A 70,634-nucleotide genomic window follows, 5' to 3' on the forward strand; every position below is an offset into this window, starting at 1 on the left:
CAACAACAACAAGAATTCTGAGTGTTGAAGTCTGAATCTCAAAGATTGCATTCTGTGGGGCAGGAGAGAAGGCTCAGTGAGTCAGCAAAAGTCTTGCTTTGCCACTGAAGGGCAGGACAGTTTGTAGCTCCCATAGACAGGCTCACAACAATTTATTTGGAACCCCAGTCCCTGGGTATCTGAGTCCATGATTTTGTCTCTGGGCCTTTTTTTTTCTTTAATTTTCCCTCTCCCTCCCTCCCTTTTATCCTCTCTGCCCCCTCACATGCACCCTGACCACCCTCCCCTCCCATCCCCCCACACTAATTCCACCTGTAGGGCAATGCCATCCAGGTGGGGTCATGTAGATCTGTAAAGTCACTTAAAGTAGGGACTAAGACTTCTCTCCTGTCTCTAGGTTAAGGCAGTATCCCACCCTAAACACTGAGTCTACTAGAATCCAGATGCAGAGGGAGAGGACAAGACCAGGTTACAGAAACTCACAGAGAGAGCTGACCTGAACAAGGAGGAGCTAACAGGCCCCCAGACTGATAGCTGGGAATCCAGTATGGAACTGACTCAGGCCCCTCTGAATATGGGTCTCAGCTAGAAGGACTGAGCAGTCTAGGCGGACAGTGGAACCAGGATGTATTCTTGATGCACAAAAGGTCTTTGGGTGCTTAAGCATACCTATGATGTACAAGCACCTGTACTGGTAAAAAAAAAAAAAACTTATGCACAGAACAAAAGAACAATTGTCTTGTTGACCTTGAAGCTTGTAATTTGGTTCCTAGCATCTTCATCAGGAATGCCACAAATGTCTGTATGTTTAAGGTCAGTGAATCTGAAAGCCTTTTCTATGCTGTGGACCTCCACACACATGAGGCAGACACACAAAAACACAGACAGAAAGGGAAATGAACCAGTGATAAAAAGTGACTAGAGCAGGGTGTGGTAGCTCATGTTTTTAATGCCAGGATTTGTGCCTGAGCAACCTACTCTGCAAGTCAGCCTGGTCAGACGGAAAAGATTTTTTTCCCCCAGAGTTTAGGACTTTTAATTAATTTGTCCTAAAGTCACTGAAGCAAAAAACATGATAAACATTCTTTTACAACCCCCAACGGGAAAAAAAAAACCCAAAAAACTATTTGTAAGAAAAAAAATCTGTTGAAATGTCCTTAAAAGGCTCTGTCATATAACAGGTAACAGTGTAAAACCCCAGAGTCCTTTCCTTAAAATTAAGTGGGAAAGATTGGGAAGGAATTATTCAAACTTCGTCTTCTTTCCTTGTGGCTTGAAGTCTCCACCACCTCCTCCTCCGTGGCCACCTCCGAAGCCTCCTGGACCTCCAAAGCCTCCCCGGCCTCTGCCACCAAATCCGCCTCCTCTTCCTCCTCTTCCTCCACCTCGGCCACCAAAGCCACCTTCACCCTTAGGTTTGGCCCAGTCCAAAGTAACTTTGTTCCCATCAATTTCTCCATCTTCCATGGCCTCCTTGGCAGCTTTGGCATCTTCCTCACTATTGAAGTCTACAAAACCAAACCCTTTAGAGGACCCAGTTTCCTGGTCAGTGACTATTCTTGCCCTCAAATGATTCTTTTAAGGTCTCTTCAGTGGTATCCTCAGATAGACCCTTGACAAACAGGGTTTTTGATGGCTGACTTCTTGCATTAGGTGATCCCCTGGGTCCTTGTAACTCCAGCCTGATTGTTCTGCCCTCAATTTCCATTTTATTACAGGAGTTTAAAGCTTCTTTAGCATCTTCAAATGAAGCAAATTCTATAAACGCATACCCTTTAGATTTGCCCTGTTGGTTCTGGGACACTTTGATAAAAGTTGCTTTCTCAAGCACTTCCTGAAGAGTTTCTTCTGTTGCACTGTAGGAAAGGTTACTTAAAACCAAAGTTTTTGATTCACCACTCCAAGTGCTATTCTTTCCAGTTCTTTCTTGCCTTTGTCCTTTCTCCCCAGTATAGTAAAGTGAAACAGATCGCCCATCAATTTCTGCCCCCTGCTTTTCTTCCAAGTTTTTCTCTGCATCAGCTTCAGACTTAAATTCAATATAAGCAATCCCTTTACTCTTCCCATCCTGGCTAACCAATCTGATTTCCAAGGCATCTTCAAACACTTCTTTTAATTCATCCTCAGTGATGTTAAAAGAAAGATTTTTTGCTAGAAGTGTTCTTGCAGCTCGAACTTTTTTACTATCTCTTCCTTTTGGTTTTTCTAGTTTAATTTCATTGCCAAACACTTTTAAACCAGTGAGCTCCAAGGCCTTCTCTAGGTCTTTAGCAGACTCAAAGTCCACATAACCAAATTTCCTATTTGTACCAGTTCTGACATCCACAACAGCAAGATCATTTTTAGCAAAAAGTTCACTGATTGCAACTTTTAATTCAGCAAAAGACTTGTTTGGATTAAGGTTTCCAATGAACAGATTGAAAGGTGTAGTTGACTCTGAACCTTCCACTTTCTGTTTCTTGGCTTCAGGAACTTCTTTCTTTTTTGGTCATTTCCTTCTTCCGTTTTCCAGGTGCTGCTTTAACAGGCTCTTCCTCTTCTTCCTCCTCTTCCTCATCTTCTTCATCATCATCATCCTCATCATCTTCATCCTCCTCTTCGTCGTCATCATCATCCTCTTCAGCCACATTCTTGGCTTTCACAGGAACAACTTTTGCAGGAGCTTTCTTTCCTTTGGCAGGTGTGATCTCCATAGCTTCTTCTTCAGAGTCATCTTCTTCCTCCTCATCATCCTCTTCCTCTTCATTATCACCATCCTCATCTTCTGAGGCAGGAGCAGCAGCAGCAGCTACCTTTGCTGGTTTCACTCTCTTCACTACTGGTGGCTCAAATTCCTCCTCTTCCTCCTCCTCATCGTCTTCATCCTCATCACTGTCTTCCTTCTTGGCATTCTTACCATTCTTAGCCCCCTTGGCTGGAGTGACTGCCCCCTTTTTACCAGGGGTTGCTACCAATGCTTTTGCCTGTGTGGCTCCCTTCTTTCCAGGTGTAGCAACTGCTTTGGCTGGAGTAACTGCCTTCTTGGCTGGTGTGGCTGCTGCCTTTTTCCCTGGGGGTAACAGCAGCTTTCTTAGCTGGTGTGGGAATTGCTACTTTTTTTGTTTGCGAAACAACCACCTTCTTTGCTGGAGTTGTGGTAGCTTTCTTTCCTTTTTTCTGAGGGATGACCACCTCTTCTCCACTGCTGTCATCTTCTTCATCTTCTGACATTTCTTCATCTTCACTATTCTCTTCCACCTCCTTTGGGGGAGGAGCCATTTTCTTGGAATCACCGTGGGTTTTGCCGGCCTTTGCGAGTTTCACCATGGTGGCGGGTTCTGACGACGGTGCGTGTGGCGAGGTGCGCAGCTCGGAAGAGCCTAGGAGAACCCACGCGAACTCGTCGGCAGCGGTGGCCTCTGAAGACACTGGAGCACGTACGACTGCCTGCCAGCGACAGCTAGCGTCTCCAGACGGAAAAGATTTAAACCACACCACTAATCCCAGTATTTGGGGGCAGAGGCAAGAGGAGCTGTGAGTTTGAGGACAACTTGGTTTAGAAAGGGAGTTCTGGTATAGCCAGGGCTAAGTAAAGACTTTCTGTCTCAAATCTTTCCCTCTTTCTCCCTTTCTCCATCTGTCTTTCTTTCTTTGGGTTCGTGATCAAGCTATGGAGTTCATGTTGACCTGGTACTCAGACATGTCTCTGTCTCTGCCTCCTGAGTGCTGGGGTTAAAGGAATGCTGTGCTTGGAAATTTTTCGCAACTTATTCCTGGTTGACCTCATTGTCACTCTGTAGCCAGCCGGCCCTCAAACTTGCAAATCTCCTGCCTCAGTTTCCCAAGTACCTAGGGTTACAGACCTATGTCTCCAGGATTTTTTCTGGAGACCCTCAAAGGGAGGACCTTCACTCTCCGACTCAGGAAAGGCGACACCCCAAGTCACGAGAAGCGGTCTTGATGCAAAAAGCATAAGAACTTTTTTATTCCAAGTGCACTGGGGTCCACAGTCATATGCCACACACAGGGGTAGAGGACTGAGGACCTCGAGACAGTTTTTATAGGGTTTACAAAAAAGCCCACACATAGGTCACTGGGGCAGGGGTTTCACAAGCAGTTTACGAAGTCAGATAAGCCGTTAGCCAGCTCATTTTCTGTTATCTTACTAGGCCAGGATTTCATACTCAAGGGCCTGTCTGTTGTAAGCAGCAAGAAGTGTGACCTTGCCTACTTACTGGCAGAGGACAGGGTCTGGAATTTGAGGTATTTATGGCTTTTTAGATAGTATTTCTAAATGTCTAGCTTCCTGGGGTCATAGGAGAATTAGGCTGTATTTTCCTTCCTTTCAATCGCATTAAGAATGTTTGATTATTTATGTTTCTTGAAAACCTTGAAAGCTTTTAGTTTGCAGAACAAGGATGTATGAAGGAGTATAGTTCTTGCAAGCAGAATATAGAAAATCACAAAGAATGGATGTAGACATGGGAGAAAAAAAATCAGGAATTATGAGAACAAGAAAGGTTAGTGGTGATGGTGCTAATGGTTACATGCTAGGTTGATCTTGGTTAAATAGGGCTAGTTACCGAATCATCAAATGTTTGTGGAATAACTGAAGGCTCTAAATGTACAGCCAAGAGAAAGCCAGAGTATGAAAGAAGTTTCTCACAGGTCTTGACCCACAACAAGGAAATAGGCCCCAACCCTGGAACAAATGGTCCCAGATGAACAGCCCTGTGTGGGTCACTTCTGGCCAACGGACAGTCTGGGGACTTTCCAAGTCATTCTATGGTTTATCCTTTGAATAAGAACAGGTCATACCTGGGTGATCTCTCAAACATGAGATCATACATTGTAATCAATCACCTTGTTCCCCTTGCATGTGTGCCGATTTGGGGTTTGTCTCTATAAAAAGGAGCTTGAACCCTTTGAGGTGTGCGCAGCTTTCCCCCAAGATTGCTGACACCTGAGTGCACTTGTTCAATAAACACCTCTTGCTTGTTGCATCTCCTGGTTTTGGTATTTGTGTCTCGGGCTCTCCCATTGGCCAATCAGGACCCCAAAATTAGGGTCTTACAACCTAGAGACTGGTGGGGAGTTTTATCTGTTAACTTACAGGTTTTTTTTTTTTTGTTGTTGTTTTTGTTTTTGTTTTTGTTTTGTTTTTTTCATTTTGAGGCATGGTCTTCTGTTAGCATAAGCAGACTTGGGAGCTGCTTTGTAGTCAAGCCTGGCCTATGAGTCCTGATCTGCTTTCTGCCACAGACCAGGCAAAAACAGTCTTGTTTCACGAAGTAGATGCTTTTCATGTGCCTAATTTTTCTTTGGGTTTCTTGACATAGGTTTTCTCTGTGTAATGGCCTTGGCTTTTCAGGGACACAATTTGTAAACCAGGCTTGCCTCAGACTCACAGAGATCCATCCACCTGCCTTTGCCACCCAGGGCCACCCAGCCCTGTTTGAAAACCTTCTATAATGTTTCAAATCTATTTTAATTCACAGGAAATCCTCTGAAATGGGCATTATGGGGAACAGTCAGTTCTTAGTCCCTGGAAGCCACATTTGCTTTAAGTTTGCATTCAATGAGATTTCTGTGTCCTGAGTTCTGTGACAGGTTTGTGACTTTATGTGTTTGGGATTTTATGTTTTTGCTGTGGTTGGCTAGTGGACAATTGGTAGGAAACAGGTCAGAGCCTTGGGAGATGTGCCTGTAAGGCCAGACCTGCAGAAGCTGAGAGATGTCCCAGCTTCTAGTCTTTTGGTCTGGGCGGGGACTCACCTTCTGAATCTGAATAGTTACCTGGGAGTTTGCCTCGTGTCAGAAAATCTGAAACTTGCCTGCTATAAGGAGAAACCCTGGGTCAAAAAACAGCCTGGTGGTGTGGCCACACCTTTAATCCCCCCACTCCAGAGGCAGAAGAATGCACATGCAAGTCTTTGATTTTCAGGACAGCCTGGTTTACAGAGTGAGTTCTGGAACAGCCAGGGCTACAGAGAAACCCTGTCTCAATAAAGGAATAAAGGAGGGGTGACCGCAGTCAGCAGGCATAGGATGACCTTTGGAGCCGGAGTTGAGGCCCTTTAACTGAGATGGTCACCAAGTAGTGAAGGCCACATTTGAACTGGGCTCAAGACCCCAGATTGGAGAACTAAGAGCATGTGGCAAGGACGCCTTAGTGTTTGAGGTCCCCACAAAAGCAGCACTGAGTGTATCTGCTCAGAGATGAAAGCCTCCTCACATGTACCAAGCCCCATAGGGTGACGCTATAGAGTGGGCGGGGCCATTGAGTGGGAGGGTCTGCTGGAGTGAGGGAACAGTGAGGAGGAGCTGGGAGGAGCCTGGAAAGAAAGGGTATTTAAGGCCAGGTCCTTGGAGTGGATTTCAAACCTCAGCAGTGATCTGGTGAAGACAGGAGAGCCCGCTGACAGCCTCAGTAAGTCGGCCTGTAAGGCTTCTGGGTAGATGGTGGTGGGGGCAGCTGTACCAGTTTGTTCTCCCAACAGCAATGAATGAGTGATCCTTTCCCCACACCATCACCAGCCTGAGCTCTTGCTGTTTCTATTTTTGTTTTCCCAGCGTTTCTGAGTAAGTTAAAAATCTCAAAGTAATTGTAATTTGCTTTGTGAGATGGCTGTAGATGATGAAGGAGTTTTTGTTTGATTTGTTGAAGGCAGGTCACGCTATATAGTCCTGGGTGTCCTGGAGCTCACTGTGTATATCAGGTTGTGCTCGATCTCACAGATATCCTCCTGCCTCTGCCTATGGAGTGCTGGGATTGAAGGCTTGTCCAAAACACACACCCAGATTAAATTGTTATTTTATTTCATTCTATATTTATAACACAGGGATTTTCACTGTAGTCCTGGCTCTTCTGAAACTCCCATTGTTTAAAAGGGAGGCATCCAACTCAGATCCTCCTGCTTCTGACCCCCTAGTGCTGGGATTAAAGGTGTGTGTCACCACGCCCAGTTAGTATTGTTCTTACCTTTAATTTGAAAAAAAAAAATCCAACTCAGAGATCCTCCTGCCTCTGCCTCCTGAGTGATAGGATTGCAGGCTTGTCCAAAACACACAGCCAGTTTAAATTGTTATTTTTCTTTTGAAGTTTCTAGACACGGTTTCTCTGTATTGCTTTGGAGCCTGTACTAGAACTAGCTCTGTAGACCAGGCTGGACTTGAACTCACAGAGACCTACCTGCTCACTGGGATCCTCCTGATTGCTGGGATTAAAGGCATGTGCCCGGGTTATTTTAATTGATTATGGACTTTCAGGGTTGTGCTGGCTGGGCTATAACTCCTATTGTTTAACAAACAACTCTCCAACTCAGAGATCTTTGCCTCTGCCTTCCTTGTGATGGAATTAAGCAGCCTGTGCGCCTGTGCACGACCACACCCTGTAGAGTTGTTCTTATATTTTATTTGCAAAACTTAAGGTCATCTTTGGCTATAGAGCAAGTTCAAGTGCAGTTTAGGATATACAAGATTCTAAATTCAGAAAAGGGAATTTTGAGAAAAGTGAATTATTGATAGAGACCATTATGGGTCACATCTTCTAGAACAGAATTGCTCTCCTGTCTCAACATTATAGCAAGAGCAGATGTAGGACTAGTGTCTTTCAAGTTGTCAAAGAAGTAGGAGAAAATTCCCAGAAAGGAAGCAGAGTAAATATTCAATTAATACAGAATGTCACCATGAGATACTCAGTGGCATCTAAAGGGGATGGAAAAGGCACCCTCAGGGCCTCTAATCACAGCATGGATGGGGTAGGGGGACGAGAAATTCATGGTCATTCTTTGTCATACAATGAGTCTTGACCTATGGAAACCTGGTGTCAGTCTTTGATTTTCCTGGAGACATAACCCTTCTAATCAAGAGTTCTGAAGCTTGTGAAATGGCCCAGCTAGAGACCTGAGGTTTATTTCCCTGGTCCACAGGATGGCAGGGGAAAACATACAATTTGTTTTCTTATCTCCCAAATGTACTCTGGCAGGATATGGATGCAATGCACACTCAAAAATACCTAAAATAACTTGTATTTGGGATTGAGGCCAAGATCTCTCAAAAGGCTGGACACATCCTTTGCCAATGAGACTCACATCACACTGCTTTTAAAATTTTGAACATATACATCCATTATAGATTCCAAGGAATTTTCCAGGATTTGGTCAGTTAACTGAGATCTTCCTTAGCATGGATTCCCAAGTAAGTAGGGTGTCACTTGGAGCTATTGCATTCCTGCACTGGGAGTAGCTGGAGCCCTAGCAAACAAACTGACAGTTTCTTAGCACTGATTAAATGCACTTCAGGCCCTCAAAAAAGGATGCCAGTATTGCCCTCTGAATAATCATATACCTGGGGTCAGTCTAGGGACAGAACCACAGACAGCACCAGGGAGATTGGCGAAGACTGTATAGAGGAGACAGGGCACACGGAAAGCTAGGGAGCCGTTTGAGTTTCTGGTGGCCCAAGTAGGAAGATGGTGGTTGAAAATTGTTGCAAGCAATGAGGTAAGAATCTAAGCAGCCCTCGACCAACAGGAAGGTGTGCATAGCCAAGGAAACAACAGGATAGGATCCCAGGAAGCAGGTTAAGTAGAATCATTTATTGATATCTTCACTGACAGGTGGAGCCCCAACTTATTCAGGGATGGAGACTCAAGAGGGCAAAGACAGTTGTCTCCCAGTATTCATTCTCACTCAAACTGGTCAATCAGTAAATGTTATGTAAACCATGATTAATTCTTGGAGGGCCTGGTGGGCCACTCTTAAACCAGCTGTCAGGAAACCGAGGCAAGTTAATCCCTGTGAGATGTGACGCCAGCCTAGTCAATATACACAGTTCTAGAGAACAAGAATAATTAAATCAGCTGGGCAGTGGTGCTGCCCAGCTTTAATCCTAGCATTTGGGAGGCAAAGGCAGCGGGATCCCCTGAATTTGATGTCAGCTTCATCTACAGAATGAACCAAGGCAATCTTTCAAAGCAATGCAGAAAAACCCTGTGTTGGAACCTGCCTCCCCCAAAAAGAAAGATTAAATCAATGTGATTAGGGCTCTATGGGGTGGAGCAGAAACCTGAGTGCCACCAAGGGGTGTGTCAAGGATGCAGGATTTGAGGTTGGAAGGAGACAAAGAATGGGAGGGGCTTTGAACCTTCTGTTTGGAGCCATTTAGGCCCACGTTCTTAGAGAAGTCAAATAAACAGTGGGTCCAGGAAAAGTGCAGAAACTGAGTGGTCTTCAGTTGGGGCCCTAAATGAAGTGTGGATGGGGAATGTGAGGAGAGGGTCACTTGGTGGAAGAAAGAGGCCATAGGGGAGGAAGATGCTTGGGCAGCATTCTGGGCCTGCTATGTCTGTTTAGAGCATGAGGTCTACTCTAGGCCTTCTACATAGGGGTTGGGTCAAGTGTAACTTCAGGACTTTTTACGAATGTATCCTTTCAATATGAGTAGGAAGGCCAGACAATTGCATGGTTTAGGGTAGAGTGGGACAAAAGAGCTTGTGAGTCCCCAAGGTGTGTGCCCACCTAATGTGCAATTGCTCACTCTGTCCTTCAAAGTGAGAGGCCAGAGCCCACCATTGTACAGGAAGCCAGGAGAAACAATGGGTGTCTTGACTTTTGAATCTAGGGACTGTTGGTCTTCTCTTGTCTATTTTCCTTTAATACCAAGCACTCCATTGCAGGAGGGATTCCCGGTGGTATTCCCCATTACTTTGGGGACCAGAGGGAGGCTCTCTATAGCCCAGATAGATAGGGCAAAGTGTTGGTAACATGGAAGAAAAGAAGTCACCCAGGGTTGTCTAAGGCACAGAAGGTTCATCCCCATCAAGAAGGGGGAACCATGGTGCACATGTGTACCACACTTTCCATCCCAACACACAGGAGGCAGATGGTAAGGGAAAGCCATTGAGTTGGAAGCGTGCTTGGTTTCTATAATGAGATCCATACAGGGTTATAAAAGGGGGACCCTAACTCAATTTAAATAAGAAAGTAAGAGAATGAATGAATGAATGAATGGCTGAAGGAACTGGGAAGGAAAATGGAGAACCATTGTACAGCAAGCTCTAGAGTGGTACATTTCCTGAAGTCACTGACCATTGAAAGAAATATGATTGGTCCTGGAGTTCCATATGGTCAGGAAACCCCAGAGGATCCGTGAAGCTTCTGTTAGTTTTCCAGGGTCAAACCAAATCATCACAGAATATATCTTCTCATTAAAAAACACATTCTGTTCTAGGTCAGGGTTCCATAGGGTGGAGTTGCAGACAGATTGAGGCTACATGGTGGGGTCTGCTTAATGTATAGAGTTAAAAAGAGAGGACCTGTGCAGGTCCCAGGTGGATATAATTTAAGCCCCCATCTTTCATTACCAGTGGGAACCTGGGTTAGTGATAAGGTAGGTGGACACAGGATTCCGTCCCTATTGAACTGAGGAATGAGAGAGCAGGAGGACCTTGTGGGTTTTCTTGATTAAGATTGTTTAGTCTGACTCAGGAGGAGGCATTCATTCTCCAGCCAAGCTGATGATGGGAGGAGTGTGAGGCTTGGTGAAGAGCTAGTGTGCACATCTGTCCTTTGAGCCTGAACTTGAGATCCTGTGCAGCAGATGATGGCCGTGACTGGGTACTAACAATCACCTACTTCTATACAGGTATTCAAAAATGGCAGAAGGAAACAACAAAGAGGAGGTCATCCCCATCCACAGCGTTCACTGCCACCAGGGACAGGGACGGATGAGTGTCAGCCATGAGCCCATCACCATATCTGATTCCTCTGATGAGGAAGGGATTCCAGTGCTGGTTACCCCAGCTACTGAGCAGCATGAAGAAGACAAACCTCAGACATCCCGATCCAATCTCATCAAACCAAGTGTTCAGAAGCAAGATCTGAACCGATTGGGAGATGACAGGCCTAGAAAGTCTAGAACAGACAATGCAGAAGACACCAAAAGCTATTTTCCCGTTTCTAACAACTCACTGTTTGGTTTTGGGGCACAGGAGGAACCTCAGGATGAGTATGGTGATTCTCTGGACCTTGAGAGTGACGAAAAAGAATTCAAACCTGGGCCAAGCAGTCAGCACACAGCAAACACCACTGTCAACCACAACGTGGAGCAGAAAAGCATTAGACAGGAGACTGAGCCTTTGGAAGCTCAGTCCCCACCCTCTGAAGACTCAGGGACAGGTCTCTCATCAAACCCTGGAGAGCCAGCTACTTCAGTAGCTGACCGGGTGATGGAGGAAGGGCCCTGGCTTGAGCATCCATCCTTCCTGGCTCAGCATCCACAGCCTCAGGAGAAAACAAAACAGGCTGTGCCCCAGGAGCAGCATTCTGAAGCAGAAATGGGCCCTGTCATCTTGAGCCATGATTTTCCAGAGCTTGCTTTTCCAAGTCCAGAGACCCAGCAGGAGGGGATTCCAGGCCCTGCTTCCCCTCAGCTGGCCCTTCCTCTGGAAGAAGTTGAGGAACATGGGCCATCTTCCTCCCTGCCAGGATCTAAGAAGGCCAATTTGGAAACCATGTGGGGACAAGGAGCTGTGGCAATAGATCAAGAACTGGTTACACTGTTAGTGAAAGAAACAGAAGCAAGATTTCCAGATGTGGCAGATGGATATGTCAAAGAGCTTATTCATTTGAAGAACTACTATGATTTGAATGTACTTTGTAATTTTCTTCTGGAAAACCCAGATTATCCAAAGAGAGAAGACCGGACCATTCTCCACCCCAGCAGCAGTCTGCTTGCCAGCCAGAATGATGTGGAGTTGACTAACATAGACTTTTTTGACTATTCCAAACTGACTCCACTTGACAAGCAATGCTTCCTCCAAGCTGGTGAACTCTTGATGGCTGAATTCAAGATGCTCAACAGCAAAGACATCAAGTGGGCCCTACACGAGTTCAAAGGACACTATGCGATCACCCGGAAGGCCTTTTCTGATGCTTTTAAAAAATGGCAGGAGCTGTCACCTGAAGCCAGTGGAGAACAGACAAAGGGGAAAGAAATGAACCAGGATTCTTTCATAGATTTCAAATTTGAACAAGGTGAAATAAAAATAGAAAAGAGGATGTTCCTTTTGGAAAAGAAGCATCTACAGTTTAGACACTGTAGATCCTATGAGCTGAGCGACCTCCTTCCAGCTGTGCGGCTTGAGCGGGAATTCTATGAGCAGAAAATCAAAGAGATGGCAGAGCATGAAGACTATTTGCTAGCCCTGAAGATGAATGGAGAACAATATGAACAGGACGGACAGCTGATTGAGTGTGGGTGCTGCTATGGGGAGTTTCCATTTGAGGAGCTGACACACTGTTCTGATGCTCACCTGTTCTGCAAGGAATGCCTCATCAGATATGCCCAAGAGGCGGTGTTCGGGTCTGGAAAGACAGATCTAAGCTGCATGGAAGGCAGCTGCACAAGTTCCTTCCCCACCAGCGAACTGGAGAGGGTGATTCCCCAGGCCGTTCTGTACAAATACTATGAACGCAGAGCTGAAGAAGAAGTCGCTGCAGCCTGTGGTGAGGAGCTTGTCCGCTGCCCCTCGTGCAGCTACCCTGCTCTGCTGGACGCTGATGTGGAGAGGTTCAGCTGCCCCAATCCTCGCTGCAGCAAGGAGACCTGTAGGAAGTGTCAGGGACTCTGGAAAGAGCACACTGGCCTCACGTGTGAAGAGCTGGCTGAAAAGGATGAGGTCAAGTACCGGACATCTATAGAGGAAAAAATGACTGCTGCTCGCGTTCGAAAATGCCCCCAGTGTGGGACCGGCCTCATCAAATCCGAAGGCTGCAACCGTATGTCTTGCCGCTGCGGTGCCCAGATGTGCTACCTCTGTCGCCTTCCTATCGATGGCTATGAACATTTCTGTCACCATCCTCGCTTTCCTGGATGCCCTTGCCAGCAGTGTTTCAGGTGCTCCCTGTGGACCGACCCCACTGAAGATGATGAAAAGCTGATTGAGGAAATCCAAAAGAAGGCGGAAGAGGACCAGAAAAGGAAGCATGCAAGGAACACACGCAAACGCATTGGGCCCCCACTAGAGAAGCCAGCTGAGAAAGTGCGGCATGACAAAGCTCAGTTTGTACCTTTACGCTTTTTACGTTTGCCGGACTGGTTCCACTTCTTCCCATTCAACTTACCACCTATCCCAGAAATCCTTCCACCACCAATATTCAACAGGCGTCCCAACCACAACTTTGACTAGTTACTTCGGGACCGGAGGCTCACCCTGCCCATGCCATTTGGCCCGGAGCCATGGCATCTCCTCTGACCCCCAAAGCCCTTGTCCAGAGTCTGCAGGAGGACCCAGGCTCTCCTGACGTATGTGCAGCTTTGATTGTCTCTTGAGGGTCCTCCTCCTCTTTCTTTGCAAGCGCCACTGATCCTCCAGGTCTGACAGGCTTTGGGTGCTGACTGACTGTCACGGGCCAGTGTGAGGACAGCTCTTTGGTTGTTCCTTCTTAGCCACGGGTGCAATGCCTCAGACCAGGAAGTGCAGGCCCTTAAGTCATTTGCCACATTCCTTTAGCAGACAATTGTACTCAACAGAAGTGGCCCAGCATCCCCAGGCCAGGCCTCTCTCCTCTCCCGTTGTGGGCCAAGGCCTGCTCAGGTTCAAGGGGCTCTGAGACTCCTATGTCACACAAGTTCTATATGTTGTCAATGTAGTTGCTCCTGGTCACAAAGTTTGACCTGAAGTTAATTGTGGATTTCTCCAGTTTGTCCGTATCCTTGAAAAGTCAGGTTGATAGTATTTCCTCAGGCTGGCAACTGCTGAGAGCCAATTATCCTTCTTATATTGACAGAAGACAAGGGTTTATTTTTTTTTTTTTTCAAAATTGTCACTTATTCCTGGTCTGCTCCTTTTCTGAGGGAGACCACACTTGTCACCAACCTGGGATGAGCTGCATCTCTAAGGGCACAGGTAGCCTCATGGGGCTGCTGCAGCTGTCACAGCAGCCCTCCTGCCTGCTTACCTGTCCCCTCAGGAGTTAGCAATGCAAGCAGGCAGAGGCTGAGGCCACAGCTCCATCCAGGATGACAATAGCTGCCTCCCTGAAAGTCAGAATGTCCCCTCAGTGCTCACACTGCCTGTGTCCTCTCCTGCCCACACCTGGTCTCTGTCCCTGTAGCCTGCTTGTGGAGAAGGCCCTGCCCCAGATGGTCTCTCAGAAGTCTGTTTCAACTATTGTGGAAAAGACTGTACCCATGTAACTTGAATTTCTTATAAATAAGTGTTTGTGAATGCTAAATAAAAGATTATTTAGTCTAACACGTCTGAGAAGTTCTGGTTGAATCCCTGGTTGGCCTCAAAGTCACTCAGTAGCCCAGACTGTCCTTGAAATTCAGTTTCCTTAGCACAGTATCCAAGCAGCCGGGATTGCAGGTCTGTGCCCCTGGTCTGGCTCTCATGTGCCCTCTGCTACTAGCAGGCTGTGGATATTCTCCTGTGAACACCTAGAGTCTCATGGAGCAATTTTGTCTGTTATTCCTGGATGTTTTCCTTTTTGGACAGGGTCTCCTGTGTCTCAGGGAGGGTTTGGAGCTACTATGTCATTAGCGTAGGCTGGCTTTCCCCTTCTCGTCCTTTCTGCACCCTGGAGCAATTAGGCCTGTTGACCCACATCGAGTGTTGAAGCAATAAGTGGTCCTAACTTCTGGAGCCATGTAACAAATGTAGGCCTTTAAATGTAAGGCTACAATCTTGGACAACGTATCCAGCTCCAGTTTCATCTAAAGTTTAGCAGTAAGGGGGCTGGGCCAATATTCTCAGTTTCAATTTTACACACATCCCTGTATTAAAGATTGTGGGGTCCTGGTTAGCCACACTTTAATGCTGGAACTCAGGAGGGTAAGGCACGGAAATCTCTTTGCAATTAAGGACTGTCTGGTCAACCCAATGAATTCCAGATTAGCCTAGGCTAATGGAGAAATCCTGCATCAACTACAAAGCAAAGAAAACAATTATGATGGAATCAGGAGGAACTCAGGGGTGTGATGAGATCTGAAGAGCAAGAAAGGGTGGGCGTGGGTAATGGATTTGAGGATCTGTGTCGAGGAAGAGCCAGAGAGTCTGTGGAGACTTTTGGGTTTGAGAACATAGTTAAGCACTGGTCCCTGGAGTAGTGGGCAAACAGAGGAATCTGAGCAAGGTGAAACAACCTGTTCCCTGGTGAGGACATGCCTCAAGGAAGTGTGTGTATGATAGGTTGTGTGTGCTGTCTTGAGGTGGGGAAGAGGGAGCTAAGGAGTAACAGGCTTGGTAACACTGGAGACTGATGATGTTTGGCGATTGAAGTTCACCCTATGCCCAGCTGATGGCACAAGGTCCTGTGAAAATGCAGGAGGTGTTTGCAGGGTTACTGTGTAGATGTGAGCACTGAGAAGCAGATGAGGGCAAAGCGTGGGCCATGGGAAGGTCAGTGCTGATGAGACCCCAGGGTACTGTCCACCTGCCATGCTTTTGTGCAATGTTCTGCACCACCGAGAAGGATGTCTACCAAGCGGGCAGCAGATGACAGGGACCTAAGAGTGGAGGAACCAGGGACTGTGGGGCTTCTCAGGTCTATTTCTGTTTTTATTCCCAGCTTCCAAGTCTACAAATATCCTACAATGGAACCAAATCCCCACGTGATCCCAGGATCTCATGTTCTCCAGGCCTTCCCTATTCCACCTGGGAGGAATAGACTGGAGGTCCCGTTGTACTTCCAAGTAACCAATCCTCTACCTCTGCAATGAACCCAGTCACCCAAGGTTCTGCAGGTACCTAGGATCCACCCTATCCACAAGGTCTCCTACCTTCTCATGTCCCTCCACATTCACAAGTGTCTTTAAATGATCCAAGGAGGCAGCGGAAGCCCAGAGTCTTCACTCAGGAACAAAAGCTGCTCCTGTAAGAACATTTTGATAGGTGGGTGTACCTGAAGAAGGGGGAGTGCATGGCACTGGCTCAAAGATTTGCCATGCATGAGCACCATATCAAGGTATGGCGTCTCCAGTGTCTCCTGTTCCTCCTATCAGATTGAGTTAGCTCCATCGGCCATGTGCACACATCCCTGACTCCTGCACTTATTGCTCCCCTCAAGTATTGTGTCTATGCAGCACAGTAACCTCGCATGGAATAGAGATGAACGTATCTACGGATGGATGCTCATGCTCTTACTTCCCTAATGCAGAATGGTGGTGCCACAGGGAGGGATAATGGTGCCCTGATGTGTCTTAGTAGCCTCTACATAAGGACTTCCATTCAAGCATCCTCCATGTATTAGAACCTTCCACATTCTCTTGGTTTCAGGTCCAGCACACCATGCCTTCATCTTACTTATATCCCTTCATCTGAAGAAGGACATGCCTATGAAAGTACAAGAAGCATACCGAATGTCGAGCGTTATCGCCTTGCCTGCAAGAACAAAGCTCAACAACAGGATTCTTCTGCAGCTATGTTTATTGCATGGCTCCTTACAGCAAGTTGAGGGAAGACCCCGAGGAGGAAAAAGGGCTCTGCTTATATATGCTCAGAGGAGTCGTTTCCGTTACTGACAGGTGCAGCCCACAATGGTCATAAAGGTCACCCCATGACGTGGATCGCGCATCTGCACCTTGCTGGCTTCTGGACAGGAAACCGGCGCCATCTTCGGGAATGGCACCGGTGGCTCTCTACATCTCCCCCTTTTTTGTTTTATAAACGTAACAGGCAAGGCTAGTGGTCTGATCTCCAGTAATGAGATGGACATTGTAATGACCCTGAATCCTGGTAGTCAGCCAAGTCAGTGCCATACCCGTCCGGCATCTTTTCCCTGGAGGAGGGGCCTTGGACACCAACCCATATGCAACCAGACTTGCCCTTCTCGGAGCTGCTCATGGCCAGAGTCAACACGGAGTGCAGTGCTAAGCCAAACAACCTGAGCATGAAGAATTTATTACAGTAGGCTAAACTAAAGAAGCACCTGTCTGCGTGCAATGGGAAAAAAACCCGCAGAGCATTAGGGCTGTTTCTGGTAAAAAAAAAAAAAAAAAATGGATACCCTAACCTGGTGCAATGTCATAGAAGACTCAGGGTGCAAGGGCTGTCCTATTGGACAATTAATGTCCATTTTTAAACATGCTTAGCCACACTGTGGGAGAGGAGCCTATCTCTATAGCAGCTAGGGCTTGAGCGATAACTTTGTCACGTGTCCGTTGAGCATGTAGCTTACACACCAACCAGAGCAGGAGCACCACCCCACCACATAACAGCAGGCCAAACCCCATTACACCTGCCCACTCCTTAAAGTGGGGAAAAGCGGTGGAGATCCAGGAGAACGATCCTTCTGATAGAGAGGCGTCCACACAGGTGGAATTCACATGGACGATGGCCATTCGGAGTTGGTCCACCAGGCTATCAAATTCTCCTGTCCATTCACCTAAAAGATACTGAAAAAGTTGTTTAGAAAGATTTGCAGCTCTTGTATAATTTTCATATTGTACACTGGTGACACATAAACTGGAATATTTCCATTGACAGCCCAGTTGGGCTAGCTACCAGAGTGTGTCAATTTCTTCCTGCACCAAATCAATTCTCTGACTATCATCAATCCTCCTTTTAATCGTGAATCAATGGAGGCCTGTGATTGGCTAAGATCATGCCATATGGCTTTTCATTCCAAATATTGCCCCATAGTGAGGCATGCTTTTGACTTTTGATATGGCACAGAGGTCACACATAGCCCCGTCATCTTCCATTCCCATCCTATTTGTGCTGCCCCAAAATGTCAATCTGTTCCTGAACTAGATCAATTCATTGATTTAGGACCATAATACCACCTTTTAATTAAGCAGTGGCTACTTTTACTGACAGGTTATTTAAGGCAGCTGTAGTCAACAGTGGAATGCATGGCAATGGCAGCCTTTGTGGCTCCTACAGCTCCAGCTGTAATGGCAACCACGATAGCAGCAGTGATTCCAAAATCTCCTGTCTAAAGAGGGTTATGATGCTCAGCTCTCTACCGGAATGGGAACGTACCTGGGCATTCTGGTCACAAGGGCCAAAGGAAATTTTCCTCCATCCCAACATAAAGAATAGAAGCATACTTGAGGTGTACAATATAGCATTCTCTCACTAGAGCTTGCAAAGGTGCTATTGCTAATCACAAACACAAAAGGATTAGAGGCTCCACGTTGAGCTGGGTTTTGATTACAATAAGGAGCCCACCTGGGTTGCTGGGGAATAGTGGAGTTACCCCTCTCCCGGGCTCTAGAACATCAACCTCTAATCCAGGTGGCATTACTCTTCAAAATGGTTTCACCATGTGGCGATTAAGAGCTTTCACCTGCGCTATTGCAAAAGCAGCAGTTATTTCAGGGGGTCTGGCTTGCTCAAACCACATTAGTCTGGAAGGAATCCACAGTTTTTTATTTTCTGTGGAAACAAAAATAGAAATCCTTTTCCCCAGTAACTTGTCCTTGAACTTAAATTTTGGAGTCAAAGCATTTTTAAAATATATAAATTGAATTAATCCAGCAACATTTCCTTTAACAGTTGTTTCCTCAGCAGTTGAACAATACAAAGACAATATAATACCATACAGTGTCCAGATTTTCTCCATCTGTGGCTTTTTTATTCTGTTTCTTTTCTATTTTATTTTTTTTATTTTTATTTATTTATTTATTTATTTTTTTATTTATTTTTTGCTCAGTCTCTCAGGGCTCTTTCACTTTCTCTTTGCTAGCCTTTTTCTTTTTGCGAGCACCCAACTTTTTGTCACATTCTGCTTCTGACATGCTTTCCTGATAGCCTGTCTATCAGAACTTACCTTATTTTGTTACCTTTGTGCCACAGTTCTGAATCCTCTTCAGCTGACTGAAGGGTCCCCCTTGTGCTGCTGATGTCAGGTTCCCGGGTTTCAGCGCCACTTGTGGAGCGCTATCACCTTGCCTGCAAGAACGACGCTCAACAACAGGATTCTTCTGCAGCTATGTTTATTGCATGGCTCATTACAGCAAGTTGAGGGAAGACCCCCGAGGAGGAAAAAGGGCTCTGCTTATATATGCTCAGAGGAGTCATGTCCGTTACTGACAGGTGCAGCCCGCAACGGTCGTAATAGTCACCCCATGACGTGGATCGAGCATCAGCGCCTTGCTGGCTTATGGACAGGAAACCGGCGCCATCTTTGGGAACGGCACTGGTGTAACTCTACAACCAAACACCAAATAGACTGGACCAAAAAAAAAAAAAAAAAAAAAAAACAAGTCCCCTGGCCACATAATCAAAACATCTAACATACAGAATAAAGAAAGAATATTAAGAGCAGCAAAGGGAAAAATCCAGGTATCATATAATGCAGATCTAACATAATTACTCCTGTTTTCTCTGAGAACTCTGAAAGCCTGAAGGTCCTGGATAATTATGCTACTTATGCTACACTGAGAGTTCATCCAGTACAAACTACTATAACCAGCAAAGCTCTCAAACACTATACGTGTAGAAAACAAGATATCCCATGACAAAAGCACATTTTCACAATACATATCCACAAATCCAGCCCTATAGAAAGTTCTGGAAGGAAAACTCCAACCCAAAGAAGTTAACTTCACTGAAAAAGACATAGGCAATAGATATTCCTACTTTACCAGAACCCAAAAGAAAAATCAAGGCAAATATACTCACAATAACACCAACAACAACAAATCCAAAACAAATAAGTATTAATAATGGTCCTTACTTTCGCTCAACATTAATGGTCTTAACTCGCCTATGAAAAGACACAGACTAGCAGAATGGATATGAAGACAGAACCCACCCTTCTGCTGCATACAAGAAACACATCTAAGCTCCAAAGACAGACATTTCCTCAGGGTAAAGGGTTGGAAAAAGATCTTCCAATCCAATGGACCCAAGAAGCAAGCAGGTGTAGCTATCCTAACATCTAACAAGTTAGACTTTAAACTAAAATCAATCAAAGGAGATGAAGAAGGTCATTTCATATTTATCACAGGAGAAATCCATCAGTACAAAGTCTCAATTCTGAGCATCTATGCACCAAATACAAAGGCACCCATATTTATAAAAGAAAAGCTACAAAAATGCAAAACTCACATAAAACCTCACACACTCATAGTGTGAGACTTCAACACACCACTCTCACCACTAGACAGGACCACCAGACAGAAACTTAACAAAGAAACAAAAGAACTAACAGAAATTATGTCCCAATTGGGTTTAACAGACATATATAGGACATTCCATCCAAACACAAAAGAATATACCTTCTTCTCTGCTCCACATGAAACCTTCTCTAAAATCAACCACATACTTGGCAACATAGTAAACCTCAACAAATAAAAAAAAAAAAAAAAAAAAAAAAAAAAAAAAAAAAAAAGGAATATTGCCGGGAGCAGTCTGTCCTTGTGCCAAGATAGAGTAAAGCCATTTTTATGGGCACCCACAAATTCCCCCTTCTGAATATAATTTAAAAATACTTGTGCTTCCTTGCTAACACATCCCCCATGGAGGGATAATTGCCTTAACCTAGAGACAGGAGAGAAGCCCTAGCCCCTACTTCACATGACCTGTCAGACCTACATGACCCCAACTGGATGGCATTCCCCTACATATGGAATTGGGGTGGGGGGATGGGAGGGGAGGGTGGTTAGGGTTCATGTGAGAGGGCAGAGAGGGTAAAAGGGAGGGATGGAGGGAGAGGGAACTGGGATCGACATGTAAAATAATAAATTAAATAAAAAACATGCTTTGACTCCAAAATTTAAGTTCAACGACAAGTTACTGGAGAAAAGGATTTCTATTTTTGTTTCCATAGAAAATGAAAAGCTGTGGATTCCTTCCAGACTAATGTGGTTTGATCACGCCAGGCCACCTGAAACAGAGTACGACGTGATCCTACATTCAAAACAGCTGGACAAAGCAGCCTTACAGACTATAGCCAGGATTTCTACATCTTCTTAGAATCCCCTATGACAGCGCCCCTTAACAGCAGGAAGTAGTTTGGAAAGAACAACGCCCAAATTCCCAAATATTGTCTATAAATGTTTGTTTTCATTTCAATGGACTTGGATATATATATATATATATATATATATATATATATATATATATATATATAAAACACTTGTGCTTCTTCTACAGCATCTTCTGCAAGAAGAGAGGATGAATCAGGATAAAATGGCCTTTAAAAATGGTCGGAGATGTCTTGAGTGGCTTTTGTTATATCTAAATCTAAATCTGCCTATTCAGTTTCATTGTATCTAATGGTTCATAAGCATCATCTCTAATTCTTAACAGAATGGGCTGACTTTTTCATCCTTTTGCAGGAGATGCTGTAGCCAAAAAAGTTTATGCATTATCGAGCTTGCTTGTGAACCCTCGATGAAAAGTTGGCTCAGGCGTATGGCATCAAGCTATGTGCTATCCCCTGATGTTGTTTAATACAGAGGCCGGTAGTCAGAGATGGATAAAGTCTTTTTACCTCCAAGCAACCTAAGACAGGACATACATGAAGGAATATGTGTTCCCATGACAGGTAAAGCTGGAAGGTTGAAGAAGACTACCTAAGACAAACACAGCCATCTGTCCTAAAGCAGAAGCACGGGTATTTTTAAAATTATAGTAAGAAGGGGGAATTTGTGGATACACATAAAGATGGCTGCACTCCATCCTGGCACAAGTACAGAGAGTTCAAAGCTGTCTTCAGCAAGTCTTAAGATCTAAAGCTCAAAGGTGTGGCTGCAGTAGGATGTTTGTCTGTCTTAGTCTAAATAACAACAGACCTGAATCTGAGGTGTGGCTACGCCCGACCTCAAGGCTAGGGAAGGAGAAGTTGAAGCTGAGGTGTAGCTACTGCTGACATCAAGGCTAGGGAACAAGAAGGTTGGAGCTAAGGTGTGGTTACTGAACCCTTAGAATAAGGGAGGAAGAAAACCCTATTTGTTCCATATATATGATACTGTGTTCCCCTTTTTGGTTAAGGTATATAAGACTGGTCAACAATAAACAGGTGGCATTTCAGTATTGACAGATCTGCCCTCCTGATTTCATTCTGTGTCTCTGTCTTTATTATCTATAGCTAGCCTGTCCCTCATCCACACTCCCCCCCATTCAGGTACAGACTTGGGGCCGCTTGGCTGGCTCCGTTTGCAGTCCCACAAAGACCGTTGCGGACAACACTCCAGGTTGGTTCAGCATGCTTTTATTTTCTTGGAAGTAGAGAAATTACAGTCACGACTTGAAGGCCAACCTTGACTACACAGCAGCTCCAAAGACTGCCTGGGTTACAGGAGACCCTGCCTGAAAAGGGGGAAAACATCAAGAAACAATAGACACAATCTCAACTTGACTATCCAGGTGTTCAAATGAGAAGAACAATCATACACTCTTAATGTAATTTAAGAGCCTGACATGGGGACCCAGACCTGTCATCCAAGCAGGACTGCAGGTGTAAGGACAGACTGGGCACAGAGTGTCTCTGAGTACAACCAGGGATATGACACCAGACATTTTCATCTGAAAGAAGAAGAATGGAGACAGGAGACTTCTGTGAATAAGACACCTCTTTCCATGTTTACTAAGAACTGTCTCTCATTCAATCACAGTCTCAGGGGGACAAAGCGAAGAAGCCAGGAAACATCAGAGGATTCAGTTCTGTGAGGAAGTCATGGCTAGATTCAAACAGAAGCAAACGTCTGGTCTGTGTGGAGACGGACACTCGGGCCTCAAGCTTGCTCTCATGAGTGCACCAGAACCCTGGAGCCGCATCCAGTCCTGGAAGACTCTTTCAACTTTTAAAGTGACATTTTATCCCAGGGAGGGTCGTGGAGTCACAAATGGGGAAGGTCAGAATGCAGATTTGCCCAGTCAACCCTTTTGGGAAAGTCAGCAAAGTAATTACTGGTATTTCAAAAATATTTTATACCGTATTTTTTAATCCCCTTTACACAGGGTATCTTTTAATCCTAAGATTCAAAAGGCAGATTCTTTTATTTTCATCTACCCTTGTCTTCATGACACTGCCCAGGACAGCTGAAGCTACACAGAAAAACATGTCCCTATGCTTAAATGTGTACTGATGTATGTAAACATTTATATTCTTTCCACTCCCCCAGCTCTTCCCCATGTGGTGGTCATCCAACCTCAGTTTTTTTTTTCTTTTTCGTGGAAATAGGTAAGTAGGTAACTAAATTAATACCTGCCACATATATACACACACAAAATAATATGGAGTCCATTTCAGCCAACACTTTATGACCTGAACATGGGGCCTACACTAGACTCTGATTGTTTTACTCAGTTGTAACTGACTGCCTTAAATGTCATCCTAGAGCCTTCATCCAGTAGCTGATGGAAGCAGAAGCAGAGATTCACAGCTAAGCACTGAACAGAACTCCTGGAATCCAGTTGGAGAGAGAGAGGGAGAGAGAGAGAGAGAGGGAGAGAGAGAGAGAACACTGGAGTGCAGAGCATGCTGGGGAAACCGCAGAAACAGCCGACAAGCACGTGGGAGTCATGTACCCCAGGGGAAACGATACAAGCCCAAACCAGGCCTCTGGATCTGGGTGCCAGTTTTGGGGCCTGGGCAGCCTATGGGGCTGTGGGACCAGTATTTGTCTCTAGTGCATGAATATGATTCGGGAGCCCATTCCCTATGAAAAGATACTCTCTCGGCCTACTTACACAGGGGCAGACTTGGTCCTAACCCAAATGATGTGACAGACTTTGTTGATCCCCCATGGGAGGCCTCACCCTCTCTGAGGAGTGAATGGGGTGTGGGAAGGTGGGTGGTGGGAGGAACGGGAGGATGGGAGGGAGAGGAAACAAGAATTGGGATGTAAACACAACTGTTTTTACACTGAAACCATCTGGCCCTGTATACATAACTCCTGAATCTTGTTAGATCAACATAGTTTAAAGCGAGATTCAGGGTTGGAGAGATGGCTCAGCCATTAAAGGCTAGGCTCACAACCATAAATAAAATTAGATTTAGCGACAACACAGATTGCTGAAAGACTACAAACGCATAGAAATTGAACAATGCTCAATTGTATCACTCCTGGGTCAAGGAAGAAATAAAGAAAAAAATTAAAGATTTCATAGAATTCAATGAAAATGAAGGCACAATATACCCAAACTCACGGGACATATTGTAAGCAGTGCTAAGAGGAAAGTACATAGCACTAAATGACCACATGAAGAAACTGGAGAGTAGTCAACTAGAAATTTAACAACACACCAGAAAGCTCTGGCACACAAAAAAAGTAAACTCACTCAGGAGGAGTAGATGTCATAAAACAATCAAACTGAGGGCTGAAATCAATAAAGTATAAACAAAGAAAACAATACAAGGAATGAATGAAATAAAGAGTTGGTTTTTTGATATATCAACAAGAAAGACCTACTTCTATCCAAACTACCCAAAAGGCAGAGAGAGAACATGCAAATTAACACAATCAAAAATGAAGAGAGGGACATAACTATAGACACCGAGGAAATCCAGGGAATCATCAGGTCTGTGTTCCACAAATTAGAAAATTAAAAAAAAATAGATGATTTTCTGAATAGATATCACCCACCAAAATTAAATCCAGAACATATAAGCAATTTAAATAGACCTGGAACCCTTGAAATAGAAGCAATCTTCAAAAGTCTCCCAACCAGAAACAAGCTCAGGGCCAGATTGCAGAATCAAACCAGTAATTCAATGAAGAGCTATTACCAGTACTCTCAAAATGTTCCATACAATAGAAGCAGATGTGGGTCCCTGCCAAACTCTTTTCATGAGTCTGCAACTATCTTGGTACTCAAGCCAGACAAAGACACAGCTAACAAAGAGAACTGGAGACCAATCTCCCTCCTAAATATTGATTCAAAAATACTCAGTAAAATGCTGGAAAATGGAACCTAAGAACATGTCAGAAAAAGTATTTGTCATAATTAACTAAGCTTCATCCCAGAGATGCAGGGAGGTGCAACTTACAAAAATCCATCGATGAGTTCTACCATATAAACCAACTGAAAAACAAAAACCACATAATCATCTCACTAGATGGTGAAAGAACCTTGAACAAAATCCAACACCCTTCATGACAAAGGTCTTGGAGGGATCAGGGATAACAGGAACATACCTACACATAATAAAGACAATATACAGCAAGTTAAACACCTACATCAAACTAAATGGAAAGAAACTTAATGTGATTCCTCTAAAATCAGAAACAAGATGAGGTTGTCCATTGTCTCCCTGTCTCTTCAATATGTACTTGAAGTTCTAGCTAGAGCAATAAGACAAGAAAAGGAGATACAAATTGGAAAGGAAGTAAATTTTTCACTATTTGCTTTTAATTTAATTACAAACTTACTATTAAAAAACAAAACAAAACAAACAAACAAACAAAAAAAAACATGGCCCCCCCAGAATGAAACCACCTAGCTTCAGGCTTATAGGGCTCACACAGAGTGACTGACAATGAACCTAACAGAATTGAGTAAGTCAGGACCCGGAGAGACAGCTTAGCAGTTAGGAGCCCTGGATGCTCTTCTAAAGGACCTAAGTTTAATTCCAAGCACTCACACGGCTCACAGCTGCCTTTAACTCCAGTTCCAGGGGATCTTGTATATTCACCCAGACACAAATGCAGGCAAAACACCAATGCACATGAAAAATTAAAAAGTAACAGAGTAAGTCCTCTGAATATGTGTTATGGTGAGGTGGGGAGAAGGGACCAGGGGGAGAGGAGGGAGATGAACCTGAAGTGAGCATGCATATGAGAGAGGAATTAAAAAAGAAAAAAAAAATCACCATGGAGTTTTCTTTCTCTTTGCTTTCACGTTCTTTCATTTTTGTTTTGATTTCTCTGTTAATGAACACACTATGTAGCCCAGGTTGGCCTTGAACTGACTGAGATCTCCCTGCTTCGGCCTCCCTGACTGTTGGGTTAGAGGTGTGTGCTATTGCTGATTGCCTCAGGGTTTTCTTTTCCCAACTAAATTGCGTCAAAGTTTGCTGTGTGGGAAATAATTGTATAGTGTTTTCTTCTGTAGCCCAGGCTGTACCCCAGCTTCTAGCAATGTTTACAGCTTCCTGAATGCTGAGATTCCAGACTGTGTTAAATGCCTGTGTTACTGAAAACTTCATAACTAACTTTTCACTAGTTATCACTTTTCATTAAATAAAGTGGTCTTTGAGCAAAATTTGAAGTGTATCTTACTACTTTGCATTGCAAGACATCAACACTTTAAAAATACAGGGGGTAGGCTGGATGGGGTTGGGACACACCTTTAATCCCAGACCTGGGAAGGCACAGGAAGGTGGATCTATATGAGTCCAGGGCCCAACTAATCTACAGAGTGAGTGCCAGGACAGGCTCCAAGCTAAACAGAGAAACCCTGCCATGAAAACAAACAAACAAACAACAACAAGAATTCTGAATTTTGAAGTCTGAATCTCAAAGATTGCATTCTGTGGGGCAGGAGAGAAGGCTCAGTGAGTCAGCAAAAGTCTTGCTTTGCCACTGAAGGGCAGGACAGTTTGTAGCTCCCATAGACTGGCTCACAACAATTTATTTGGAACCCCAGTCCCTGTGTATCTGAGTCCATGATCTGCTCTCCTGGGGCCTTAAGCATGCCCATGTTGTACATACATGTGTACTGGTAAAAACAAAATACAAAAGCTTATGTACACAACAAAAGAACAGTTGTCTTGTTGACCTTGAAGCTTGTAATTTGGTTCCTAGCATCTTCATCAGGAATGCCACAAATGTCTGTATGTTTAAGGTCAGTGAATCTGAAAGCCTTTTCTGTGCTGTGGACCTCCACACACATGAGGCAGACACACAAAAACACAGACAGAAAGGGAAATGAACCAGTGATAAAAAGTGACTAGAGCAGGGTGTGGTAGCTCATGTTTTTAATGCCAGGATTTGTGCTTGAGCAACCTACTCTGCAAGTCAGCCTGGTCTTCAATCCCAAGGTCAGACTGAAAAGATTTAAACCACACCATTAATCCCAGTATTTGGGGGGGCAGAGGCAAGAGGATCTGTGAGTTTGAGGATAACTTGGTTTAGAAAGGGAGTTCTGGTATAGCCAGGGCTAGGTAAAGACATTCTGTCTCAAATCTTTCCCTCTATCTCCCTTTCTCCATCTGTCTTTCTTTCTTTGAGATCGTGGTCAAGCTATGGAGTTCTTGTTGGCCTGGTACTCAGAAATCTCTCTGTCCTCTCTCTCTCTCTCTCTCTCTCTCTCTCTCTCTCTCTCTCTCTCTCTCTCTCTCTCTCTCTCTCTCTCTCTCCCTCCTGAGTGTGAGTGCTGGGGAATGCTGTGCTTGGAATGTTTTGGCCACTTATTCCTGGTTGACCTCATTGTCACTCTGTAGCCAGCCGGCCCTCAAACTTGCAAATCTCCTGCCTCAGCTTCCCAAATACCTAGAGTTACAGGCCTATGTCTCCAGCATTTTCTCTTATGCAGCCTCTGATAGCATTAAGAGTGTTTGGTTATTTCTGTTTCTTGAAAATGTAAGAATGCGGGAAGTTTTATCTGTTAATTTGTGGGGCTTTGTTCTTGTTATATTTTTGTGTTTGTTTGTTTTTCATTTTGAGGCATGGTCTTCTGTAGCATGAGCAGGCTTTGGAGCTTCTTTGTAATCAAGCCTGGCCTATGAGTCCTGATCTGCTTTCTGCCACAGACCAGGCAAATGGTCTTGTTGCACTAAGTAGACCCTTTTCATGGGCCTTTTTTTTTTTTCTGTATAATGGCCCTCCCTCTTTTAGGGCTTATTTTGCCCAGTAGGCTAGCCCAAACTCACAGAGATCCATCCACCTGCCTCTCCCTCCAAGGTGCTAGGATTTAAGGCATGGGCCACCAAGCATGATTTGAATACCTTCTTAAATGTTTCAAAGTTACATTAATTCACGGGAAATCTCCTAAAATGGGCATCATTGGGAACAATTCCTTCTTAGTGCCTGGAGGCCATATTTGTTTGAAGAGGATGTGAAAAGGATTCCTTTGTGTTTGAGGTCCCTACAAAAGCAGCACTGAGTGTATCTGCTCAGAGATGAAAGCCTCCTCACATGTACCAAGCCCCATAGGGTGACGCTATAGAGTGGGCGGGGCCATTGAGTGGGAGGGTCTGCTGGAGTGAGGGAACAGTGAGGAGGAGCTGGGAGGGGCCTGGAAGGAAAGGATATTTAAGGCCAGGTCCTTGGAGTGGATTTCAAACCTCAGCAGTGATCTGGTGAAGACAGGAGAGCCCGCTGACAGCCTGGGTAAGTCGGCCTGTAAGGCTTCTGGGTAGATGGTGGTGGGGGCAGCTGTACCAGTTTGTTCTCCCAACAGCAATGAATGAGTGATCCTTTCCCCACACCATCACCAGCCTGAATTCTTGTTTCTATTTTTTTCAGCGTTTCTGAGTAAGTTAAAAATCTCAAAGTAATTGTAATTTACATTATTTGATGGTTGTAGATGATGAAGGAGTTTTTACTAGTTTGCTTTTAGAGGTCAGGTTACCCTACATAGTCCTGGGTGTCCAGGAGTTCACATAAGAAGGCAAGGTCAAATTTCTCTTAGTATGTATGTATGTATGTATGTATGTATGTATGTATGTATGTATTTATTCTGAGACTGGTTTTGGTAGCTCTCCTGGAACTAGCTCTTTTAGACCAGGCTGGCCTGGAACTCACAGAGATCCAACTGCCTCTGCATCCCAAGTGCTGGCACTAGTGGCATTCACCACCACTGCCTGGCTTCTTAGTATGCATTTTCAAACTAACCTGTCAATCAGTAAAATGATATAAAGCATGATGAATTCCTGGAGGGTCTGGTGTGCCACTCTTTTAATTCCAGTACTTAGGAATCTGAAGCAAGTTAATCTCTGTGAGTTGTGAGGCCAGCCTTGTCAATATACATAGTTCTAGAGAACAAGAATGATGGAATTATCTGGACAGTGGTGCTGCCCAACCTTAAAGCCCTGTATTGGGGAAGCAAAGGCAGGAGATCTCCCTGAGATTGAGGCCAGCCTGCTCTACAGAATGAGTGCCAGGACAGAAACTCCTGTGTTGAAAAGGTAAAAATGGTAATAATAACAATAATTATAATAAAACCAAAGAGATTAGGCCTTTACAAGGTGGGAAAGAAACCTGAGTTGCACCAAAGTGTGTGTCAGGATAAAGGTTTTTTGGTTTTCTGGTTGGGAGAAGACAAAGGATGGGAGGAGTTCCCAGTCCACATTCTTAGTAGAAGTCAAATAGACAATGGGTCCAGGAAAAGTGCAGCAACCTAGTTGTCTTCAGGTGAGTTGGGGCCCTAAATGAAGTGTGGATGGGGAGTGTGAGGAGAGGGTCTCTTGGTGGAAGAAAGAGGCCATAGGGGAGGAAGATGCTTGGGCAGAACTCTGGGCCTGCTATGTCTGTTTAGAGCATGCGGTCTACTCTAGGCCTTCTACATAGGGGTTGGGTCAAGTGTAATCTCAGGACTTTTTTTTTTTACAAATGTATCCTTTCAATATGAGTAGGAAGGCCAGACAATTGCATGGTTTAGGGTAGAGTGGGACAAAAGAGCTTGTGAGTCCCCAAGGTGTGTGCCCACCTAATGTGCAATTGCTCACTCTGTCCTTCAAAGCGAGAGGCCAGAGCCCACCATTGTACAGGAAGCCAGGAGAAACGATGGATGTCTTGACTTTTGAATCTAGGGACTGTTGGTCTTCTCTTGTCTATTTTCCTTTAATACCAAGCACTCCATTGCAGGAGGGATTCCCGGTGGTATTCCCCATTACTTTGGGGACCAGAGGGAGGCTCTCTATAGCCCAGATAGATAGGGCAGAGTGTTGGTAACATGGAAGAAAAGAAGTCACCCAGGGTTGTCTAAGGCACAGAAGGTTCATCCCCATCAAGAAGGGGGAACCATGGTGCACATGTGTACCACACTTTCCATCCCAACACACAGGAAAAGTCACTGAGGGGTAAGCATGCCTGGTTTCTATAGTGAGATCCATACTGAGCGATATAGAGGGACCCTGTCTCTGTTTAAAATAAGAAAGAAAGAGAATGAATGAATGAATATGGGTTGAAGGGACTGGGAAGAAAAGAGGAGAACCTCTGTCCAGCAAGCTCGGTACAGGTGCATTTCTTGAGAAGTTATTGACCCCTGAAAGACAAATATGTTTGGTTCTGGAAGTTTATGTGGTCAGAAGACCCAAGAAGATCCTTCAGGTCTGTGTTAGTTTTCAGCCTTTACCCAAATTATTACTGAGCATACCTTCTCAATAAACACATTCGGTACTGGGTCAGATTTCCATGAGGGTGGTGGACTGTAGACTGAATGAGGCTACAGGGTATGGTCTGCTAATGTTTGACACTAAAAAGTACAGGGCCAGTGTGGGTCCTAGGAGGATATCAATTTAAGGTCCTGTCCTTGGAGTACAGCTTCATTAGCAGTGGGAACCTGGGTTAGTGATAAGGTAGGTGGACACAGGATTCCGTCCCTATTGAACTGAGGAATGAGAGAGCAGGGGGACCTTGTGGGTTTTCTTGATTAAGATTGTGTAGTCTGACTCAGGTAGAGGCATTCATTCTCCAGCCAAGCTGATGATAGGAGGAGTGTGAGGCTTGGTGAAGAGCTAGTGTGCACATCTGTCCTTTGAGCCTGAACTTGAGATCCTGTGCAGCAGATGATGGCCGTGACTGGGTACTAACAATCACCTACTTCTATACAGGTATTCAAAAATGGCAGAAGGAAACAACAAAGAGGAGGTCATCCCCACCCACAGCGTTCACTGCCACCAGGGACAGGGACGGATGAGTGTCAGCCATGAGCCCATCACCATATCTGATTCCTCTGATGAGGAAGGGATTCCAGTGCTGGTTACCCAAGCTACTGAGCAGCATGAAGAAGACAAACCTCAGACATCCCGATCCTATCTCATCAAACCAAGTGTTCAGAAGCAAGATCTGAACCGATTGGGAGAAGACAGGCCTGGAAAGTCTAGAACAGACAATGCAGAAGACACCAAAAGCTATTTTCCCTTTTCTAACAACTCACTGTTTGGTTCTGGGGCACAGGAGGAACCTCAGGATGAGTATGGTGATTCTCTGGACCTTGAGAGTGACGAAAAAGAATTCAAACCTGGGCCAAGCAGTCAGCACACAGCAAACACCATTGTCAACCACAACTTGGAACAGGAAGGCATTACACAGGAAGACAGTGGCCTTCTTTTCCCAGAGGCTGAGCCTTTGGAAGCTCAGACCCCACCCTCTGAAGACTCAGGGACAGGTCTCTCATCAAACCCTGGAGAGCCAGCTATTTCAGTAGCTGACCAGGTGATGGAGGAAGGGCCCTGGCTTGAGCATCCATCCTTCCTGGCTCAGCATCCACAGCCTCAGGAGAAAACAAAACAGGCTGTGCCCCAGGAGCAGCATTCTGAAGCAGAAATGGGCACTGCCATCTTGAGCCATGATTTTCCAGAGCCTGCTTTTCGAAGCTCAGAGACCCTGCAGGAGGGGATTCCAGGCCCTGCTTCCCCTCAGCTGGCCCTTCCTCTGGAAGAAGTTGAGGAACTTGGGCCATCTTCCTCCCTGCCAGGATCTCAGGAGGCCAATTTGGAAACCATATGGGGACAAGGAGCTGTGGCAATAGATCAAGAACTGGTTACACTGTTAGTGAAAGAAACAGAGGCAAGATTTCCAGATGTGGCAGATGGATATGTCAAAGAGCTTATTCATTTGAAGAACTACTATGATTTGAATGTACTTTGTAATTTTCTTCTGGAAAACCCAGATTATCCAAAGAGAGAAGACCGGACCATTCTCCACCCCAGCAGCAGCCTGCTTGCCAGCCAGGATGATGAGGAGTTGTCTAACATAGACTTTTTTGACTATTCCAAACTGACTGCACTTGACAAGCGATGCTTCCTCCAAGCTGCTGAGCTCTTGATGGCTGAATTCAAGATGCTCAACAACAAAGACATCAGGTGGGCCCTACAGGAGTTCAAAGGACACTATGCGATCACCCGGAAGGCCTTTTCTGATGCTTTTAAAAAATGGCAGGAGCTGTCACCTGAAGCCAGTGTAGAACAGACAAAGGGGAAAGAAATGATCCAGGATTCTTTCATAGATTTCAAATTTGAACAAGGTGAAATAAAAATAGAAAAGAGGATGTTCCTTTTGGAAAAGAAGCATCTACAGTTTAGACACTGTAGATCCTATGAGCTGAGCGACCTCCTTCCAGCTGTGCGGCTTGAACGGGAATTCTATGAGCAGAAAATCAAAGAGATGGCAGAGCATGAAGACTATTTGCTAGCCCGGAAGATGAATGGAGAACAATATGAACAGGACGGACAGCTGATTGAGTGTGGGTGCTGCTATGGGGAGTTTCCATTTGAGGAGCTGACACACTGTTCTGATGCTCACCTGTTCTGCAAGGAATGCCTCATCAGATATGCCCAAGAGGCGGTGTTCGGGTCTGGAAAGTCAGATCTAAGCTGCATGGAAGGCAGCTGCACAAGTTCCTTCCCCACCAGCGAACTGGAGAGGGTGATTCCCCAGGCCGTTCTGTACAAATACTATGAACGCAGAGCTGAAGAAGAAGTCGCTGCAGCCTGTGGTGAGGAGCTTGTCCGCTGCCCCTCGTGCAGCTACCCTGCTCTGCTGGACGCTGATGTGGAGAGGTTCAGCTGCCCCAATCCTCACTGCAGCAAGGAGACCTGTAGGAAGTGTCAGGGACTCTGGAAAGAGCACACTGGCCTCACGTGTGAAGAGCTGGCTGAAAAGGATGAGGTCAAGTACCGGACATCTATAGAGGAAAAAATGACTGCTGCTCGCGTTCGAAAATGCCCCCAGTGTGGGACCGGCCTCGTCAAATCCGAAGGCTGCAACCGTATGTCTTGCCGCTGCGGTGCCCAGATGTGCTACCTCTGTCGGCTTCCTATCGATGGCTATGAACACTTCTGCCAGCATCCTCGCTGTCCTGGATACCCTTGCCAGCAGTGTTTCAGGTGCTCCCTGTGGACCGACCCCACTGAAGATGATGAAAAGCTGATTGAGGAAATCCAAAAGAAGGCTGAAGAGGACCAGAAAAGGAAGCATGCAGGGAACACACGCAAACCCATCGGGCCCCCACTAGAGAAGCCAGCTAAGAAAGTTCGGCATATGGGAGCCCTGCCACGGCCTGTACCATGGCACCTGCACCGACAGATGCCAGCTTTCCGCATTGTGCATGCACCTTTCCCGCAACAACCTGTGTGGCCTGCGTTTCACAACTTCCCCATCAACTTCCCAGCACCGTACTTTCCACCTCTGCCCATCGTGCATGTCAACTATGACTTTGGCCTCGTGCATGGGGCCCTGGAGCACAACCTGCACATGCGATTTGTCCCGCAGCCGTGGCATCGCTTCTGACGCCCAAAGCCCTCATCCAGCCACACTGAGGCTGCAGGAGGACCCAGGTCACCTTTTGTGTGTGGAGTCTTTGCTTCCCTCTTGAGGGTGGGCCCGTGTCCTCCTCCACTTTCCTTTGCAAGCACCACTGATCCTTCAGATCTGACACGCTTGGGTGCTGACTGACTGTCACAGGCAGTGTGAGGACAGCTCCTGGATTGTTCCATCTTAGCAGCCAGTACAAGGGCCCAGGCCAGGAAGTGCAGGCTCATTAGTCATTTGCCACATTCCCTCCCCAGCAGACACTTGTAATCCAAGGGAAGTTGCCTCTAGTGCCTAGCATCCCCAGGCCAGGCTAAGACCTGCTCAGGTTCATGAGGCTCTGAGACTCATCTGTGGTGCAAGTTCTGTTATCAGTGTAGTTGCTCCTGTTTGAACAGTTTTACCTGACTTTTTTTTTTGGGGGGGGGCTACACAAGTTTGTCCCCTTCCTTGGAAAATCAGGTTGAAATTATTTCCCCAGGGATGCCAGCTAATGAGAGCCAATTATCCTAGCACTTGACATCAAATAAAAGAACTTTTTTTTTTTTCAAAATTGTCACTTATTCCAGGTCTGCTCCTTTTCTGAGGGAGACCACACTTGTCACCAGCCTGGGATGAGCTGCATCTCTAAGGGCACAGGTAGCCTCATGGGGCTGCTGCAGCTGTCACAGCAGCCCTCCTGCCTGCTTACCTGTCCCCTCAGGAGTTAGCAATGAAAGCAGGCAGAGGCTGAGGCCACAGCTCCATCCAGGATGACAACAGCTGCCTCCCTGAAAGTCAGAATGTCCCCTCAGTGCTCACACTGCCTGTGTCCTCTCCTGCCCACACCTGGTCTCTGTCCCTGTAGCCTGCTTGTGGAGAAGGCCCTGCCCCAGATGGTCTTTCAGAAGTCTGTTTCAACTATTGTGGAAAAGACTGTACCCATGTAACTTGAATTTCTTATAAATAAGTGTTTGTGAATGCTAAATAAAAGATTATTTAGTCTAACACGTCTGAAAAGTTCTGGTTGAATCCCTGGTTGACCTCAAAGTCACTCAGTAGCCCAGACTGTCCTTGAAATTCAGTTTCCTTAGCACAGTATCCAAGCAGCCGGGATTGCAGGTCTGTGCCCCTGGTCTGGCTCTCATGTGCCCTCTGCTACTAGCAGGCTGTGGATATTCTCCTGTGAACACCTAACGTCTCATGGAGCAATTTTGTCTGTTATTACGGGTTTTTTTTTTCCTTTGGAGATAGGGTCTCATGTAGTCCAGGCAATATTTTGAGCTACTATATGTAGTTAGTGTAGGCTGGCTTTCTTATTCTGATCCTTTTTCCTCCACCCCCAAGAACAATTAGGCCTATTGCCCCAACATGGACTGTAGAGACAATAAATTGTCCTAACTTCTAGAAACATGTAAAAAATTGGCATTTAAATGTAAGGTTACACACTTGGACAGCATATCAAGATCTAATTTCTAATAAAATTTAGCAGTAGGAAGGCTGGGCCAATATTCTTAGTTTCAGTTTTCCACACAATCCTGTCATTCCATATTCATTTTTGAACAGTGATTTAACATAGTGGGGTCATGGTTAGCCACAACTTTAATGCTGGAACTCAGGAGGGTAAGGCATGGTAGCCTCTTTGCAATTAAGGACTGCCTGGTCAACACAATGAATTCCAGATTAGCCTAGACAAATGGACAAATCCTGCATCCATGGCAAACCTAACAAAAGCAGTTATGATTGAATCAGTAGGGACTCTCAGGGGTGTGACTGCAATCTGAGTGGCAACAAAGGGTGGGTGTGGGTAATAGAGTTGAGGATCAGTGGGGAGGAGGAGCCAGAGAGTCTGGAGATTTTGGGGTCTGAGAACATTTATTCACTGGTCCCTGGATTAGTGGGCAAACACAGAATTGAATCTAAGGAAGAAGAAACAACCTTCTTCCTTGGCCAGTTGAGAACTCAAGGAAGTGTGTGTATGATAGGTTGTGTGTGATGTCTTGAGGTGGGGAAGAGGGAGCTAAGGAGTAACAGGCTTGGTAACACACTGGAGACTGATGATGTTTGGCGATTGAAGTTCACCCTATGCCCAGCTGATGATGGCACAAGGTCCTGTGAAAATGCAGGAGGTGTTTGCAGGGTTACTGTGTAGATGTGAGCACTGAGAAGCAGATGAGGGCAAAGCGTGGGCCATGGGAAGGTCAGTGCTGATGAGACCCCAGGGTACTGTCTACCTGCCATGCTTTTGTGCAATGTTCTGCACCACCGAGAAGGATGTCTACCAAGCGGGCAGCAGATGACAGGGACCTAAGAATGGAGGAACCAGGGACTGTGGGACTTCTCAGGTCTATTTCTGTTTTTATTCCCAGCTTCTCCAGTCTACAAAGGTCTCACAATGGAACCAAATCCCCACGTGATTCCAGGACCTCATGGTCTCCAGGCCTTCCCTATTCTACCTGGTCTAAAATGACTGGAGGTTGTACTTCCAAGTAACCAATCCTCTAGCTCTCCAGTGAACCCAGTCACCCAAGCTTCTGCAATACCTCAGGTCCACCACGTCCATAAGATCTCCCGGTTTCTCGTCTCTCCAAAGTCACAGGTTTCTCAATGATGCAAGAAGGCAGTGGGAAGAATGGGCAGTGTTCACATGGGAACAACACCTGGTTTTGCAAGAACATTTTAATGAGTGCAGGCACCTAATCCAGGAGCATGCATGGCGCAGGCTCAAAGATTTAGCTTGAAGGACTACAGTATGAAATTACATCCTCTCCCATGGCTCCCTATGTCTCCCTAGCCTCCAGTTAGATAGCCAATCTCCCAGCATCTACCTGCACACTCACCGGGCACACACGGGCATTTCTTGTGCCCTTCCATTATTGCAGCCACTTGACTCAGGAACAGGTTGCATAAGGGTGATAAAGGTGTCTAAGGCTGTGTTCTCGTCCCCCTTACCCTCCTAGTACAGAATCATCTGTAATGTAGAAGGATAACTGCACTCCAAAGTGCCCACGTGGCCTCACCATCATAGCTCCCCTTAAAACCTCTGCCTTCTAATGGAAGTTTCCTTAATCTCGGGTTGTATTCCCACTCATCCTGCAGTCATCCACCTTATGTCCTTGAACCTTGGAGTTGTGTGTTTAGGGTACTGAGTAGGATCAGGTTTTAGGCTTCTCATCCAGCATTTTCCAATTTGGGACCTACTGGAGCACCTGGAGTCTCCTGGTCGCCTCTTTCCTTTGTCTCTCCAGATCCGGTTCAAGGACAGACAAGCTAGGGACAGACAAGCTGCATAAAGACCTGAGAAGGACCGGGAACCCTGTCTGTGGTTCTCACGGTGGACCCCCCTCCCCCACTGGCTGTGTTTCTCCTGTGGGATGTGCAGGATGTCCCTGTGCCAGAGCCCTTCCAGAATCAGGATACCCCTCAGGTAACTGCTCCCGCCAGGAATCCTTCCCCATCTCTGATAGGAATCTGAGGAAAACCGCTTCAGGAAGAGCTCAGCTCGGGAGAAGTGGAGAAGCGGCTGCAGCAGAGGACTTTACAGCTTCATGCAGAATGAGGACACTTTCTGGGACAGGTCTGCTCTTCCCAATTGCTGAGCCCCTCTTGCAGCATCAGCCAGCTCAGACACCAGAGGGTGTCAGTGCTCCTCCTGTACTCAGTGCTTGGAATATTGCCCTCGACTCAGAATCCATCCTCTTTGTTTGTGAGGGACCGCCACTTGTGAGCCCTCATCCACAACTCAGCCCCTTGAACAATTCAGTAGACAAGGCATCCATTTTATCTAACATTGATTGTGCCTGCCAGCAATCTCCGAACGAACAGGACATCTAGGGAGCAGAGGCAGCAGAGGAAGGAGGCTGGAAACTGCAATGGAAGGGAGCCCAGGCTCCCCATGCTAAATCTGCCTGCCCCAAAAGAGCGCTCCTTCCCATGGCCTCTGCTTGTGATGGTTGTGTGTTTCAGAGACCGTTCTCAAATCAGCCCCTCCATTTATTTATTTATTGTAACTCGGATTGCATTTTTTCCTTGTGAGAGAGCACATCTATTATCAGCTCTCCTCCACTCGGTGGAAGCATTTTTAGGATAGGATTCCACCTTCTCTATTGGCCAGACCAACCAACATCTCTTATTTGAAGCCCTTAGGTGTGGCCAAACTGGCCAAGCCCAGATGGGGGAGACAGAAGACCACACCAGTCATCAGCTCATGATCATCTGCTTCAGCCCAAGATGCTGACTCAACACAAGCTCCAGAATCCATCACAGCCTCAACTCAGCTCCAGGGTAATGCAAAGAGTGTAAAAAAAAAAAAAAAAAGAAACAATTTGAGAAAAATAATATTGCGTGACTTTTGTTCTGTGTGTATTTGGTCATGAGCCTGACACAGAACATGTGTTCTGTTCAAAAGAGAAAACGTGAAAAGTGATTTTCCCATGTAAACCATGAAAATAACACTCCGGCCCTCAGGCTTGGTGATAGGGATTTGATATGCCATCTCCCTGGTTTCAGAGCTCTTGCAGGGTTATGTCTCCAGCAAGAGTAGAGGCTGACACTGGGCTTCTCATTTGAACTCCAATCTTGAAACATGAATTGCCTGCAGGTACCTCCAACTAAATGTTCTTTACAATTAACAGACAGCTCTTTGAAACATTTCAGTACTTAGGCCTTATTAATTCCTCTACACACCAGGTTGGTTCAGCATGCTTGTATTTTCTTGGAGGCAGAGAAATTAAGATCTGGACTTGAAGACCAAATCTGACTACACAGCAGCTCCAAAGACTGCCTGGGTTACAGGACACCCTGCCTCAAAAGGGAAAAAGAAACATCAAGAAACAATAGACAAAAATCTCAACTTGAGCATATAGGTGTTCAAATGAGAAAAACAAGCATACACTCTTGATGGTAACAAAGGCTCCTTAAGAGTCAGGCCTAGGGACACAGATCTGTTATCCCAGCTACTTGGGTCATGGACCATGAGTGTAAGGACAGCCTGGGCTATAGAGTGTCTTTGAGGTCAACCAGCGATATGACACCAGAAATTTTCATTTGAAAAAATTGGGAATGGAGATAAGAATTTTGTACAATAAGTCGCCTCATTCCATTTTTTACTATGAACTGGTCTCTGATTCAATCTCCACTCTTGAGGAGACAAAGCGAAGGACTAAATTATGTGAGGAAGTCATGGCTACAGGCAAAATAGGACAAATGTCTAAGTGTGGAGATGGACCTTCAGTCCTCGGCCTTGCTCTCATTAGTGAACCATAAGCCTCAGACACGACTAGTCCAAGAAGCTCATTCTCACTTTTAAAATTATATTTTACCGCATGTGTGGGCTGTGGGTTCACAAATAGAAGAAAGTGGTCAAATTACAGACTTCTTTCTCTTTCAATGCCTTTACCAAGTCAGCCCTTTTAGGATAGACAGCAAAGTAAGTACTGGCTTTTGAGGAAAAACAAAACATTTTTTTGATTTTTTGAGACAGGTTTCTCTGAGGCTTTGGACGCTGTCCTGCAACTAGCTGGGTAGACCAGGCTGGGCTCAAACTCACAGAGATCCGCCTGCCTCTGCCTCCTGGTGCTGGGATCAAAGGAGTTGGCAACCATCACCCGACTCGAGAAAAATATTTTATACTTATATTTTAACCTCCTTTACACAGGGTATGTTTTAATCCTAAGACTCAAAAGGCAGAACCAGAACAATCTCTCTTACATCTCTCCTACCTTTGTCTTCATGACACTTTCCAGGATGGCTGGAGCTACACAGAAAACATGTCCCTAAATGCTTCAATATGCTGTACGTACGCAAATAGTCATGCTCTTCCCATCCCCAGTGCTCTTCCCCACTGTGGGGATGTGGCCATCCAACCTCAGTTTCTTTTTCTCTTATAAAAAAGATAAATTGCAATCTACATGAATATATGGCACATAAATACATACAAAATACTACGGACATGAACATGTGTACACATGAAATAAAATGGAGTCCACTTCAGTCAATGTTTATGACCTGAACATGGGTCCTACACTAGACTCTAATTGTTTTACCCAGTTGTATCAAGAAGTGAGGGCAGGCTGGAAGGTATGCAAGCATGTAATCCCAGAATATAGGAAACAAAGATAGGCAGATCTCAGGACAAAGCCAATGGTCTATTAATTGAGTACCATGACAGCCAGGAATACACCGAAAAACTTTGTCTCAGACTGGCGAAAACATTATTTGGGCTGTTAGGAGTACTGGGTTCAATTCCCAACACACACAATGCAGCACAAAATTTCAGTAGCTGTAGTTCTACAGGATTGGACCCCCTTGCCGAGACATACAAATAAGCTTCAATGAACATTAAAATAAATAATTTAAAAAGATCTTAAAAACCTGTGAGGAACACAAATAAATCTCATGGTTCACAATATTGGACTTTGGTGCTAACTGCTTTTTTCTGTCACTGGTTTCCTATATAGTGAGTAGACATTTGTGTGTTGCATTGCTACAGGTAAAGTTTTCTCACACAGCAAGACTTGGGTAATATTTAGAATATACAACAAAATATTGTCAAATGAACTACAGGAAAATGCATCCCTAACAGGACCTGGTAACACACAGCCTTAATGCTACCAATAGACAGGTAGAGTCAGGTGAACCTCTGTGAGTCCTGGGACAGCCTGTTCTACCAAAAGAGTTCCAGGAAAGACAGAAATGCAAAAGGGAACTTGGTTTAAGTAGTGAATAAAGGAAAGAACACAAATGGAGTACAGAACTAATGAGAAATCTCAAAACACTGATCACAAATGCTGGAGCAACTGTTTTGGACACTATTAAACGGGCCTGTGTGGTGTCTGTCTCCTTTAACCCAGCATGCAGGAATCAGGGAAAGGAGGAACTTTGTGAAGGTCAAGGCAGGCTGAGCTACACAAAGATCTCCAGGGCAGCCAGGACAATTTGTAGAAAGACCTTGTTTCAAAAACTAAAACAAACAAACAAACAAACAAAGCAGGCTGGGCAGTTTTGGCCCACACCTTAATTCCCAGCAGTCAGCATGCAGGGGCAGGACGATCTGAGTTCAAGTCCAGCTGGGTCCACATGTTGAGAAGACAGCCAAGGCTACACAGAGAATCTCCGTCTCAAAAGTTAAGTATTACACTATACTTGACAATGCGATCGATGAAAACTCACAACTACTTTGGCATTTTACCCTCCCTACTCACGGTGGCCAAGATTGTAGTGAAGCATCCACCCAATGGCACCTGCTGCACTGACCACGCCCATTGGGGCTTGGGGACAGGTTAGCCCGTTAGCTCCTCCTTGTTCAGGTCAGCCGTCTCTATGTGTTTCTCCAGCCTGGTCTTGTCCTCCCTCTCTGCATCTGGATTCTAGTTCGACTCAGTGTTTAGTTATGGGTGTTTGCTTCTGTTTCCATGATGTACTAGATGAGGGCTCCATGGTGGTGGATGAGTTAGTCCTCAATCTCGTTATCAGGGAAGGGCATTTAAGGTAGCCTTTCCATTGTTGCTCAAATTGTTAATTGGATCAGTCTTGTAGGTCTCTGGATATTTCTTTAGGTTCAGTTTTCTCTTCAATCCTATAATGGCTCCCTCTTTTATGTTCTCTCTCTCTTCTCTCTTCTATTCCTCCCCTGACTCAATCTCCCTAGTCCTACATGCTTTCCTCTCCTTCCCTCTCTTTCTCGTAGTTCCCTCTCCACTCACTGCCCTCCCGCTCCCCATGAGCTCTTCTGTAAGGCAAAGGACACAGTTGACAAGACCAAACGGCAGTCCACATACCGGAAAAAGATCTTTACTAACCCTACATCTCCAAAATATACAAAGAACTCAAGAAAATAAGCCTTTTAAAAATGGGGTACAGAACTGAAGAGAGAATTCTCAATAGAGGAAATCAAAAAGCCTGAAAGACACTTAAGTGCTCAACATCCTTAGGTACCAGGGAAATGCAAATGAAAACAACTCTGAGATACCATCTTATTCCAGTCAGAATGGCTAAAATTAGAAACACCAATGACAACTTATGCTGGAGAGGATGTGGAGAAAGGGGAACACTCCTCCACTGCTGGTGGCAGTATAAACTTGTACAGCCATTTTGGAGATCAGTATGGCAGTTCCTCAGGAAAATCACAATTAGTTTACCACAGGACCCAACAATCCCCCTCTTAGGCATATACCCAAATGATTCACATCCATGCAAGAAAGACATGTGCTCAACTACATTCATAGCAGCACTATTTGTAATAGCAAGAACCTGGAAGCAATCTAGGTGCCCCTCAACTGAAGACTAGATAAAGAAGATGTGGCACATCTACACAGTGGAATACTACTCTGCGGAAAAAAACAATAGAGTCTTGAAATTCTCAGACAAATGGATAGAACTTGAAGAATCCAGTAACAAAAAGAGGAAGATGGTGTGTACTCGCTCATATATGGATTTTTGACATAGAGCAAAGGATCACCAGCCCATAATTCACACAGCCAGAGGAACTAGGATACAATGAGGATTCTAAGAGATTCATAGAAGGTCCCTCACAGAAGGGGGAAGGGACAAGTTCTCCAGACTGTGGCACTTCTAATGAAGGAGTTTGACAAAGGATTGTGACCTGTGGCACTAAGAGGGTGGGAGAGAAACAAACTGCTTCCTCCCACAAATGCTTTTTTTTTTTGTTTGTTTGTTTTTTAAAGATATTTTATTTTATTTATTATGTATACACTGTTCTGCCAGAAGAGGGCACAAGATCTAATTACAGATGGTTGTGAGCCATCATGTGGTTGCTGGGAATTGAACTCAGGCCCTCTTAAAGAGCAGCCACCCCTCCCACTAGTTTTCCTCTGACACCTCCAGCCCTGGAGTGGGCTGTGAGTGCTGGCAGACACAAATCTATTTCAAAGAAGAAAGCTGAAACATACTTCTGTGGTGGGGGCTTCAGAGAATTTACTAGGTATTCATACTATGTGACTGTGTGTTGTGCTTGCATGATAAGAACACCTGGTCTATACAGTGTCCCTACCCCTTAGAGTGAGCCACCACGTGGTCTAAATCCACTCACTCCAAATATTTACTAAGCAAAGGAGACATTTTATTCCAATGGAGTCTGTGTGTTGGGGGCTATGGTAGGGATCCCCGCACCTGATTTAAACCATTACTCTCTTTGCAGGCACACATGCAATCACATAACATAAATCTGTATGTGTACTCTGTCAATGCTGAGAAGCAGTCCACAACAGAAGTATGTCAAAGCATTCTTTAAAATCCATTTGTGCCAGCACTCATTGATCACTACAGTGGTGTAGATGTCAGAGGAAAATGGGTAGGTGTTGTTTGTTGTTGCCACCACCATTTTCATCCCTGTGACGAAACAAATGTCACCAGCCTTTGTGGAAGACGCCTTTATTAGAAGAGCCACCTCCTGTGGACATCTCTTCTCTTCTACTTTCTGAGTCGGGGTCTCACTAAATTCCCAGACAGCTCTGTCTTGCAGTCCGGCTGCCTGAGACATGAGTGGTTGGCATTCCAGATCTGTAAACCAAGGCATGTTGTGTCAGCTTTTAGGAACATCCACATTGTTTCTAGCGTTACAGTACAAGTTTGTACTCCAACAAATAAGAAGTAAGGGTTCCTCTTTGTTCACTTCTTCACCAGCATAAGATGTCTTTGTTTTACTGGTCTTTGCCACTCTGACTAGGCTAGATAAACTCTCAAAGAAGTTTATTTTGTATTGACCTTATTGATAAATAAGATTATATATATATATATATATATATATATATATATATATATATATATATGTATATATGTATGTGTGTTTGTGTGTGTGTGTATCCATATATGTCCATATATATGTTTGTATATATACATATATATGGACAGAGAGAGATATTTTTTTTTCTTTCTATCTAACCTTGGCTATATTGTAAACCAGGAAGACCTGGCTGGGCTAGAACTCAGAGATCTGCCTGCCTTAGCCTGCTGTGTGTTGTGATTAAAGGACTGAGCCACCACAACCACCCTGTATAACATTGTTCAAAACTATTTCTCTGGAATTTGTTTTATATCTTTTGAGAATTTCTCTTTAGTTCCATAATGAATTCTTATCATCTGACTGTGAGTTTTCTTTTTTATTCATTATTTTAAAAGGGTTTTGTTTGTTTGTTTGCTTTGTTTTTGTTTTTTTGGGGGGTTTGTTTTGTTTTTGTTTTTTTTATCACTGGGTTTCCTGTGATTACTTAGGTAGAGCAGTGTGGCCCACACTCAGAGATCCATCTGCCTGTGCCTCCAAGCACTACGATTAAAGCTGTGTGTGTCATAGGCCCTGTTGGGGACTGCTTATTTCTGCATTTCATTTTAAATTTTCATGTGTATGGTATATTACTACACTGTCATATCATGCTGTGTGACCTACGTTTCCTGTAGAGATGCAACAAATATGTCTTTGTAGGATTGTGGGAGGCAGAGTTGCCAAGGATGCCCTAAGAATATGGCCCCCGGACTGAAATGACCAGGGCTCACAGGGCACACAGAGACTGTGATAACATAGCAGCCTGTGTGGGACTGAGCAAGTCTCCTGAATATCTGTCATGGCTGTGTCACCTGGTGTTGTGAGACTCCTAAGAGTGGGAGTGGGGCTTCTCTGACTCTCTTGCCTGCTTTGGGAAACCCTTTCCTGCTCCTGTGTTGCCTCATCCTGCTTTGGTAAGAGGATTTGCGCCTAGTCTCATTGTAACTTGTGAGGAGTTCCTTGTGAGCCCTGGGAGGCCTTTATTCTCTGCAGGTAAATTGAGGAGGAGTGGATTAGGCAGAGAGGGGAAGCTGGAATTGGAAGACAAGGGGGTGGGGACTGCAATGAGAATGTGTAAGAGAGAAGAGTAAGAGGAAAATCCCCATGGAGTGTTCCTTTTGCCTTTATGTCCCCTATCTTTTTCCTTCCTCCCTCCCGTATTTTTTTGTTTTTGTTTTTGAGACTTGTATTTCATGCCAAAATAGGACTTTGAGAAATTGCCCTGATTGTTCCCCAAATGTCAACTAATCAGAAACCAACCTGCACCTGCTGCTGTACCCTGTGATTTTTGCCTTTAAAAACCTGGTAGTACTCAGGGAACTTGATCCTCTGGTGGCTGCTGCACCGGCCAGCTGGACAGGGTCCCTGCCATGGTTGGATGCACAATTAACCTTGTGCATTTGCATCTTTGGGTCTATCTCCTTGGTGGTCTCCATGGGGATCTTCATGACTTGGGCACAACAGTACCTACTGCTGTAATCCTGTGATTTTTGCCTTAAAAAGGAGAGCAGTAGACAGGGAACTCACTTCCTATGATGGCTGCTGTGTCGCCAGCTTGATGGGGTCCCTGTCATGGTTGGATGAACAATCAACCTTGTGCATTTGCATCACTGGGTCTGTCTCCCTGGTGATGTCTTTGGAGATATTGGTGACTTGGGCACAAAGTTTGGGGGCTCGTCCGGGATCCCCAGGTATCTCTGCCCCCCCCCACCCCCATCCCTGAAGGTTTAAGTCTCCAGCCAGGCAGGTAAATGTTTACTGTTTCTTTGTCTGGTTTCTGTTTTGCCAGGGAAAGTTCTGCTTTCTGTGTGTTTCCTCTCCAGCCGGTTGGGTGACCAGGTAGGCAGCTTTCTACACCTGTCATGGTCCTCTGCCTGCTTCAGCTCTAACTGGCCTGGTGAGTTCTGTGTTATCTGTTGTGCTGGCCTGGTGTGTTCTGTGTCTGAGTTCTATGACAGGGTTGTGATTTTACTTTTTTGTGAATTTAAGGTTTTGCTGCAGTTCAATAGTGAACAATATGTAGAAAACAGGTCAGGGCCCTGGCAAACGAGCCTACAAGGCCAGACCTGCAGAAGCTGGGAGATGTCCCAGCTTCTAGCCTTTTTGTCAGGACAGAGATCCTGCCATGTGAATCTAATCTGGCTAATTAGCCCACCATCTGCATCTGAGTAGCTACTAGGGGTTTGCCTCCCGACTGTGAATCTGAAACTTGCAAGTCTTTGAGATGGGCCCCTTTCTTGTGTGTGTGTGTGTGTGTATGTGTGTGTGTGTGTGTGTGTGTGTGTGTGTGTGTGTGCTGTATTGATGGTTATGACAGTATGGACCTGACTGGGACACACCCTAACATGGGACAGACCCCCCTCCTCTCTCCAGATGATAGCAGTTAAGATCTCTTCTGCTGGCCAGTAACTTCCCACCTTCACCTTAATGCTTCTCTGTTTGATGCTGCTTTAAAAAAATTATATGGGTTAATAATAATTTATGGTGGCTGCTCACTGAGGCTCCCATGAAAGATGGCTGTGGGCCAGGACTCCCTTTGCTGGGTCCTGATGTCAGGACGAAGTCTTTCTGCAGTGTTCCTCACCTTGGGTGACTGACAGCCAACTCAAGCAAAATGGCCAAGGCAACAGATGATGTTGCCATCTGTGTGTCCCTGGTAATAAAATGTCTGTTCATAGCTTTTGCCCATTTTCTACTTGGATCATTTGTTCATTTCACTGTTAAGTTTTGTGTAGGTCCTCTATCAGATATGTGGTTGCTAAATTTTTCACATAACTTGTGCCAGGGAACAATAAGCATAGTTTACCAGCCCTTGATACACACCAATCACTGACAAAGGAGATGTGGGGCTGAGTATGACCCTCAGTTGGTAGCACAAGAGACTCCTGTTCTAGTTTGTGCCTCTCCCCATTTCTGTTCTAAAAAAAAATTATGTAAATGTTGTAATTTAACAGTCACCCAGGTAATAATGGTTTTAAAGACATAAAGGGTATTTTACTTTTACTATGAGCTACCCTCTTCCCTCCGCCTAGACAGAAGAACAATCTAGCCAGCTTCTGCTAACAAACTCTGATGCCGGACAGAATTCATTTACTTTTTTACCTTTTTTTTTTTTTTTTAACTGACAGTTTCCTTGTCATCACTGGCTCTTTTACACATGGCTTGTTTGCAGATTGCCGTGTCTTTCCAGGCCCGGTGGGGCACACACACACACATACACACACACACACACAAAACAAAACACAAACAAACACAACCCTGCCTGTTCCATTTGCAAGTAACCTGCATCCTTTTCCCTGGCAGTTTTAAGTTACTCTGTCTCTCTAAATGTCCTGTCCGCTAAGTTAAAACTAGTTACAGTCAGGCTGGAGGACTCTGAGTAAAACATCCCTCCAAAGCCTGTCAGTTTGAATCCAGTTCTTCAGACATATCCTACACTAATGTCATTGTAGTCATACTAAGTACAGAAAAGTTTTATAATAAAAATGAACTTTACTCTGTATATGTTTTCAGAGGTTAGGCTTAAAACAAGCAACTAAAAGCAAAGTTGTCTATCCAGATTTACCTAGACAACACTCTTAATGCTTCTGGAGATCTGCAGGATCTGCAGAGTATGGCATTTTAAATGTTAACTACAAATCTAGACATCAGACAGAGATTTCCAGATCCTGACAGTGACACAAGGTCTCCAAAGAAGACTTCAGGACACCTCGATGTCTGCACAACGCTGACCAGGGGTCTGGATGCTCTGCTGTGCACCTGACGCCAGAAGCTGTGTGCTAACAGGACATTGAAGAACTGATTGTAACCCTTTGCCCAGACAAAATAAGGTCAGTCTTTTCCATGTCCCTCCTTCACAGAGAGAAAGAAAACTCTGACCTCGTAGGCTTAGCGAAGATTGATGCTGCTCTTTGATAGTTCTGCCTGCTAATGGAGACTTGGGTATGGCTAACAGTATATGGACTGGACTCTATCCTTTTTTAATAGATTCAGAAGCTATATAAAATTTATTAGAGCTCTCATAGTATTAATAATTACACTATAGCCAGCTTGATAGCTCATTTAATAAAGTCTGATAAGCTGATAAAACAATGATGTTCCTGCTGTTCAGTCACAAGCTCAGGAGTTCAGAGATATTTTGGGTGTCATCTAAATATAAACTTAAAAGGCTTTTTATCAGGCCAAAGGCACCTGTGTCCAATCCATACCTGGCTCTCTGCACAAAAGAAAAATGTACAAGCTTCTAACCCAAATCTTTAGTTTTTAATAGGACTCAAAGGTAGATGATTTTTATGCAATATAGATTTCAGTACAAATTGCTAATGCTAATATGTCTAAAACTTTTATATCCTTTTGTTCATATAGGCTTCAGAGGATCAAAACTCACAAAGCTCGGATCGACTTCTCACAGGTCAAAAGGACTCCAGAGAAGGACAGCTTTCATTATTCCAACTGTCTGTTCCTAAGGATGGGATTTTCTCTTCTTCTCTTTTGACTCCTGTCCTACCTGGTCACTAAAACTATAGGCCTATGAATTCTCATTACGTACGTAAGTTTGAACTTCTATTCCAAGTTCAAATGTGTCTTAACAGGTTTCTCCAAGCATCAGTTGCTAACTACAGCCTCCTCCTAAATTCTTAGAACCCTATACTTGCCGTGAACATGAACAGTCCATCTGATATAGATACCCCCTGTCTCTGATAAATGGACCATTGCCTAAATTCCCTTGACCAGCATTTCAGTCTACTTGGGCCCCTGACTACAAGGCCCCAGGGTCTGTAGGAAGGAGCACAGAAGAACAGACATCATCCCCTTTTCTTGGTGGAGATGCTAAGTCAAAAGAAAACTCCCTTACGTAAGGGACAAGATGACACCATTAATAACCCAGGGTTGGGTCAGCTACAAGAGGAGAGAAGGAAAGGGCTAAACTAATAGAGAAAGGGACCACACCCTCACTCAGTCCCCTGCTTTAGCAGCCATGACAGGCTACAGAAAAGCCATGTAGGCCTCTGACTCTGCACCATCAGGCCTGTGCCTTGATGGCTGTGTACGGAATTCGGGGCAAATGGGTCCTCTGCATATCCAGTCACCTGGGAGAGCAGAGGGGGCTCTAGATCGCCCATGAAGTAGCGGCTGCATGAATGATAAGAGTCACAGTCTGACAGTTATAACACTTAGCCAACCCGACGCCTTCAACAATGGGTGACCTCGCTGGGTTTGGTGGGAAATACTTATTTTTTTTGAGACAGGGTTTCTCTGTGGCTTTGGAGGCTGTCCTGGAACTAGCTCTTGTAGACCAGACTGGTCTGGAACTCAAGAGATCCCACCTGCCTCTGCCTCCCGAGTACTGGGATTAAAGGTGTGTGTTGGTGGGCAATTATTACACCCCAGCACAAAAGAAGAAGAGGCAAGCAGATCTCTATGAGGTTGAGGCTAACCTGATCTACACAGACAGAGGACAGCCAGGGCTATAAGGAGAAACCCTGTGTCAAAAAACAGCCTGGTGGTGTGGCCACACCTTTAATCCCCTCACTCCAGGGGCAGAGGCATATGCAAATCTTTGATTTTCAGGACAGCCTGGTTTAAAGAGTGAGTTCTGGAACAGCCAGGGCTACAGAGAAACCCTGTCTCAATAAAGGAATAAAGGAGGGGTGACCAAAGTCAGCAGGCATAGGATGACCTTTGGAGCCGGAGTTGAGGCCCTTTAACTGAGATGGTCACCAAGTAGTGAAGGCCACATTTGAACTGGGCTCAAGACCCCAGATTGGAGAACTGAGAGCATGTGGCAAGGACGCCTTAGTGTTTGAGGTCCCCACAAAAGCAGCACTGAGTGTATCTGCTCAGAGATGAAAGCCTCCTCACATGTACCAAGCCCCATAGGGTGACGCTATAGAGTGGGCGGGGCCATTGAGTGGGAGGGTCTGCTGGAGTGAGGGAACAGTGAGGAGGAGCTGGGAGGAGCCTGGAAAGAAAGGGTATTTAAGGCCAGGTCCTTGGAGTGGATTTCAAACCTCAGCAGTGATCTGGTGAAGACAGGAGAGCCCGCTTACAGCCTGGGTAAGTCGGCCTGTAAGGCTTCTGGGTAGATGGTGGTGGGGGCAGCTGTACCAGTTTGTTCTCCCAACAGCAATGAATGAGTGATCCTTTCCCCACACCATCACCAGCCTGAGCTCTTGCTGTTTCTTTTTTTGTTTTCCCAGCATTTCTGAGTAAGTTAAAAATCTCAAAGTAATTGTAATTTGCTTTGTGAGATGGCTGTAGATAATGAAGGACTTTTTGTTTGATTTGTTGAAGGCAGGTCACGCTATATAGTCCTGGGTGTCCTGGAGCTCACTGTGTATATCAGGTTGTGCTCGATCTCACAGATATCCTCCTGCCTCTGCCTATGGAGTGCTGGGATTGAAGGCTTGTCCAAAACACACAGCCAGATTAAATTGTTATTTTATTCTATATTTATAACACAGGGATTTTCACTGTAGTCCTGGCTCTTCTGAAACTCCCATTGTTTAAAAGGCAGGCATCCAACTCAGATCCTCCTGCTTCTGACCCCCTAGTGCTGGGATTAAAGGTGTGTGTCACCACGCCCGGTTAGTGTTGTTCTTACCTTTAATTTGAAAAAATTCCAAATCAGAGATCCTCCTGCCTCTGCCTCTCTGGTTCTGTGATTAAAGGTGTGTGTCATCACACCATGTAGGGTGTTCTTACATTTCATTTGCAAAATTGAAGGTCATCATTGTCTATAGAGCAAGTTCAAGTTCAGTTTAGGATATACAAGATTCTAAATTCAGAAAAGGGAATTTTGAGAAAAGTGAGTTATTGATAGAGACCATTGGTCACATCTTCTAGAACAGAATTGCTCTCCTGTCTCAACATTATAGCAAGAGCAGATGTAGGACTAGTGTCTTTCAAGTTGTCAAAGAAGTAAGAGAAAATTCCCAGAAAGGAAGCAGAGTAAATATCCAATTAATACAGAATGTCACCATGTGAAACTCAGTGGCATCTAAAGGGGATGGAAAAGGCACCCTCAGGGCCTCTAATCACAGCATGGATGAGGTAGGGGGACCAAAAAATTTCATGGTCATTCTTAGTCATACAATGAGTTTAAGACCAACCTGAGCTACGGAAACCTGGGATCAGTCTTTGATTTTCCTGGAGACATAACCCTTCTAATCAAGAGCTCTGAAGTTTGTGAAATAGCCCAGCCAAAGTCCATGTCACCAGCTAGAGACCTGAGGTTTATTTCCCTGGTCCACAGGATGGCAGGGGAAAACATACAATTTGTTTTCTTACCTTCACAAATGTACTCTGGTAGGATACGGGCACAATGCATACACAAAAATACCTATAATAACATTTTTTCAATCCATTTTTCATTTTATCCTTTATCTCCCTGTATTTGGGATTGAGGCCAAGATCTCTCTAAAGGCTGGACACATCCTCTGCTAATGAGACTCACATCACACTGCTTTTAAAATTTTGAACATATACATCCATTATAGATTCCAAGGAATTTTCCAGGATTTGGTCAGTTAACTGAGATCTTCCTTAGCATGGATTCCCAAGTAAGTAGGGTGTCACTTGGAGCTATTGCATTCCTGCACTGGGAGTAGCTGGAGCCCTAGCAAACAAACTGACAGTTTCTTAGCACTGATTAAATGCACTTCAGGCCCTCAAAAAAGGATGCCAGCATTGCCCTCTGAATAATCATATACCTGGGGTCAGTCTAGGGACAGAACTACAGACAGCACCAGGGAGATTGGCGAAGACTGTATAGAGGAGACAGGGCACACGGAAAGCTAGGGAGCCGTTTGAGTTTCTGGTGGCCCAAGTAGGAAGATGGTGGTTGAAAATTGTTGCAAGCAATGAGGTAAGAATCTAAGCAGCCCTCGACCAACAGGAAGGTGTGCATAGCCAAGGAAACAACAGGATAGGATCCCAGGAAGCAGGTTAAGTAGAATCATTTATTGATATCTTCACTGACAGGTGGAGCCCCAACTTATTCAGGGATGGAGACTCAAGAGGGCAAAGACAGTTGTCTCCCAGTATTCATTCTCACTCAAACTGGTCAATCAGTAAATGTTATGTAAACCATGATTAATTCTTGGAGGGCCTGGTGGGCCACTCTTAAACCAGCTGTCAGGAAACCGAGGCAAGTTAATCCCTGTGAGATGTGACGCCAGCCTAGTCAATATACACAGTTCTAGAGAACAAGAATAATTAAATCAGCTGGGCAGTGGTGCTGCCCAGCTTTAATCCTAGCATTTGGGAGGCAAAGGCAGCGGGATCCCCTGAATTTGATGTCAGCTTCATCTACAGAATGAACCAAGGCAATCTTTCAAAGCAATGCAGAAAAACCCTGTGCTGGAACCTGCCTCCCCCCCCAAAAAAAAAAAAGATTAAATCAATGTGATTAGGGCTCTATGGGGTGGAGCAGAAACCTGAGTGCCATCAAAGGGTGTGTCAGGATGCAGGATTTGAGGGTCTTCTGGTTGAAAGAACACAAAGAATAGGAGGAGCTCTGAACCTTTTGTTTGGAGCCATTTAAGCCAATGTTCTTAGAGTAGAAGTCAAATAGACAGTTGGTCCAGGAAAAGTGCAGCAACCTAGTTGTCTTCAGGTGATTTGGGGCCCTAAAGGAAGTGTGTGTATGGGGGGTGTGAGGAGAGGGTCTCTTGGTGGGAGAAGAGGGCCATAGGGGAGGAAGATCCTTGGGCAGCATTCCAGAGCTGGTATGTGTGTTTGAACAGTGAAGTCTACCCTATGCCTTCTACATAGGGATTGGGTCAGGTGTAACATCAGGAGCTCTTTGTAAATGCATCCTTCAATTGAGCACCAAGGATCAGACAAGTGCAGGGATTGGCCCAGAGTGGGTAAGAGCTCCAGTAAGTCCCCAAGTGTGTGCCCAGCCAATATGTGATTATGCACTCTCTTCCACAAAGTGAGTGGCCGGAGCCCACCACTCTATAGGAAGCCCGACAAAGGATGGATGTCTTGAGTTTTAAATCTAGGGACTGTTCTTCTTTTATCTGTTTCCTTTTAATACCAAGCACTCCATTGTTGGAAGAATTCCTGGTGATACCTTGGGGACCAAAAGAATGATCGAGATGCCCAGATAGAATGTCACACCCAAGGTTGTCTAAGGCAGAGAAGGTTCATCCCCAACATGAGGTTCATCCCCATCATGAAGGGGAAACGATGGCACATATATGTACCACACTGTCTATCCCAACACACAAGAGACACATGGTAGGGGAAACTCATGATTTGTAAGCATGCTTGGTTTCTATAGTGAGATCCTTACTGGACTATATAGAGGGACCCTGTCTCAATATAAAATAAGAAAGTGAATGAATGAATGAATGAATGAATGAATGGCTGAAGGAACTGGGAAGGAAAATGGAGAACCATTGTACAGCAAGATCTGTAGTGGTACATCTCCTGTGAAGGTCACTGACCATTGAAAGAAAAATATGTTTGGCTTGGAGTTTCAAGTGGTCAGGAAACCCCATAGGATTCTTGACGCTTGTTAGTTTTCCAGGGTCAAACCAAATCATCACAGAATATATCTTCCTAATAAAGAAAGACACCTGTTCTAGGCCAAGGTTCCATAGGGTGGAGCTGCAGACTGATTGAGGCTACATGGTGGGGTCTGCTTAATGTATAGAGTTAAAAAGAGAGGACCTGTGCAGGTCCCAGGTGGATATAATTTAAGCCCCCATCTTTCATTACCAGTGGGAACCTGGGTTAGTGATAAGGTAGGTGGACACAGGATTCCGTCCCTATTGAACTGAGGAATGAGAGAGCAGGAGGACCTTGTGGTTTTCTTGATTAAGATTGTTTAGTCTGACTCAGGAGGAGGCATTCATTCTCCAGCCAAGCTGATGATGGGAGGAGTGTGAGGCTTGGTGAAGAGCTAGTGTGCACATCTGCCCTTTGAGCCTGAACTTGAGATCCTGTGCAGCAGATGATGGCCGTGACTGGGTACTAACAATCACCTACTTCTATACAGGTATTCAAAAATGGCAGAAGGAAACAACAAAGAGGAAGTCATCCCCACCCACAGCGTTCACTGCCACCAGGGACAGGGACGGATGAGTGTCAGCCATGAGCCCATCACCATATCTGATTCCTCTGATGAGGAAGGGATTCCAGTGCTGGTTACCCCAGCTACTGAGCAGCATGAAGAAGACAAACCTCAGACATCCCGATCCAATCGCATCAAACCAAGTGTTCAGAAGCAAGATCGGAACCGATTGGGAGAAGACAGGCCTGGAAAGTCTAGAAGAGACAATGCAGAAGACACCAAAAGCTATTTTCCCGTTTCTAACAACTCACTGTTTGGTTCTGGGGCACAGGAGGAACCTCAGGATGAGTATGGTGATTCTCTGGACCTTGAAAGTGACGAAAAAGAATTCAAACCTGGACCAAGCAGTCAGCACACAGCAAACACCACTGTCAACCACAATGTGGAGCAGAAAAGCATTAGACAGGAGACTGAGCCTTTGGAAGCTCAGACCCCACCCTCTGAAGACTCAGGGAAAGGTCTCTCATCAAACCCTGGAAGTCCAGCTACTTCAGTAGCTGACCGGGTGATGGAGGAAGGGCCCTGGCTTGAGCATCCATCTTTCCTGGCTCAGCATCCACAGCCTCAGGAGAAAACAAAACAGGCTGTGCACCAGGAGCAGCATTCTGAAGCAGAAATGGGCCCTGTCATCTTGAGCCATGATTTTCCAGAGCCTGCTTTTCCAAGTCCAGAGACCCAGCAGGAGGGGATTCCAGGCCCTGCTTCCCCTCAGCTGGCCCTTCCTCTGGAAGAAGTTGAGGTACGTGGGCCATCTTCCTCCCTGCCAGGATCTCAGCAGGCCAATTTGGAAACCATGTGGGGACAAGGAGCTGTGGCAATAGATCAAGAACTGGTTACACTGTTAGTGAAAGAAACAGAAGCAAGATTTCCAGATGTGGCAGATGGATATGTCAAAGAGCTTATTCATTTGAAGAACTACTATGATTTGAATGTACTTTGTAATTTTCTTCTGGAAAACCCAGATTATCCAAAGAGAGAAGACCGGACCATTCTCCACCCCAGCAGCAGCCTGCTTGCCAGCCAGGATGATGAGGAGTTGTCTAACATAGACTTTTTTGACTATTCCAAACTGACTCCACTTGACAAGCGATGCTTCCTCCAAGCTGCTGAGCTCTTGATGGCTGAATTCAAGATGCTCAACAGCAAAGACATCAGGTGGGCCCTACAGGAGTTCAAAGGACACTATGCGATCACCCGGAAGGCCTTTTCTGATGCTTTTAAAAAATGGCAGGAGCTGTCACCTGAAGCCAGTGGAAAACGGAAGAAGAGAAAAGAAATGATCCAGGATTCTTTCATAGATTTCAAATTTGAACAAGGTGAAATAAAAATAGAAAAGAGGATGTTCTTTTTACGAAACAAGCGACGATGGTGTAGATCCTATGAGCTGAGCGACCTCCTTCCAGCTGTGCGGCTTGAGCGGGAATTCTATGAGCAGAAAATCAAAGAGATGGCAGAGCATGAAGACTATTTGCTAGCCCTGAAGATGAATGGAGAACAATATGAACAGGACGGACAGCTGATTGAGTGTGGGTGCTGCTATGGGGAGTTTCCATTTGAGGAGCTGACACACTGTTCTGATGCTCACCTGTTCTGCAAGGAATGCCTCATCAGATATGCCCAAGAGGCAGTGTTCGGGTCTGGAAAGTCAGATCTAAGCTGCATGGAAGGCAGCTGCACAAGTTCCTTCCCCACCAGCGAACTGGAGAGGGTGCTGCCCCAGGCCGTTCTGTACAAATACTATGAACGCAGAGCTGAAGAAGAAGTCGCTGCAGCCTGTGGTGAGGAGCTTGTCCGCTGCCCCTCGTGCAGCTACCCTGCTCTGCTGGACGCTGATGTGGAGAGGTTCAGCTGCCCTAATCCTCGCTGCAGCAAGGAGACGTGTAGGAAGTGTAAGGGACTCTGGAGAGAGCACACTGGCCTCACGTGTGAAGAGCTGGCTGAAAAGGATGAGGTCAAGTACCGGACATCTATAGAGGAAAAAATGACTGCTGCTCGCGTTCGAAAATGCCCCCAGTGTGGGACCTGCCTCATCAAATCCGAAGGCTGCAACCATATGTCTTGCCGCTGCGGTGCCCAGATGTGCTACCTCTGTCGGCTTCCTATCGATGGCTATGAACACTTCTGTCACCATCCTCGCTCTCGAGGAGCCCCTTGCCAGCAATGTTCTGGGTGCTCCCTGTGGACCGACCCCACTGAAGATGATGAAAAGCTGATTGAGGAAATCCAAAAGGAGGCTGAAGAGGACCAGGAAAGGAAGCATGGAGGGAACACAGGCAAAGGCATCGGACCCCCACTAGAGATGACCGCTGAGAAAGAAGAGCATGAGGAAGCCCCGCCAGGTCATTTCCCATGGAACCTTCATGTACCTAACCACCTGCCACGGTTTTTGCCCAGGTTAACCTTACTTCCTGTGCGAGCACCCCTGGTGCCACCTATGCCCAACAGGCGTCCCAACTACACCTTTGACCACTGGCGTCGGGCCCTGGAGCTCGACCTGCCCATGCCATTTGGCCCGGAGCCATGGGATCTCCTCTGACCCCCAAAGCCCTTGTCCAGGTACAGAGTCTGCAGGAGGACCCAGGCTCTCCTGACGTATGTGCAGCTTTGATTGTCTCTTGAGGGTCCTCCTCCTCTTTCCTTTGCAAGCGCCACTGATCCTCCAGGTCTGACAGGCTTTGGGTGCTGACTGACTGTCACGGGCCAGTGTGAGGACAGCTCTTTGGTTGTTCCGTCTCAGCCACGGGTGCAATGCCTCAGACCAGGAAGTGCAGGCCCTTTAGTCATTTGCCACATTCCTTTAGCAGACAATTGTACTCAACAGAAGTGGCCCAGCATCCCCAGGCCAGGCCTCTCTCCTCTCCCGTTGTGGGCAAAGGCCTGCTCAGGTTCAAGGGGCTCTGAGACTCCTATGTCACACAAGTTCTATATGTTGTCAATGTAGTTGCTCCTGGTCACAAAGTTTGACCTGAAGTTAATTGTGGATTTCTCCAGTTTGTCCGTATCCTTGAAAAGTCAGGTTGATAGTATTTCCTCAGGCTGGCAACTGCTGAGAGCCAGTTATCCTTCTTATATTGACAGAAGACAAGGGTTTAATTTTTTTTTCAAAATTGTCACTTATTCCTGGTCTGCTCCTTTTCTGAGGGAGACCACACTTGTCACCAACCTGGGATGAGCTGCATCTCTAAGGGCACAGGTAGCCTCATGGGGCTGCTGCAGCTGTCACAGCAGCCCTCCTGCCTGCTTACCTGTCCCCTCAGGAGTTAGCAATGCAAGCAGGCAGAGGCTGAGGCCACAGCTCCATCCAGGATGACAACAGCTGCCTCCCTGAAAGTCAGAATGTCCCCTCAGTGCTCACACTGCCTGTGTCCTCTCCTGCCCACACCTGGTCTCTGTCCCTGTAGCCTGCTTGTGGAGAAGGCCCTGCCCCAGATGGTCTCTCAGAAGTCTGTTTCAACTATTGTGGAAAAGACTGTACCCATGTAACTTGAATTTCTTATAAATAAGTGTTTGTGAATGCTAAATAAAAGATTATTTAGTCTGACATGTCTGAGAAGTTCTGGTTGAATCCCTGGTTGACCTCAAAGTCACTCAGTAGCCCAGACTGTCCTTGAAATTCAGTTTCCTTAGCACAGTATCCAAGCAGCCGGGATTGCAGGTCTGTGCCCCTGGTCTGGCTCTCATGTGCCCTCTGCTACTAGCAGGCTGTGGATATTCTCCTGTGAACACCTAGAGTCTCATGGAGCAATTTTGTCTGTTATTCCTGGATGTTTTCCTTTTTGGACAGGGTCTCCTGTGTCTCAGGGAGGGTTTGGAGCTACTATGTCATTAGCGTAGGCTGGCTTTCCCCTTCTCGTCCTTTCTTTACCCTGGACCTATTAGGCCTGTTGACCCACATCGAGTGTCGAAGCAATAAGTGGTCCTAACTTCTGGAGCCATGTAACAAATGTAGGCCTTTAAATGTAAGGCTACAATCTTGGACAACGTATCCAGCTCCAGTTTCATCTAAAGTTTAGCAGTAAGGGGGCTGGGCCAATATTCTCAGTTTCAATTTTACACACATCCCTGTATTAAAGATTGTGGGGTCCTGGTTAGCCACACTTTAATGCTGGAACTCAGGAGGGTAAGGCACGGAAATCTCTTTGCAATTAAGGACTGTCTGGTCAACCCAATGAATTCCAGATTAGCCTAGGCTAATGGAGAAATCCTGCATCAACTACAAAGCAAAGAAAACAATTATGATGGAATCAGGAGGAACTCAGGGGTGTGATGAGATCTGAAGAGCAAGAAAGGGTGGGCGTGGGTAATGGATTTGAGGATCTGTGTCGAGGAAGAGCCAGAGAGTCTGTGGAGACTTTTGGGTTTGAGAACATAGTTAAGCACTGGTCCCTGGAGTAGTGGGCAAACAGAGGAATCTGAGCAAGGTGAAACAACCTGTTCCCTGGTGAGGACATGCCTCAAGGAAGTGTGTGTATGATAGGTTGTGTGTGCTGTCTTGAGGTGGGGAAGAGGGAGCTAAGGAGTAACAGGCTTGGTAACACACTGGAGACTGATGATGTTTGGCGATTGAAGTTCACCCTATGCCCAGCTGATGGCACAAGGTCCTGTGAAAATGCAGGAGGTGTTTGCAGGGTTACTGTGTAGATGTGAGCACTGAGAAGCAGATGAGGGCAAAGTGTGGGCCATGGGAAGGTCAGTGCTGATGAGACCCCAGGGTACTGTCCACCCGCCATGCTTTTGTGCAATGTTCTGCACCACCGAGAAGGATGTCTACCAAGCGGGCAGCAGATGACAGGGACCTAAGAGTGGAGGAACCAGGGACTGTGGGGCTTCTCAGGTCTATTTCTGTTTTTATTCCCAGCTTCCAAGTCTACAAATATCCCACAATGGAACCAAATCCCCACGTGATCCCAGGATCTCATGTTCTCCAGGCCTTCCCTATTCCACCTGGGAGGAATAGACTGGAGGTCCCGTTGTACTTCCAAGTAACCAATCCTCTACCTCTGCAATGAACCCAGTCACCCAAGGTTCTGCAGGTACCTAGGATCCACCCTATCCACAAGGTCTCCTACCTTCTCATGCCCCTCCACATTCACAAGTGTCTTTAAATGATCCAAGGAGGCAGCGGAAGCCCAGAGTCTTCACTCAGGAACAAAAGCTGCTCCTGTAAGAACATTTTGATAGGTGGGTGTACCTGAAGAAGGGGGAGTGCATGGCACTGGCTCAAAGATTTGCCATGCATGAGCACCATATCAAGGTATGGCGTCTCCAGTGTCTCCTGTTCCTCCTATCAGATCGAGTTAGCTCCATCGGCCATGTGCACACATCTCTGACTCCTGCACTTATTGCTCCCCTCAAGTATTGTGTCTATGCAGCACAGTAACCTAGCATGGAATAGAGATGAACGTATCTACGGATGGATGCTCATGCTCTTACTTCCCTAATGCAGAATGGTGGTGCCACAGGGAGGGATAATGGTGCCCTGATGTGTCTTAGTAGCCTCTACATAAGGACTTCCATTCAAACATCCTCCATGAATTTGAACCTTCCACATTCTCTTGATTTCAGATCTGCCTTCTTCCTACTTGTATTCCTTCATCTTAGAAATATGTGATAGATGATGGGAAAAGAGCAAGGTCCTGGCATCTCTCCAAGCTCCTTCAGAATTTGGACCTAAGTGGAGCACCTGTCCTCTCCTGGCCTTTTTCCTTTTGTTTCTCCAGATCTTGTCCAGGAACAAGCATGCTAGAGTGAATCAGAAAAAGGCCTGAGAACTACCTGTGCATCCTGGCTGTGGATCTCAGGGGAGATTGACTCCCCAACAGAGTCTCTCCTTGAAACATCACTCAGTACAGAGCCCTGGGCCAGAGCCATTCAAGACTCAGCTGGACTCCTCACCTTAACTCATGAAGTAACTCTTCATACCAGGAATCTGACACTTTCTTTGTTGATCACATGGTTGAGAAGAAATGTTTTCCGGGAAGTGTTCAGCTAGCTAAAGGCAGCAGAGGCAAAATAATAGATAACAATCTGGTAATCTTGGCCACCACTCACGTGGTAGGTGTGAACTTCCCAAAGATTGTGTTTCTCTTGCAAGGTAAGACTGCTCAGATTCAATGTGTGAGAAAACATCAGGTGTCAGGACTCCTCCTGTTTTCAACCACTGGAATATTGTCCTACTTGGAATCCTTTTCCTCCACATGTCAGAGACTATTACTTGTGATCTCTCCACCTCAACTCAACCCCTTGAACAATACTAGACCAGGTGTCCATTTTCTCCTAAAAAGATCGGGCCTGTGAGGCAATCAAAAGAAGAGGAAGAGTTCTCTAGAGCAGAAGCAGCAGAGGAACAAGCCTAGAGAACTATCATGGGAGGAGACAAAGATTCCCATGCTAAATCTTCCATCCCCATAGGCTCTGCTCATCTCATGGCCTCTGCCTGTGAGGTTTCCATGTTGCAGAGACAGTTAAGTGTCAGCTCTCCTCCTCCTCTAATCCAAGTGTTTTCCCAGAACCAGATTCTGTCTTCTCCCTTGATGAGACCAACAAGGGTCTCTTATATGAAGTCCTCAAGTGTGGCCAGGCTGGCCAAGTCCAATAGCGAGAGACAGAATCGATGTCAGTCAGAATCTTGTGAATGAATCATCTGCACACACAGCCTCAACTGCAACTCAGAGAATTCATACGGCTTCAATAGCAGCTTCAGAGGCTGCCACTGAGGCTGCTGGAAGAGGAAGGGAGACCCAATCAGCCCATTCCAGCCACAGAAAACGTTCCAGGATCCAGTGACATCCCGAACCAGGTTTTTATTGAACAATTCTGAATTAGATGCCTCTCTAGATAATGTATTTCAACCTGACTTGTTTGAGCAATTCTAACTACTTGACTTCTTTTATTACACTTGATCCTTATTGTCCACCACACTATAGGGATCACAGGCAGTTGCCACCAAACATGCTTTGATTTCATTACTGAGAAAAGTTCTAATCTATGTAGAGCAGCCTGACCTTTAACATTCTAGAACAGCTTACTTTAGTTCCAATGCCTCTGGTTTTGAAATTTGTTACTGAGAATTGGGACACAAGACTATTAATTTTTTTCAGTGACCATATTTCTTGTTTCCTTTTGTAGTTATTATGTGTACAATATGTAAAACATTTGCAGACATTCTGAGACAACATTTCCTCATGTAGTTCAGGCTGGCCCCAACATCCTATCATCTTTATGCACCTGTGTTTGAGCTAATGCCCTTGGCCTATGATCTTCTATCCAGGAATTAATGAGTTGAATGAAACAGTTGTACAATTTATACCTTATCTTTAAACCAATAAAGTGATTTAAATCAAATTCCACATGTCTCTCTTAGCACTTCATAATGAACGCAACATAGAGGAAGTTAAGGACTTGGGCACTCGGGACAGCTCAGAAGTGAAGAAGGCTCACTCTGGACCCACGTAAGTTTCTACCATCCAAGCTGTGTGACCCCATATTTGCACCTCTGGGTTCTGGCACCATGTTCTGGACTTCATGGGCTCCTGTAGTGCCTAGTGTACACACTGCATTCATACACACAATTAAAAAGTACAACCCCGAGCAGGCCCTTGGCAGTCACAGTGGGCTGATTAAGCTGATTAGCCAGAGCTGAGTTTGTTTGAGTCTAGCCTACTCTATATAGTATGCCCAGGGCTCACTATGTAGAAAGATCCAGTTTCAACTGAAGACAGGAATGGAAGGAAGGAAGAAGAGAAAGACTAAGGAAGGATGTAAAGAGAGTAATATGAAGTAATATGAAGGGAAGAGCATGGGCCATGGGCTGCATGCTGTGGAGAGGTCCATTTTCTGAGACGGGCACCAACCATAAATCCTCCATTTGGGGGGCTGTGTCCTAATTAGGGAAGGACAAAGGCCCTGCTAGGTTTTCCTCTCCTAAGGAAATCAGCACTAAGTACTCACACTCCTGACAGAAAAATGTACTCCACATACTCAAAGTGGCCAGGCTTCTATTGGCTGGGTCTGTAGATGGATTAGGGTTCCAGCAAGGGAAGGTTTGCTGGATAGGAAGGGATAAAATAAAATTAGGAGAGGCTGGAAGTTTCTTAGAAGGAATAGATATTTAAGGCCAGGTCCTTGGAATAGAGTTTCAACATCAGGAGTGATCTGGGACAGGTAGGAGATTCGGCTGATATCCAGAGTGAACTGGACCAAGTATCTCCTATGTAGATGGCTAAGTTGGTGTGGTACACCCTGGCTTGCCTGCCCAGGTATCCCTTCATTTCTTTGTAGGGGAAAGTTGGCACCATGGCAAGGAGAGGGGGCCTACATATTGTAAACTCTGAGTTCCCCCTCCCTCATTCCAAGCCTCCCTTGGCATGGTTGGGTTACTCACACCTTAATGCTAGCACTCAGGAAGATGAGGCGAGGAGATCTCTGTGAGATGGATGCCAGCTGAACAATGTAGTGAACGGCCCTGAACGGCCTGCACTAATAGAGAGACCCTGACTCAAAAGCAGAAGTAAAGGAAAGCCAATATGATTGAATCATTAAGGCTGGAAATCTCTAGGGTGAGGCTGAAACTGAGTGGCATAAAAGGTGGATGTAGGTAATTAATTTGAGATACCATAGGGTAGGAGGAGCCAAACACTGGGTGGAGCTTTTTAACTCTCTGTGTTGTAGAAAATAACTGTGCCCTGGTGTTTGTACCAACGGTGAAACTCAGGCAGGGATCTGATCGTGTTGAAACCACTGACTGGGTCCCTGGTGAACTGAGACCTCAAGGGTGTGTCTGTGTGAGACAGGTAGTTTGAGGTGTGTCTTGATTCAGGAGACAGTGACATACACAAGGAATAGCCTTTGTAGGTCTGAAGATCTAGTACGTGTTCCAGTTTGAAGTTCACCATTCCCAGCTTGATGAGGACAGGGATCTGTAAAATTCAGGAGTGGTTTGCAAGTTTGCCCCGTAGATGTGACCACTGAGAACCAGGAGAGTGCAGAGATTTGGGGAGCCAGGTGAAGTGTTGATGAGACCCCAGGGTGCTAGTCCAGCTGCCATGCTTTTGTGCAGTGATCTCCAGCCAAGGCACAGGCCTGACCCAGTTGTTGGATGGGAAGCCAGCGGAAGTGGATGGGGAGCTTGAGTGTGAGAGCCGATGACTTGGGTCTTCTCTGATGACTGGTGATGAGAAGTGGACAGGAGTTAGAAGTTCCTCAGGGATTTTTCTTTTCTAATTAACAGGATAAGTTATTGTGATCCATAAAGTAATCATACAAATATATCTGTACGTTGAATCAATGCTTCAATATGTGTGCCCCAAGCTGTGCCAGAGAAGTCAATAAAGTAGAAACAACAAAAAGAGCACAAAGGATGAATAAGACAAAGAGTTGGTTGTTTGACAAAATCACCAAGAAAGACCTCCCCCTACCAAGCTACCCAAAAGGCAGAGAGAGAACACACAAATGAACACAATCGGAACTGAAAAGAGGAACGTAACTACAGACACCAAGGAAATCCAGAGAATCACCAGGTCATCCTTGAAACACCCTGTGTTCCACAAATGGGAAAATTTAAAGGAAACAGACAATTTTCTGGATAAATATCACTTACCAAAATTCAATCCAGAACAGAGAAGCAATTTAAACGGACTTATAACCCCTAATGAAAGAGAAGCAGTCTTCAAAATCTCCTGACCCAAAAAAGCTCAGGGCCAGATGGTTCAGTGCAGAATTCTACCAGAAATTCAAAGAACGGTTATTGCCAATACCTCTCAAAGTGTTTCACACAATAGAAGCAGATGGGTCATTGCCAAACTCTTTTCATGAGGCTACAACTATCTTGGTACTCAAACCAGACAAAGACACAGCTAACAAAGAGAAATTGAGACCAATCTTTCTCCAAAATATTGATTCAAAAATGCTGAATAAAATACTGGCAAATTGAATCTAAGAATACGTGAGAAAAAATATTCATCACAATTAAATAGGCTTTGTAGTGAGGTAGTCCTTCTGTAGCACTGACCACGCCCATTGGGGGGTGGAGCGATGGGCGGAGGTGAGCTGAGGAAGGAGGTCGGAGGGGGCGAGGAAGGCGCTCTCTTTCTGGCGTGACTCGGACAGGAGAGGATCGGGTTGAATTTCCTGGTGTTCATCTGTCTAGGTTGTAAGTTATTTCTCCCTGAATAAACATCTATTCGGCCTATTTGTTTATCCTGACCCTTATTTACCGCAATAAGGCTTCATCCCAGAGATGAAGGGAGGTGCAACTTTCAAAAATCCATCAATGTGTTCTACCCTATAAACCAACTAAAAAAAAAAAAAAAAAAAAAAAACAAACCACATGATCCTCTCACTAGATGGTGATAAAGCCTTGAATAAAATCCAACACCCCTTCATAATAAAGGTCTTGGAGAAATCAGGGATAAAAGGAACATACCTACACATAATGAAGGCAACATACAGCAAGTCAACCACCTACATCAAACTAAATGAAAGGAAACTCAATGTGGTTTCTCTAAAACAAGGTGAGGTTTTACACGCTGTCTTCAATATGTACTTAAAGTTCTATCTAGAGCAATAAGATTACAAAAGAAGATAGAAATTGGAAAGGAAGAAGTCAATTTTCACTAATTGATTTTAATTTATATACAAACTTACTATAAAAAAAACATGAAAACTCAAAAAAAAATGGCCCCCAGAATGAAAAAACCTGGGCTCATAGGGCTCACAGAGACTGAACTGACAATGAACCTTACAGAATTGAGTAAGTCGGGACCCGGAGAGACGGCTTAGCAGTCAGGAGCCCTGGATGCTCTTCTAAAGGACCTAAATTTAATTCCGAGCACTCGCATGGCTCACGGCTGCCTTGAACTCCATTCAAGGGGATCTGGCATATTCACCCAGACACAAATGCAGGCAAAACACCAATGCACATAAAAAATTAAAAAGTAAGAGAGTAAGTCCTCTGAATATGTGTTACGGTGTGTAACGTGGTGTTTTGTGGGACTCCTAACAGTGGGAGTGGGGACTTCTAACTGTGCTTGCTTTGGGGAACCCTTTCTTCATGGTGTGATGACTTGTCCTGCCTTGATAAGAGGGTTGGTGGCAAGTCTCACAGAAGTTTGTAATGCCTGGTAGAGGTGAGGTGGGGAGAAGAGGCCAGGGGGAGAGGAGGGAGATGAACCTGCAGTGCGCATGCATATGAGAGAGGAATTAAAAAAGAAAAAATCACCATGGAGTTTTCTTTCTCTTTGTTTTCACTTTCTTTCATTTTTGTTTTTTGAGACAGGGTTTCTCTATGGTTGAACACACTATGTAGATCAGGTTGGCCTTGAACTGACTGAGATCTCCCTGCTTCGGCCTCCCTGACTGTTGGATTGGAGGCGTGTGCTATTGCTGATTGCCTCAGGGTTTTCTTTTCCCAACCAAATTGCATCAAATTTGCAGGGTGGGAAATAATTTTATAGTGTTTTCTTCTGTGGCACAGGCTATACCCCAGCTTCTGGCAATGTTTCCTGCTTCTGAGTGCTGAGATTCAAGACTGTGCTAAAAGCCTGTGTTACTGAAAACTTTATAACAAACTTTTCAATAGTTATCACTTTTCATTAAATAAAGTGGTCTTTGAGCAAAATTTGAAGTGTATCTTACTACTTTGCATTGCAAGACATCAACACTTTAAAAATACAGGGAGCAGGCTGGATGGGGTTGGCACACACCTTTAATCCCAGACCTGGGAAGGCACAGGAAGGTGGATCTATATGAGTCCAGGGCCCAACTAATCTATAGAGTGAGTGCCAGGACAGGATCCAAGCTAAACAGAGAAACCCTGCCATGAAAACAAACAAACAAACAACAACAAGAATTCTGAGTGTTGAAGTCTGAATCTCAAAATTGCATTCTGTGGGGCAGGAGAGAAGGCTCAGTGAGTCAGCAAAAGTCTTGCTTTGCCACTGAAAGGCAGGACAGTTTGTAGCTCCCATAGACTGGCTCACAACGATTTATTTGAAACTCCAGTCCCTGGGTATCTGAGTCCATGATCTGCTCTCCTGTGGACTTAAGCATGCCCATGTTGTACACACATGTGTACTGGTTAAAAAAAATTATGCACAGAAAAAAGAACAGTTGTCTTGTTGACCTTGAAGCTTGTAATTTGGTTCCTAGCACCTCTCCAGAAATGCCACAAATGTCTGTATGTTTAAGGTCAGTGAATCTGAAAGCCTTTTCTGTGCTCTGAACCTCCACACACATGAGGCAGACACACAAAAATACAAAAAGAAAGGGAAATGAACCAGTAATTTTAAAAAAAAATGACTCTAGGAGGGTGTGGTAGCACATTCCTTTAATGCCAGGATTTGTCCCTGAGCAGCCTACTCTGCAAGTCAGCCTGGTCTTTAGTTCCAAGGTTAGACTGAAAAGATTTAAACCATACCACTAATCCCAGTATTTGATAAACAGAGACAAGAGAAGCTGTGAGTTTGAGGACAACTTGGTTTAGAAAGGGAGTTCTGGTATAGCCAGGGCTAAGTAAAGACTTTCTGTCTCAAATCTTTCCCTCTTTCTCCCTTTCTCCATCTGTCTTTCTTTCTTTGGGTTCGTGATCAAGCTATGGAGTTCATGTTGGACTGGTACTCAGACATGTCTCTGTCACCTGAGTGCTTGGATTCAAGGAATGCTGTGCTTGGAATGTTTTGGCAATTTATTCCTGGTTGACCTCATTGTCACTCTGTAGCCAGCCGGCCCTCAAACTTGCAAATCTGCTGCCTCAACAGTTATGCCTATATCCCCAGGATTGTCTCTTATGCAGCCTCTGATAGCATTGAGAGTGTTTGGCTATTTCTGTTACTTGGAAACCTAAAGACTTTGGGGAGTTTTATCTGTTGTTTTATGGGTGTTTTTGTTTGTTTGTTTTTCATTTTGAGGCATGGTCTTCTGTAGCATGAGCAGGCTTTGGAGCTTCTTTGTAATCAAGCCTGGCCTATTAGTCCTGATCTGCTTTCTGCCACAGACCAGGCAAACGGTCTTGTTGCACTAAGTAGACCCTTTTCATGGGCCTTTTTTTTTTTTTTTTTTTTTCCCCCGTATAATGGCCCTAGCTCTTTCAGGGCTTATTTTGCCCAGTAGGCTAGCCCAAACTCACAGAGATCCATCCACCTGCCTCTCCCTCCAAGGTGCTAGGATTTAGGATTTAAGGCATGGGCCACCAAGCATGATTTGAATAACTTCTTAAATGTTTCAGAGTTACGTTAATTCACAGGAAATCTCCTAAAATTGGATCATGGGGAACAGTTCTTTCTTAGTGCCTGGAGGCCATATTTGTTTGAAGAGGATGTGAAAAGGATTCCTTTGTGTTTGAGGTCCCCACAAAAGCAGCACTGAGTGTATCTGCTCAGAGATGAAAGCCTCCTCACATGTACCAAGCCCCATAGGGTGACGCTATAGAGTGGGCGGGGCCATTGAGTGGGAGGGTCTGCTGGAGTGAGGGAACAGTGAGGAGGAGCTGGGAGGAGCCTGGAAAGAAAGGGTATTTAAGGCCAGGTCCTTGGAGTGGATTTCAAACCTCAGCAGTGATCTGGTGAAGACAGGAGAGCCCGCTGACAGCCTCAGTAAGTCGGCCTGTAAGGCTTCTGGGTAGATGGTGGTGGGGGCAGCTGTACCAGTTTGTTCTCCCAACCGCAATGAATGAGTGATCCTTTCCCCACACCATCACCAGCCTGAGCTCTTGCTGTTTCTATTTTTGTTTTCCCAGCATTTCTGAGTAAGTTAAAAATCTCAAAGTAATTGTAATTTGCTTTGTGAGATGGCTGTAGATGATGAAGGAGTTTTTGTTAGTCGTGGGTGTCCTGGAGCTCACACAAGAGGGCAAGGACAAATTTCTCTTGGTATATACATTTTTTTTTTTTTTTTTGGTTTGGTTTTTCCACAAAGGGTTGCTCAATGGCTTTGTTAACTCTTGTGGAGCTAGGTCTTTCAGACCAGGCTGGACTCAAACTCACAGAGATCTGCCTGCCTCTGCATCCTAAGTGCTGGGACTAATGGCATGTGCCACCACTGCCTGGCTTCTTGGTATGCATTTTCAAACAAACCTGCCATGAGTAAATGTTATATAAACCATGATTAATTCTTCAAAAATCTGGTGAGCCACTTAGGAAACTGAAGCAAGTTAATCTCCGTGAGTTGTGGGGTAAGCTTTGTCAGCGTACACAGATCTGTAGAATGAGAATAATTAAATAAGCTGAGCAGTAGCACTACCCAAACTTTAAGACAGGCATTGGGGAAGTGAAGCAGGGCATCTTCCTGAGATTGAGGCCAGCCTGCTCTACAGAATGAGTGCCAGGATAGCCTTGAAATCTGTACAGAAAACTCCTGTGTTGAAAAACCTAAAACTAATAATATTAGTAATTAAATCAAAGACATTGGGCCTGGACAGGTGGACTAGAAACTTGAGTGACACCAAAGTGTGTGTCAGGACAAAGGATTTGAAGGTTTTCTGGTGGGGAGAAGACAAAGGATGGGAGGAGATTTGAGTTCCCAGTTTGGTAGAAGTATTCAAGCCCAGGCTCTTAGAGTAAAAGTCAAATAGACATTTGGTCCAGAAAAAGTGCAGCAACCTAGTTGGGGCCCTAAATGAAGTGTGTATGGGGAGTGTGAGGAGAGGGTCTCTTGGTGGAAGAAAGAGGCCATAGGGGAGGAAGATGCTTGGGCAGAACTCTGGGCCTGCTATGTCTGTTTAGAGCATGAGGTCTACTCTAGGCCTTCTACATAGGGGTTGGGTCAGGTGTAACCTCAGGACTTTTTACGAATGTATCCTTTCAATATGAGTAGGAAGGCCAGACAATTGCATGGTTTAGGGTAGAGCGGGACAAAAGAGCTTGTGAGTCCCCAAGGTGTGTGCCCACCTAATGTGCAATTGCTCACTCTGTCCTTCAAAGGGAGAGGCCAGAGCCCACCATTGTACAGGAAGCCAGGAGAAACGATGGATGTCTTGACTTTTGAATCTAGGGACTGTTGGTCTTCTCTTGTCTATTTTCCTTTAATACCAAGCACTCCATTGCAGGAGGGATTCCCGGTGGTATTCCCCCATTACTTTGGGGACCAGAGGGAGGCTCTCTATAGCCCAGATAGATAGGGCAGAGTGTTGGTAACATGGAAGAAAAGAAGTCACCCAGGGTTGTCTAAGGCACAGAAGGTTCATCCCCATCAAGAAGGGGGAACCATGGTGCACATGTGTAGCACACTTTCCATCCCAACACACAGGAAAAGTCACTGAGGGGTAAGCATGCCTGGTTTCTATAGTGAGATCCATACTGGGCTATATAGAGGGACCCTGTCTCTGATTAAAATAAGAAAGAAAGAGAATGAATGAATGAATATGGGTTGAAGGGACTGGGAAGAAAAGAGGAGAACCCCTGTCCAGCAAGCTCTGTAGAGGTGCATTTCTTGAGAATGTTATTGACCCCTGAAAGACAAATATGTTTGGTTCTGGAAGTTTATGTGGTCAGAAGACCCAAGAAGATCCTTCAGGTCTGTGTTAGTTTTCAGCCTTTACCCAAATTATCACTGAGCATACCTTCTCAATAAACACATTCGGTACTGGGCCAGATTTCCATGAGGGTGGTGGACTGTAGACTGAATGAGGCTACAGGGTATGGTCTGCTAATGTTTGACACTAAAAAGTACAGGGCCAGTGTGGGTCCTAGGAGGATATCAATTTAAGGTCCTGTCCTTGGAGTACAGCTTCATTAGCAGTGGGAACCTGGGTTAGTGATAAGGTAGGTGGACACAGGATTCTGTCCCTATTGAACTGAGGAATGAGAGAGCAGGGGGACCTTGTGGGTTTTCTTGATTAAGATTGTGTAGTCTGACTCAGGTAGAGGCATTCATTCTCCAGCCAAGCTGATGATGGGAGGAGTGTGAGGCTTGGTGAAGAGCTAGTGTGCACATCTGTCCTTTGAGCCTGAATTTGAGATCCTGTGCAGCAGATGATGGCCGTGACTGGGTACTAACAATCACCTACTTCTATACAGGTATTCAAAAATGGCAGAAGGAAACAACAAAGAGGAGGTCATCCCCATCCACAGCGTTCACTGCCACCAGGGACAGGGACGGATGAGTGTCAGCCATGAGCCCATCACCATATCTGATTCCTCTGATGAGGAAGGGATTCCAGTGCTGGTTACCCCAGCTACTGAGCATCATGAAGAAGACCAGACATCCCGATCCAATCGCATCAAACCAAGTGTTCAGAAGCAAGATCGGAACCGATTGGGAGAAGACAGGCCTAGAAAGTCTAGAAGAGATAATGCAGAAGACACCAAAAGCTATTTTCCCGTTTCTAACAACTCACTGTTTGGTTCTGGGGCACAGGAGGAACCTCAGGATGAGTATGGTGATTCTCTGGACCTTGAAAGTGACGAAAAAGAATTCAAACCTGGGCCAAGCAGTCAGCACACAGCAAACACCACTGTCAACCACAATGTGGAGCAGAAAAGCATTAGACAGGAGACTGAGCCTTTGGAAGCTCAGACCCCACCCTCTGAAGACTCAGGGACAGGTCTCTCATCAAACCCTGGAGAGCCAGCTATTTCAGTAGCTGACCGGGTGAGGGAGGAAGGGCCCTGGCTTGAGCATCCATCCTTCCTGGCTCAGCATCCACAGCCTCAGGAGAAAACAAAACAGGTTGTGCCCCAGGAGCAGCATTCTGAGGCAGTAATGGGCCCTGTCATCTTGAGCCATGATTTTCCAGAGCCTGCTTTTCCAAGCCCAGAGACCCAGCAGGAGGGGATTCCAGGCCCTGCTTCCCCTCAGCTGGCCCTTCCTCTGGAAGAAGTTGAGGAACGTGGGCCATCTTCCTCCCTGCCAGGATCTCAGCAGGCCAATTTGGAAACCATGTGGGGACAAGGAGCTGTGGCAATAGATCAAGAACTGGTTACACTGTTAGTGAAAGAAACAGAGGCAAGATTTCCAGATGTGGCAGATGGATATGTCAAAGAGCTTATTCATTTGAAGAACTACTATGATTTGAATGTACTTTGTAATTTTCTTCTGGAAAACCCAGATTATCCAAAGAGAGAAGACCAGACCATTCCCCACCCCAGCAGCAGCCTGCTTGCCAGCCAGGATGATGAGGAGTTGTCTAACATAGACTTTTTTGACTATTCCAAACTGACTCCACTTGACAAGCAATGCTTCCTCCAAGCTGCTGAGCTCTTGATGGCTGAATTCAAGATGCTCAACAGCAAAGACATCAAGTGGGCCCTACAGGAGTTCAAAGGACACTATGCGATCACCCGGAAGGCCTTTTCTGATGCTTTTAAAAAATGGCAGGAGCTGTCACCTGAAGCCAGTGGAAAACGGAAGAAGAGAAAAGAAATGATCCAGGATTCTTTCATAGATTTCAAATTTGAACAAGGTGAAATAAAAATAGAAAAGAGGATGTTCTTTTTACGAAAC

The 70,634-nt window shown here is 45.4% G+C and overlaps 5 protein-coding genes across 5 annotated transcripts in view; 4 read left to right on the forward strand and 1 right to left on the reverse strand.

Moving 5' to 3' along the window:
• Positions 1 to 1,020: 1,020 nt before the first annotated feature.
• On the reverse strand, positions 1,021 to 3,442 carry LOC127238709 (nucleolin-like). Its single transcript, XM_051207382.1, is given in 4 exon segments — positions 1,021 to 1,561; positions 1,563 to 2,485; positions 2,487 to 3,053; positions 3,055 to 3,442. Coding segments are annotated over 4 exon segments (2,061 nt in total). The 5' UTR covers positions 3,307 to 3,442; the 3' UTR covers positions 1,021 to 1,242.
• Positions 3,443 to 10,636: 7,194 nt separating this feature from the next.
• Positions 10,637 to 13,171, forward strand: LOC127238912 (E3 ubiquitin-protein ligase RNF216-like). Its single transcript, XM_051207685.1, has 2 exons — positions 10,637 to 10,846; positions 10,973 to 13,171. Exons 1-2 carry the CDS (start codon positions 10,637 to 10,639, stop codon positions 13,169 to 13,171), a joined length of 2,409 nt encoding a protein of 802 aa, XP_051063642.1.
• A 17,495-nt stretch (positions 13,172 to 30,666) lies between these two features.
• On the forward strand, positions 30,667 to 33,336 carry LOC127238703 (E3 ubiquitin-protein ligase RNF216-like). Its single transcript, XM_051207375.1, has 2 exons — positions 30,667 to 30,876; positions 31,003 to 33,336. Exons 1-2 carry the CDS (start codon positions 30,667 to 30,669, stop codon positions 33,334 to 33,336), a joined length of 2,544 nt encoding a protein of 847 aa, XP_051063332.1.
• A 19,797-nt stretch (positions 33,337 to 53,133) lies between these two features.
• On the forward strand, positions 53,134 to 55,734 carry LOC127238913 (E3 ubiquitin-protein ligase RNF216-like). Its single transcript, XM_051207686.1, has 2 exons — positions 53,134 to 53,343; positions 53,470 to 55,734. The coding sequence occupies exons 1-2, from the start codon at positions 53,134 to 53,136 to the stop codon at positions 55,732 to 55,734; spliced, it is 2,475 nt and encodes an 824-aa protein (XP_051063643.1).
• Positions 55,735 to 69,218: 13,484 nt separating this feature from the next.
• Positions 69,219 to 70,634, forward strand: part of LOC127238706 (E3 ubiquitin-protein ligase RNF216-like) — a 2,640-nt gene continuing 1,224 nt past the window's right edge. The window contains exons 1-2 of the mRNA XM_051207377.1: positions 69,219 to 69,422; positions 69,549 to 70,634. The exon at positions 69,549 to 70,634 is cut by the window's right edge and continues 1,224 nt beyond it. Of these exons, the coding sequence (XP_051063334.1) occupies positions 69,219 to 69,422; positions 69,549 to 70,634 (1,290 nt within the window). The remainder of the gene's footprint in view (positions 69,423 to 69,548) is intronic.

This window comes from Phodopus roborovskii, unplaced genomic scaffold, assembly GCF_943737965.1.
Source record: "Phodopus roborovskii unplaced genomic scaffold, PHOROB, whole genome shotgun sequence".
Lineage (NCBI taxonomy): Eukaryota > Metazoa > Chordata > Mammalia > Rodentia > Cricetidae > Phodopus > Phodopus roborovskii.

What these genes read in the sequence shown, in the direction of transcription:
- LOC127238912 (XM_051207685.1), top strand. Translation starts at nt 10,637, where the DNA reads ATGGCAGAAGGAAACAACAAAGAGGAGGTCATCCCCATCCACAGCGTT. An exon ending in CCAATCTCATCAAACCAAGT is followed by an intron (nt 10,847 to 10,972) that starts GTTCAGAAGCAA and finishes TTTGGGGCACAG; the next exon opens with GAGGAACCTCAGGATGAGTA.
- LOC127238703 (XM_051207375.1), top strand. Translation starts at nt 30,667, where the DNA reads ATGGCAGAAGGAAACAACAAAGAGGAGGTCATCCCCACCCACAGCGTT. An exon ending in CCTATCTCATCAAACCAAGT is followed by an intron (nt 30,877 to 31,002) that starts GTTCAGAAGCAA and finishes TCTGGGGCACAG; the next exon opens with GAGGAACCTCAGGATGAGTA.
- LOC127238913 (XM_051207686.1), top strand. Translation starts at nt 53,134, where the DNA reads ATGGCAGAAGGAAACAACAAAGAGGAAGTCATCCCCACCCACAGCGTT. An exon ending in CCAATCGCATCAAACCAAGT is followed by an intron (nt 53,344 to 53,469) that starts GTTCAGAAGCAA and finishes TCTGGGGCACAG; the next exon opens with GAGGAACCTCAGGATGAGTA.